Genomic DNA, 66,111 nt, shown 5'->3' with positions numbered 1-66,111 from the left:
ACGCATTCGTCCTTCCATTTTATCTAAAACCAGTCATTCATTTTCATCTTCGTTATTTGACCCCCAGAACTGGACCAAATATTTCACCATTCCCCCTCATGCTCCTCTAGCCTCCAGATGATTTGGAGTTTTCTTTATCTACTTTTACTCCGTCATGTTGGGAAAAGGATGTGACATTCGGTCTCCCTACGTGATGGGTCTCGCATGAGATTACTGTTCAGAATAAAGCCCAGGCTGATGCCATGACTACCTTATTAGATAACACTGGTGTTCCCATTCCAGCTTCCAGGGATTTACGCCTAAATTCTGTTGTTGGTACAGTCGCTGTTCCCTCATATGTATGATTAGGTGATAGGGAAATTTCTGACTGTGCGTCATATATCCAAGCTGCCCTTCAGGAGTTGGGGCATGATGTTCAGTCTGTCCTATGTTACACCATTCCACCGAGAGGAAACCATACACATCCAGTTAATATAGCTAAGGTCACGTTTGATTCACGATCTCTCCCTGACTATGTGATTATTGGTGGCATTAAGTTATCAGTGAGAGAGTATATTGATTCTCCTCGACAGTGCCAATCATGTTGGCGCTATGGCCATCCCCAGTAAGTGGTGTCTGGCTCTGTGGCTGTTTGCCCCTTTTACTTTATTATATTTTCCTCTCCTCTAGAAAGGACCGGGCCCTTGTTTGGCCCAGTCAGTGATATGTGGCTTAACACTAGGGGTGATTGAATAACCTACTTTGGGGAAGTGCACACTGCACAACATTAGAGAGGATGTTAAAGGGTGTAGTTGCGACAACACAGGCTGCTGCATTACATAGTGAAAAGTACGAGTGGAGCAATGGGTAGATGGCGAGGTATGTCCGGGATAAGGATATGGGTTGGCAACTTTCAGCGTGCCATGGCTGGGCACCATAGGAGGTAGTGCAGGAGGGGGAACGGCGTATTGGAGTTGCAGTGTGCACAAGTAGAGGTAGGTTCATCTCCACTTACCACCATCTGGCTACGACACTTGTAGCCCAGGCGCAGGCTTCTGAATACCTTGAAGAATATTGTTGGGGATGAATCTTGGTATTGAAAGAGGCTCATATTGGGTTTGCCATAGCAAACCAAGTGGCAGAAAGAGCCTTGGAGGACATAGGATTCATGGTCGTCTCGGTTGAGAATAGGACATGTAGCACGTAAAGCCTGCTTTAGTCGGGGAGAGGCTGACCAAGGCGGTGCGTCAACCTGAGGATGCTCCGTGGCGAATCTTGCAGCAGCGTCTGCTTTCTCGTTCCCTGTTAAGCCAGCATGACTGGGGATCCAGTGAAGAGTGATGGAGAGGTTGCCACTGCTAAGCTGTTGGGCTGTGTTAGAGAATGTCGGTTATCAGCCATACATTGTCAGAGTGATAAGGCTGTAGGAGTATTTGAAGTGCCGATAGGGGAGTCTGTGTGGATGATAACTTTCGGAGCCGACATAGCAACACTGCGCATCCCTAAGGGCTTCAGCGATGGCAATTAGCTCAATCTGTAGCGTTGAGGAGCCATCAGTGACTCAGGGCACCAAAGATCCAGATCATATTTATGGTCTGCAGCTCCGGCTTTGGACGCGATGACTGAGCCATCCGTATAATAAGAAACTGAGTCAGGGGTGTTGAGTGAATGAAATTCGTTTGAAGGCCCTCTTGGCGCAGCTGCTGTATAGGGGTATGTGCTTTAGGAGAGGAAGGACTGATGACAAACTTGAATAATGAGGACCATGGTGGTGGTTGCTGGAAAGAGGGGAAGAGGCACATCAGGGGGCTTATTGCATAAGTAAGCCACATTGAGTGTGTGTGGATGGCCTGTGCCACACTGTGAGTCCAGCTGCGAGTGAGGAGGTCAGGGTGCAGATTCACTGCGGCTACTATTTTGGGTAAAAATGGGAGTGGAGACCCATTGTGGGCCAGTTTAGCAGCAAGCCCTGCAACTCTTGTCTGAATACGGTGGTACAGGGACTCCATATTGCATTCAAGGCGAAGATTGCAAAGGCGAGTCCACATTGGGGAGACAGTCATTATTCGTAGGAGCCTCATTTTGAATAACCTCAAGCCTACTAAGCAGCGATGTTCCTAACATTGGTAGAACAGGCGCTATAATCAATGAGAGAGCGGATAGCCTGTATATAAAACAAGCGAAGGACACGGTAGGTTGCTCCTCCGCCCTTCCCTGCAAGAGCTTGGAGGGCATTGAGCCGTAGTTTGGTTCGCTCTCTCAGGTAGGTTACTTCGGTCTGGAATGTGAGCTTGGAATCGAGCCATACTCCTAGGTACTGATGGGTGGTGACGTATTGAATTGGTGTGGTACCAAGAATAGAGTTGCTCTGTGGGGATGGCAATACCCAAACGGCAAGGCTTTTGTTTTATTTTCATTTATTTTGAAGCCAAGTTCTGCACACTCGTGGTATAGACGAGACAGGGCTCTTTGGGCTTTGAAATAGTATGGCCCACCATGGACGACAATAGCTAGGTCGTCGAGGCGTAACAGAGGAGGCGTACACCGGTGCCAAAGTCTACATGTAAGAGGCATTCAACAAGTGTGTTAAATAGGAATTCGGGCTGATGACACTGCCCTGAGGGAGTGCCAAGATTGATGTGCCTGTGTGTGGAGGAGACATGGCCCTGAAAACGTACCACTGCCTGGCGATCAGTAAAAAGTTAAGCAAGCCAGCAAAGCAGCCGCCCACGGACACCCTTGTTGGCTAGAGCAGTGAGAATTGCCTCTGGGCACGCAAGTTCAAAGGCTTTCTCCAAATCTATAAATATGGCTAGCCCTTTGCCCCTTCGCAGTTCTGTCATGAGCGTGCCAAGGCATTCTGCTGCCCCGTTTGCCCCTGGGGAAGGCAAAGAGGTGGCTATGGGGAGAGTCTGTGCACCTATGTAATTGTTGCAGAACCATCCTTTCAGCAGTTTTGCAGAGGCAACTGAGAAGAGAGATGGGTCTGTAGGCACCGGGATCTTTTGGTTTTGGAATGAGTTGGATTACTGCCAGTTTCCACTGAGTAGGGAGGGTACCCAGTTCCCATGAGTGGTTTATCAAAGCAAGGAAGGCATCCCTGGTCGTTGTCTCAGTGTGTGCTAGCATGGAGTAGGTGATTCCATCTAGTCCAGGGGCGGTGTCTGTGCTGGATTTGAGGGCCTTTTCAAGCTCTTGAATGGTGAAGGGCTGGTCAGTATCGGCAGGGTGCTCTTGTGCAGCGAGAATGATCGATGTACGATCATGTTGTAAAGCTGCTTGGCGAAGACTAGTGGCAGCTGGAAGCTGATCCGGGGAGGTGCATTGAGCGAACAGTGTAGCTAATCGCTTCGGCCTCTCCTTGAGGGTCACGGTGAAAGGGAGGGAGCGGAGCTGGAGAGGGGTTAGAGACAGCTTTCAGATGTTTCCAAGAAGTTGTCCCAGCCTTGTGTTTGCCCCGAGAGATCGACACCATTCAAGCCATTTCTTTTCTTTAATCTTATTTTTCTCATCGATGGGTATGGCCTATAACAGCTCGAAGATAATGGAGACTGGCAGGAGTTGGGTGAGCTCTGTATATTTTCTTTGCCCTGTTTAAGCGGCGATTGAGTTCCCGCACCCGACCACAGTAGAACCATTGACCCCTATGAAATCTCCTGTTAGCAGATGATTTTGGGGTGGCTGCTTCAGCTGCAGCCTGAAAGGCTGTGGATATTTGCCACTCATGGACATCGATATCATGGGAGGGGGCTGAAGAGCTCAGTAAATGGTCCAGTGTAGTCATAAATAGGTCCCAGTTGGCCTGTTTGGTGTTCCACCGTGAGGGGGGACTTGCAGGTCCAGGAATCTTGGCTAGATCAATCAAGCAGAGGATGGCGTGATGGTCCAGATAGAAGATTAGGTGTATCATCCACTGCATTAAGGATGCCAGGTAGAGACGAGGTGAAGGTAAGGTCTAGCCTACCTCCTTGTAAATGAGTTGGGACATGTGTGTCATTTAGGAGGAATAAGTCGGGCACCCCCTCGATGAGCTCAGCAATATGGCGTCCAGCAGGACATGGATGGTGAGCATTAGAGATCCCCACCAATCAGTGTAGGTTCAGCAGAGGCTTGAGTAAAAAGTTTCGCTAAGTCTAATTCTGCCGAATGGCTGCGGGTATAAATTAAAGATCTTAAGAGTGCAGGTAGCCAGGGTGACAGAAACCCCCTGCCATTTCGATTCCTTCTCCACAATGGGGGGGCGATTGGATGACTGACACCGGGGGATGTGGCTTCCCATAACTGGTACTGCACACCCAAAAAGGGGGCACCGCGAGCATGTGGCAGAAGGAAAGTGTTAAAGCCCCCTTATGCACAAGGAGAAGCGGTTGGCAGGGATTAGAGTTTCCTGAAGGAGGAATATGTCGACTCGATCTTGGTGAGCAACCTCCTCAATAAGGGCACATTTATGTTGAGCACACGGATATTCCATTGAATGATCCCGAGACCATAGGAGGACTCGTGCTGAAGAGATGTCGAGGATGGTGCTGTTTGTGGGGCAGATGATTGAGGAGGCATTGAGTGAGGAGAGAGTTTCAGCCGTCCATGGTTGGCACATCCTGGGACAGGTAGAGGAAGACTCGAGAGCGTTGCCGGGGTAATCCTCTAGGGGAGGCCGATGGGAACTTTGCCGTTTCTGACTGGTGGACCTGTGACGACGCCTGGGATCCCTGGATTGTCTGTGGAGGTGCGGTTGAGCTGGCAGTGGCAGATGTTGAGGAGAGTTTGGAGACTCTGCTGCTGGTGGAGTGGAGATTGGGGAGTGGATGCATACCTCTGCTGATGCGCTCTCCTGGCCAAGTGGAGGAACTTGTCCAGTGAGTGCTGGCCAGTGTGGATGGGAGCTAGAAATGGGTCCCTTCATCCATTCGTCGACCAGACGATCGACAGATGGGCCAAGTGGTGTGGGGTCGAGAGTGCAGCTAAGTTGTGCTCCTATTGTGGCCATGATGGCCCACCCCAGTTCCCGTCCAAGCATGCACAGGGCATCCCGATCGACGGCGACCTTCCCTGGTGGCAGAATGGGGGCTGGCTGAATGGTTGATGGTGCTGGCACTGACTCTGTCTGCGTTACAGAGTCGTGCATCATTTGTCTGGGCAATGGCTGAGACTGGTGGGGGGTTACAGGTTGAGTACTGGCTGTAGATGGAGTGGTCGGCTGATGAGGAGGCACTGTAGGTGTCTTAGCTGTAGTTGTTGGCAGGGAGGGAATTTCCTCTTGTGTGAAGGTTGGGCGGGTGTTGGAGTTGCTGCGAGACTTGCGGAGATCTCGAACCCCATATAAACGTGCCTGGTGGTGCAGGGGAAGCGAACTCCTTCTCTCGCACCCACCTTTGTTGCCACTCGATCCCTCTCTCCACCCTCTCTTTTCGGGCTGGGCACGACTTGTTCCATGCGTGGTGGGAACCTGCACAGTTGGGGCATTTCGGTGTTACTGGTTCCCCAGCCTTGAACTTGTCAGAGGCACTGCTGGGTGTTGTGTTTGCCGCTGCACATAGCACAAGTTGGAGGGCTACTGCAGTTGTTCTGGTGGTGGCTGAAAGCGCGCTGGCACTTGAAGCAGCGGAGAGGTTCCGGGGAATAAGGGCGGAGGAGAGTATGTGCCAGAAGTTGCCCAGCTGGAGCTTTTTGTAGGACGATGCCTCTCAAAGTGTTACCACAACCTGCCTTGTTGGTTCCCCCTTTGCCAGACAAGCGTGCTGCTTCTTCCCACCTGAGGGTGTCGGAGGATGGGTGTCAGCGGGTAGTACAGTGGGTACCCCATAAGGGTTACCTTCCGAGGTGGTGAGGTTAGGGTCTATTTCCTGGATATTGATCATATTTCCTGCAGCTGAGGTGATTGTTCGCGAGTGCCTGTACTGTGATGTCGTCTTGAGGGATTAGAATTGTCGCTTGTGGTCCCGTCTCTACACGAATGGTGAATGTAAGGTTGGGGTGTTCTTCCTCCAATGCCATCACGATCTCGTAGGTCGATGGAAACGAGTCGTGAGGTGGAAGAAGGAAGGCTGGAGTGTTTGGAGACTGGGGAGGCCTGAGACCTGACTGACACAGCCGGTGCCCGAACTTTGGAGGAGTTCCGTGCAGGAAGGAGTGGTCAGCTGGTAACGGAGGGGTTTCCGTTTCCCTGCATAGCAGAGGGTCAGGGAGAGAGAGTGGTAGCATCAGTTGAGGAGGGACTTGGCAGGGGTGTTGGTGCGTGTCCTCCTGGAGACGACTGTAAAGCCGTCAATATCTCCTTCAGCTGCAGCGGTGATGATGGAGCAGTTGCAGTGTCTGGTGCAACAGGAGGGTGAAGCTGCCTTATCTGCAGCAGCAGAAGAGGCCTTGCTGCTGGCGGTGTTAGGAGGAGGAGGAGCCGAAACTTCCTCGTCCATCGCCTCATGAACATGTGCAACCTTGAACTTTGCGACGTGCTACGATGGAAAGGGGGAGATGAGGCTGCAGCTCGTGCACTGGGAGGTCCTGGGGATGAGGCAGAAGCCTTGCCAGCTGTCGGACGAGTGAGGCAGCTAAGCGTCAGATAGGCGCTGCTCTGCAAGCTTCGCACTCGGCTGTGAAGCCAGGACCTGAGAAGGCCTCTGCTTACAAGGCTGGGTAGAGAAGGGGGGTGGAGCAAAAGGCCTCGCCAGACATCGAAAGCGGCGGAGAGCTGCCGTCAGAAAGACTGAGGCGCTCTCGCCTTCGCGCCTGACACAACAGCAGGGCAGGAAGACCTCTGCTTGGGAAGCGAGCGTACTGGCCTGTAGGCCTAGGGGTCTGGGTCCCCTTCATAGTCCCTGGGACTGAGAACCAGACACTCCTACTGACACCACTCACACTGTCACACAGTCCGACACACTGACACTCACTCTCACAAACAATAAACAGAAGAAAAAACCGGCAAAGGTCCCTACAGTGACAGGCTGCCCTATGCTCCCTGCCCTCTAAAGGGCAACGTAGGAGGCCCCGCCACTGCCCCTTTCGGGTCTTCCCTACTCTATCAGAGCCGCTCTCTGCGCTTCCTATAACCAGCCCCTAATGGGCCCCCCTCATGGAAGTGCCCTAACGGCACCCCTTCAGGGTTCGGCTTCGTACCACGCAGAGAGACACTAACGGCGGCCGGGAAAAAAAAACAAGCAAACTCACACACACACACACACACACACAAACTCACACACACACACACACACACACACACACACACACACACACACACACACACACACACACACACACACACACTCTCAGTCACACCCAGGAAACAAATCTGAGACAGAGTCCCAGAAAAACCTATAGAAAAACAGATTCAAAAATCTTCCTCAGTACCAGAGACTAAGTTCCCAAACTGGCAAAAAGTGAGTAAACTGGACGAAATTCTTCAAGAGTAAATCGAACAGAGTCGGGGGAAATCTCAGAGACAGAACGGCCAGACCTCCACACCCGACAACGTCTGAGCTAGGAGTGCTGTTTTGCCCCAGGTGTGCTCAGCCTGATCATGCCGAAGCAGACTGCCCTGCTGCTGCATGTCGTCCCAATTGTGGAGGTGGCCATCCCGCCTACATACGTTCTTGTCCCACATACCTATTTGAGTGCGAGGTTTCTTGTACTCGTTAGCTCAAGTGATCCAATGTCACTTAGGGAGGCCTGCCAGATTGTCCGAAGTATGGGATTTGATGATTGTTCCACGTATGCAGGCCGTATCCGTTGGTCGGTCAGGACCCCTACCTGCTCCTGCGACCCACTGCTCCTAGTACAGCTTCACATGTACCAGCATTGACTTCCTCTGTTGCCACAACCTGTCCCCTCGACCCCTTCGCCCGTTGCCCAGAATTGTCCATCTTCTACCTCACTGACTTTGTCTACAGATGGCCAATTGCCTATGGCCTCACCAACGGAGTTCACGGCTCAGCCTGCCACGTTCCAGTCGATCCTTGCCATTTGTTCCATCCGAAACAATAATCTCTCCGCCCTCCCGTCATGTCCCCCCGTCCCCGGCGTCATACACCCCACCCTTCCAACCACCGTTCTGGGACTACGCGAATCCCGCATTTTCACCCCTACCTCATCCTCGTCCTTTGCCCACTTCGCTTGCGACCTGGTTTTTCCTGGACAACAACACACTCCCTCTTTAAACAGTCTGAAAACGGCTGAGTGTTCTCCCTGCGTGTGTTTCTCGACCCACCATGTCTAGTATGGGGATATCATCTGTCAGAGAGTACTACTCAAAATTTGTCTCCCTCAACACCAGTTGTTTCAGGGTGTTCTCCACGGAGTCATGCAGACATGTGTGGAGGGTACATCCAGTGCCAGATCCCCCTACCATCTACTCCCTGTTCCTTCCTCCCCTAATCCTGTCGATAACTCCCTCCCTTTCTGTTGTTCCCAATGACGCTCCTCCAGTCATTTTGCTTTCCCTCACTTCTTTTCCTTCCCCCACTCACTATCCTGTCGCGAATTGTGATTGCCCCTCCCTGGTTATTGTGTTCCACAATTAGTTTCTGATGTCCTTGGTTTTACCTTTATTTTTTAATGCTTTTATATCTGTTTTATTGGATTTTATTTTCTTTTATCTGTTAGTATTATGGCTTTCCGTACTTCAGTGGAACATTCAGAAGTTTTAATATGAATCGCTTTGAAGTTAGATGCCTCCTTGCCAAGTATTGCCCATTGAGTTGTGTCTCTCCAAGGAACCCGTCTTTTTCCATCCCCCCTGCTCAAATCCCAGGTTATGTTTTCATTAAAGTACGCCTATCTTCAATTTCTGAATCATCGATCCTCATTCCACAGTACAGTCCCCCATGAACCTTCTTACAGTTTCTTCGTCACTTCAGTGCACTATAGTGAGGGTTTTCTTCCATCGCTGAATTACTATTATTTCATTCTATTTGTCACCTTCCTTCCCCATAGATTTCCCCGAGCTTTCCACGTCTTTTTATCACTTGTGCCACTCCGCCTATATTGCTACTGGGCGACTTCAATTGCACAGGCATCCCTTGCAAATGGGGTGATAATGCCATTTCTACCAGAGGCCGCCTACTTGATTTTTCTGTCTAATCACGATTTCCACATTCTTAATTCTGGCTCATTTACACATCATGATCCTCGCACTCATGCATTTTCTTGTCTTGATATTTCTCTTTGCCTTGACCATCTCTGTCTTTAGATTTTACCTGAACTCTGTACTGGATACCTGTTTGGTTAGCGATCACTTTCCCATTTTACTCACTAGTTCATCCTATTCACCTGTTCTTAAAGTCTTGTCCCCAGCGCTGGCGTTTTGACCGTGCAAAAATGAGATGAGTTCTCTTCATTTTTCCACTCACTTTTAGTCCCCTCTTCCGCCCCAAGCGTGAATGATATAGTTGCCTATTTTACTGAATTGGTGCTGGCCACCTCATTGGAATCCATTCCCCAGACTACACGCCCCTTTGCGTCCAAATGCGTTCCATGAGTGGTCCCCTGATTGTACTAGAGGCCTTCGGATCAAAAGGAGCTCAATGGAGAGCGATACCAACTGAAGAATGCATACTCCAGGCCCCTCCAATCTACTGCCTTCCTTCCATTTAAACGGGCTGAATTGCCATTTTGTGTAGGACAATAAAGGCTGCCAGAAAGGCAAGTTGGTCGATCTTATGTGTCCACAATGTCACGTCTTCCACGCCCGGTTACTGTCCTGTGGAATCATATTCAAGAAAAGATTTCGAAGGCAAATACTCTCCCCCACCAGCTCCAGTATTTCATGTCGATGGTGAGTCTGTTGCTGACAGTCCTTCTAGGGTTGCAAATATACTGAGGAGACCATTTCAGTGAGATCAGCAAGGAGTCCATCTCTCTTGAGGAGTTCCATCACTATAAACACGAGGTTGAACGTACCACCAGTGCGTTTTTACTTTATCATCTTGCTGGAGTCATATAATGTCCCATTTTCTATGTCCAAGAGCTTCTGTCTGGGATCCAGTCTTGTGGCAACACTTGTGAGGGACCCGACGGTATTCATTACCAAATGATAAAACACCTACCCCAACCAGCATTATGCCTTTCTCCTGTCACACTTTATAATACGATCTGGACAGATGGTGAGTTCCCTGACGCCTGGTGCGGCATATTTGCTTCCCTTTTTAAAACCTGGTAGGACCCGGTCATTCTCCACAGGATTACAGACCTATTGATCTTGTCAGCTGCTTTGGTAAAAGTTTGCTGGAATGGATGGTCAATGCTCGTTTTGATGTGAGTATTTAGAATCCTAAGAATCTCATTTCCGATTTTCAATATGGGTTTCGTAAGGGGGCATAGTACCTTTAGATCCCTTAGTGAAACTGAGAGTCTTATATCCGTCAGGCTTTTCGTTGTAAGCAATCAGTTCTCAGGTGTCTTTTTTGATCTTGAGAAAGCATCACGACACTTCGTGGAAGCATCATATTCTCTGTACTTTAGTCCATTTTGGAGTAGTCGGTAATATGGGTATTTTCTCGACAATTTTTTGAGAAGCTCGAACCTTTCGGGTACGTGTTTTTCTGGCAGTTTATTGGCCACCTTTCCACAGGTGGAGGGCGTTCCACAGGGGTGTGTTCTGAGTACGACTTTGTTCCTTGTTGCAATAAATGGTATTGTCTCTTCTCTTCCTCCTAGAGTCCATGCTTCCCTATATGTAGATGATTTAGCAATTTACCTTGCTGATGCTGACCCTTCTCGTCTTGGTCAATGTATGCAGTCATTTGTGAGTGTTGTGTCGACTTGGGCAACTTCTCATGGATTCCGCTTCTCGCCATCTAAATCACGAGCTATGATGTTTTCCAGACGGCGTGTTATTCCACAGCCATCACTATATCTCTATATGACACCCCTTCTTCCGTATCATCCTACTACTACATTTTGGGTTTGTCTTTTGACTCTCGGTTGACTTGGTCTTCACCATATAGCTACCGTGAAAACATCTGCCTTTCGACGACTTCAACTCCCTACGGGACACTGGAGCCATCTCAGATTGGGGCTCTGATCGCACTCTACTACTACTCTTAAATATCGAAGTAGTTATTTCTTTTGTTGATTATGTTTGTCAAGTCTATGCCTCTGCATGCCCTGCCACTGTTCGCTTGTTGGATGCAATCCATCAAAGAAAGGCATTTGTCTTGCTTTAGGGGCATTCCGTTCCATTCCTGTTCAGAGCTTGTATGCTGAGTCTGGTTTGCCCCTCGCTTATCGCATCGTCGTGATGAACTGACCCTTCGTTATTATTACAGACTTAATCAACATTCCTCGTCCAGTTTTCTTTCTACATCCATTCCATCCAATCCATCCCGGACACCTTTCTACCAACGGTACTCCTTTCTACATGGAGTAGATGATTTGTCTCGCTTTTTATCTCTTCCTTCTCCTCGCGTTTTTCCATATCACCTTCGTTCCTTTCCTCCGTGGCTTATTCCACTACCCCAAGTAAATGTTCCTCTGTTCTCCACTGCAGCTAAATCCTCTTCCTCCCCGTGTCACCTACGATCTCTCTTTTATCACCATTTGTCTTGTCATTCGTCAGCACACACCCATTTATACAGCGGCTCCGAAGTCCTCTGGTGGCTTTACAAGTTTTGCAGTTTTGTTTCCCAATAGTTCATATCAATCCCGTCTCCCTGATGTTGCTAGTATTTTCAAGTGCAGGAATTATTTGCTCTTTTGATTGCTGTTTCGATATATTTTTCTTAACAGATCTCATCTTTTTGTTATATTCACGGACTCCCTTAGTGCCCTTTTTAGCCTCCAGACCATTCCCTCCAAGCCAACCAACTTGTTCTTAAATTTCAGGAGTGGTTGGCACACAGGATTGCTACCAGGAAGAAAGTAGTCACCTTTTTGTTGGGTTCCGAGCCATGTTGGTATTGCAGGAAATGAGCAGGGGTGGATTTTTAATGGCCAGGTCAGCAGCATCTAACACATTATCCTCCAGCTGTCTCCCAGTAGGTAACTTTTTTCCATCTCTCTCTTTGTCGCTTAAGCGTCGATGGCAATTGGAGTGGTCCCATGTTACTAATAATAAGCTGGAAGTTCCATTAAGCCCACTGTTTTCGCCTTGGTCATTTTCCTCCTATCCCTAACAGACGGTGGGAGACAGCGTTGGCACGTTTGCGTTTAGGCCATACCCGTCTTACACATGGCTATTTGATGGCTCGTGGAGTACCTCCTCTTTGCTCCTACTGTCAGCTTCTACTTACTGTAGAGCAGGGGTTCCCACAACCTTTATTTTACCCATTACCCCATTTTCCACACCTCCCTTCACTCATTACCCCTCATTGCTTATGTTTCCACCAATTGCATTTTAGCTGCTTAACATTTTGATGCCTAGATTTTAGTTTGAATGTAGGACTTAATTAAAGGTTAGAGGGCTAAAACCAAGAGAGTTATTGCAGAGGAGTAATTTATTTTTATTATTAACACTGATACCAAATAAACATGACTTTAAACATTCATCTCTGAATTTTAGTATAGGTCTGAAAAATCTATCATAACTGGTATGATTTTTATGATTTTTTTAGATTTTTTTTTGTTACCTCCCCCATTAACCTTCACAAAAGACCAAATTACCCCACTTGGGAGGTAATTTACCCCAGGTTGGGGAACCCCTGCTGTAGAGCATCTCCTTCTGGACTGACATCGATACTCTGCTGAAGGCGTCACCGTGCTTTCCCTTTCCTTGGTAACTTACACCATCCACATTCATTGCTGATCTTCTAGGTGAATCCGCCCACGTTTCAGGTTACCGCTCTCATATCTTTTTTGTCACGTATCCGTATGTCTTTCCTCCATATGATTGCTTTACCTGACCGATATCAATGATTTCTTCTTTAGTGCCATATGGCCTTTGCTGCCCTGGCACTAGTTTTCCTATTCAATCAATCTCTCTCTCCCTCTCTCTCTCTCTCTCTCTCTTTTTGTTACTTTCACTTTTCTCTTTCCTGACGGGTGGAGGAGTTATGAGGGAAAAATATATGTGCAAGAAATGAGTAAATTGATTGAAGGGGAGAAAATAATACAAGGAATAAACTCACTTGTACCCGATTGTAGAAATGATAAAAGAAAGAAGGAAAAACAGCTATGGTTCTACAAGCATGCCAAAGGAGCAGCCAGGAAAAACCACTTTGCTTGGAAACATTACCAAAAGTCAAATCTAAAGCTGAATTACAAAGAATATATTAAGGAAAAGGAATACATGCTGCACAGAGGTTCTGAGGAATCTGTTTCCCAGGAAGTGAAAAAAGAAATTCAAAAGCGCTTTTCTTATAAATACGTAAACAGTAGTAAAAGAATCACAGACCACGTAAGAAGAGTAACAAAACGTGAAAACACAGAAACGACTAGTAACAAGGATATAACAAATGAGCTGAAGAGTTTCTTAAATCAGTTTTTACTCAAGAGGATACAACCAAACTGAAATAATGCTAAATGATTTCATTTGTCTAAATTATTACAATGAAGTACAAGGATGCCTTTGACTCCAGTGACAGAGAACGTGAAGAAAAGAATTAACAGCTGCACCTGTGCTGAAAAGTCTCTAGTGAAAAGCAAAACTTCATCATCATCATTCGAACCTCCTTTCCACACCCTAGGGCAGGGTGAGGAGTAACAATGTCCAGACAAGCCCAAATCTGCCCAATCCAATGGGCAACACTTCCATTCACTCACTGTTCAAGCTTCCCGGAAGCCTGGCTCTCTGATACGCCAAAAACATTCATCATGTTCTGGTAGCTTCACATAAACGTATCCGATAGAGTCAGTCTGGACGCTGTCACGTTCAAAAGGGGTGCCTGATCATGCGTTTCTCCCTCACAGTATTCATCCAACCAGCTCGATCTTTTTGTCAGTCCCTTAGCCTTTCACCGACTGCCTCTCTTCCTCACACACTCACATCCATCATATCCCTCCACCTTCTCCTTGGCCTACGTCGCCTCCTCCCTCCTTCAAATTCACTCACACATACTTTTTTCACAACTCTATTTTTATCCATTCTTTCCACATGACAATACCATCTCAGTACACTCTCTCCACGATTCTGAGTGTCCACAGATTTCCTCACTGCACACATCTTTCCACAGAATCACATTATTTCGTATCCTATGCACTCTCTGTATTCCACATATATTCCACTGCAATCCCATCTCCACTGCTCTCACTGCTTGACTTTTCATTTTTCATGCCACACCACAGTCTCATCATATGTTAAAGTTGGCACTAACACTCCTTCATGTATAAATCTCGTACAGCAGCAACACTCCGAAGCCTCTGATTCTTATCAAGGCTTTCATTATGTACCAGCTACTTTCCTTCCTTGTGTCACTCTACTTTCCACTTCTTTTGCAAATTATCTTCTCTTTTCTATCACTGTACCCAAGTATTTGAATTCTCACCGATTCCAGTCTCTCTCCATTCACTGTAACATGAAAGGCTGGGAGTCGCCTTCTCTCCTCTATAACCATCACTGTACCCTTTTCCCATTTACTATCAAGGCACGACACTCACAGACGTCAGCAAAACTCTGCACTAGTCTACCACGGTCTTGTCCCGATGTGAGTGAGTAGACTGCTAGCACAGATCGAGCAGGAGCAGTACTCCCAGAAGTGCATGGAAAGCTGATGACAGGGAGAGCTGGTGCTTTCCCGTTTCATCAAGCCCTCGAGACTATTCCCTGACCACCCCTCCTTTGCTGAACTTTTTCAGTATTTCAATGTAACACAGAGAGTAGGCCAGCATGCTCTCCGATACAAGTTTCTCTGTCAACACCAAACTACATGCACACTACACATTACACTTCCTTTTAAAAAATTAAAAAAAGAAAAATTGTTTCATTCATTCATTTGCCAGACGCCATGTATCCCAAACAGGGTGGCCAAGGGCTTAGAGTTAATTGTTTTACAGGGAGGGGCACTACTTCTCCATCAACCCCACTTGACACGTAGGGAGAAAGAAAAATGACGTTATTAAATCAGGCTTGGGATCCCCAGGGGAAGGGGACCATAAATTCCCGCACTATCTGCCTTGCCTTCTCCCTGCGACGACTCAGAGAAGATGCCTGGAACCACTGTCTGACTCACTTCTTCATTTCTGCAGCATTCACGGCGCTTTTCCTCTAACTTTCTGTTGAACATCACCTTTCTCCTCCTCTAAACCTCACCTTCTCTTCCTGACAGAGACTCAGCTGTCTATGGCAACTAGACGAAGTAAACCCTTTTCTGGTTCCTCCTACTTTCTCTATTTTCATTTCAAAACCAAAGATGGCTGTTCTGTATATGTAGCGCAGCGATTGATCTTTAACTCTCGTGTTCTTGAAGTTAGGATTCTTCTGAATTCCTCTACTCTCTGGCATCGGCTTTCTCGTCATTCTCTAACTAAATATATCTGCGCTGTTTACTTATCTCCTAATTCTACTGACTCTAAAATTTTTTCGACTATCTTACTTCTACAATGGAACACATTCTATCCATTTCTACTTTCTCTGAAATCTTCATTCTACGAGATTTTAATGTTCACCATCACCTTTGCTCTCCTTTCACTGATCCACTTGGTGAATAAGCCTACATCATTTCTATCCTTAATAGGAAAGCCTAGAGCAGCTTGTACAGCACCCTACCCGTATCCCTAACCACCTTGAAGTGAGCTCCAACATTCTTCCACTTAGCAACTAATCCTTCTGTTTACACTGATAATCTTTCCTCTCCGTTGGGCTCCTCTGATCACAACCTTATTACTCTGACCTGTCCTATCGCTCCGGTACGCCCTGTGGACCCATCCAAAAGAAACGTCGACTGTGGCATTTTGGAGCTGCGAATTGGGGAGGCCCTCAAACAGTATTTTTTTATATCCCCTGAAATGATTATTGCTTCCATAGCCGGGAGCCATCTGAGTGTGCATTGCGCATTATGGAGGTTATTCTCTCAGGCAATTCCACCCTTAGACGATTCTGGTGCTTTGTTCGTCCATCACTTCCCCCTCCTGACTTCCTCATGGCTGACATTAAAAAAATTTCTTCAGCTGATGTATTTTTCTGTCATCACTGGCCTTGATACTAACAAGGCACATGGGCCTGATGGAGTCCCTCCTGTCGTCCTCAAGAACTTGTGCTTCTGTGCATACACCTGCCTAGAGTAAACTCTTTTTTCGAATTTGTCTGTCAACTTGGACCTTTCCTTCTTGCTTTGGAGGTTTGCTCTCATTCAGTCTGTCCCAAAGAAGGAGTGACCATTCCCAACCCTCTAACTATCGTCCAATTGCTTTAACATCCTATGTCTCAAAGTTTTTGAATCATTTCTTAACAGAAAAATTTAAAAGCATCTTTCCTTTCACAACCTGCTTTTCTGATCGTCAGTATGGGTTCCGTCAGGGACACTTCACCGGCGATCTTCTCACCCTACCTTTCAAACTCCTGGTCATCCTCCTTTAGGGACTTTGGCCCAAAGCTTTGCCATTATGTACCTGACATCTCCAAAGGCTTTCGATCGAGTCTGGCATAAATCTTTACAATATGCAAACTGCCCTCTTACGGTTTCCTATCCTATCTGTGCCTACATCTCCTAGCTTCCTTTCTGGTCGTTCTATAGCCGCTGTTGTAAGAAGGCCATCGTTCGTCTCCTAGATTTCTCAACAAGTGGTGTTCCTCAGAGTTCTATCCTATCACCAACTCTCTTCATTTTATTCATCAACGATCTTCTAAGTTGTACATCTGACCCTATCCACTCTCAAATACGCAGATGATTCACACCAATCACCTTTCCATTTGGTTCCCGAAACGTCCATCGCAGCAGTTGCTTCAACAAACAAGGGATGAGGCTATGGCACACCTAATATCTGATTTGGCTCGTATCTCTGACTGGGGTAAAAATAACGTTGTTTTTAATGCATCAAAAACTCAGTTTTTACACCCTATCAACTCGACAGAATCTTCCACAGGAATACCCATTAATATTTAATAATATCTGAAGCTCAATCCTGCATTACCTTTTGAAAATGCTTAGGGGTTTCATGCACAGTTGTTGACTTTATACACGAGGTTTTATTCGCCCCTGTGTAGAGTACAACACGCATGTGTGGGAGAGGATCCCCGCATACAGCTTTACCTTAATAGGGTGGAGGTCAAAAGACTTTTTGTCTCATCATCTCTCCACTCCACTTACTGGCTCCATTCAACCTCTCTTTCTTCGTCAACTGTTGCATCTTTATCTCTTTTCTATCGCTACTTCAATGGTCACTGTTCCTCTGAACTGTCTGCTTGCATCCCTCCACCTCTACGACGGGTGCTTAGCACTCGTCTAGCAACCAAAACTCTCATCCCTTTTCTGTCTCCAACTCTCTAATGCAGAGAATTAACCGTTACTTGCCAGATTCCTTCATTTATGCAACAGGTCCCAACTCTGGAACCTGTACTCCCTCTGTCTGTATTTTCCTACTTCCTATGATCTCCAGTCTTTCAAACGTAGTGTGTCCAGGCATCTCGAAATGAACGGATCTTGAATTTGGCGCTCTTTTGTATTGTTTTTGTTCTCTTCTCGGCAGGAACGGTTTGCAAGCCCCTGGTCTTTGGTTCCTTCTTTCCTGCATGAAAAAAATGCAATTGTACTGCATCATCAGCATACAATAAATCTGAGATATTCCATCCATCATCATTCATTACCAGCGCCATCCCCCTCTCCATTACCTATGTTTTTACTTCGCTCATCACCCCAGCCATCATATATTGAACAACCATGGGGACATCACACAGCCTTGTCGCACGCCCACACCAATCATGAACCATTCACTCAGATGCCCATTTACCCTTGTAGATACTTTACTGCCATCGTAAAAACGCTTGACGGCACCTAGCAGCTTACCATCTATGCCGTGCATGCACAAAACTTTCCACAATCCTTCTCTGTCTACTTTGTCGTATGCTTTTTCCAGATCCATCATAAACACTTTATGGTCATTCACACAAGCCTTCTGCACTATCTGTCTCACTCCAGATATTTCATCCACACATCCTCTGCCACTTCTAAAGCCACCATGTTCATCATTCACCAGGACATCTGGTATCTCTCTTCCTTTCTCTATAATATTTCTTCCATATACCTTCCCTGCGACACTGAATATGCTTATGAGTTGATAATTCTTGCACTCACTTTGCTCACTTTTAATTTTGTACAGGGGTACAATCACAGCCTTTTTCCACTCTGCTGGCACCGTTTCACTCATCCATGCCTTCCTACATATCTCCAACAAGCACTTCATTCTGCTCTCTCCACTACACTTAATCATCTCTGTATACACCTCATCAACCCCCAATTGTTTTCCCATTTTCTCAGCGTTCTTTCCCCGCTGAGGGGGGTCACCTTGACGTGGTGGCGGGGTTTGAAGCGTGGCTGGCAATGCCACCTACTAGGGAGGCCTGCCTACCTTTGTAGGGTTCGGTATTTCTCGGCCTCATGGACCAAACACCCCCTACATCACTGGTGGAGGAGGCCTGCTGGTGATGCTAGTCCCTGCCCACTTGCCATCTAGGGCAGGACTGTTGCCTCCCCACGTGTTTGCCGTGCGTGGCATCCCGTAATGCTGGGAGACGTGAGTCCTGGAGGTTGAGCAAAGCTGCACGGTGCACCCTGCAGCTAGCAATATACCTCTTTGGTCCCTTATTCTGGCTAGATGGGTGGCCTGGTTGGGCCCGACCAGGTATCGGCTGGTCATGCGTTGGCTAGGGTCAAGTGGGCACTGGGGGGCCTGGTGGCTCCTATCGTCCTGGAGTCACCCTTGCCAAGGTCCCCCAGTGGTTACCCGCATATACTCTCCTGCTACCTCTGGGGTCGCCAGTGATGTTGTCCCTGGCATACGACCTCCCCTCGTTGGGCTCCATGGTGGGTGGAGGAGTGGGGGAATGAAGGTTTTGTTAAAGCACATGGCCACCAAAAAAAATTTCATTGACGACTCTGGCTCTGTCCCTGGTGACTCCCTTATTGCCACCTTGGAGCCTTACCAGGCCCCTGGTGAATGTCCTCCTTTGCCCCAGCTTTCAACTGGGACTGGGCGGCGGTCATGCCGGGTAGGTACGGCTCTGGGGTTGAACGGAGAAGAACTGGTGTCGGCTTCTTATGCAAAGTATCTGGTTCTGAGATCCTCCATAGGAGGGTCAGTTCTAGATGTTGACATCTTTGAGCTGCACCGTGCCATAGTGTCAGTTTGTGGAAGAGAGCCCAAGATCTCTTCCCAGGGGGATGGAAGCATTCTCATTGAGGTATCCACTCCAGAGGAGAGCTCCCGGCTAATGAACTTGACCTCTGTTGCTGGTTCTGATGTTACCTGTGTTCCTCATGGAACCTTCAACCAGTGTAAGGGAGTCATTTTCTCTCGTGACATCCTCCGATACTCAGAGGAACGATTGTTGGAAGAGCTGTGGTCGTTTGGTGTGGTGAAGGTTGAACGCCTTCCAAAAAAAAGAGAGATGGGATCTTGAATCCGAGTCCAACATTGTTCTTGACATTCAATAAATTGACATTGTCTAGGTCCGAGAAACTGGCATGGCTATTGCTTCCTGTGAAGCCGTATGTGCCAACCCCAAAACGCTGTTTTCACTGCCAAGGGTACGGACATGTTAGTCGATTTTGCCGCCGCTCACAGGCTGGCCTTCCTGGTGTCTGTACCTCCTGTGGCAGACCAAGTCATGCCAATGACTTTCCAGGATCCCTTAAATGCTATCACTGTGGAGGCCCTCATGCGGTATCTTCCAAAAACTGTCCTCGCTACTGCCTGGAAAAGGAGATTTTATCGATTCGAACACTTGAGAAGGTTTCATTCCCTGAGGCTAAGAAGAAAGCCCAGACTCACTTCTTTCAGCCCGGTGTTACTTATGCTTCTGTCCTTTCTGGAATACCAGTACACAGCCCTATGTCTCAGAGACAGCCTCAACCCAATCCAGTGCCCACTGCATCATCTGGTGCTTTGCGGGATGCTGTCCCTATCGTTCATACTATTTGTGAAAATGAACCTCGCACACCCCCTACTGTGACTGTTTCTGCCCCCACTTCGGTGGCTGATGACTTGCACACTTCTGTGGTGATGACTGATGTCCACGTTGACCAGACTCCTTCTCCTGTCCTACCCAGTCTGCCCAAGGCTCTACCTGTACCTGGCAAACGTCACCATTGTTCGTCAGAGTCCTCTGAGCATGAAGACCGGCCACCTAAGGTCTCTGTTGTCGACCCTTCTGTCGACACCTCTCCTCTTCCCTCTGCTCAGCAGGCTGAGGGGCCTACCCAGGCGACATCCGAAACAGCAGGTTCACCTCCGGTTCCATCCCCACCTGGGGATGTTGTTGGACAGCTCGTTGGTGTTTCAGATCTGCAGGATAGGATGGCCTCCTCAAATGATTCGAATCCTGTGGACTCTACTTCCACTTCTGGGGCTTGTGGTAAGAGCACTGGCCGTCCTACACCTTCAGAAACAGCCTCCAAGCCACCTTCCAAACAAACTGGTATACCCACTCAAAGAAGGAGTGTTGTAAAACTTACTTCCTCAGCCTCTCGTTTACCCACGGATGTTCGACAGAGGGTGCAGGTTTCTGGTGCTGGGCAAGCCCCTGTGAAGGGCCTTCATAAGCATTAATCCAAACCCTCTCGCTTGTCAGGTGTACAGTCTCGCACTTAGTCATCCTTCCTCCATTATGGGTTCTATCATCCAGTGGAACTGTCGGGGTTTACGCGCTAAGTATGAGGAAATTTGTCATCTTGTTTCTCAATTTACTCCTCTGTACATGTGCATCCAGGAGACCATGGTAGGTGATGCTGTTCCTTCTGGTCCTTCTGGTTACCATGCCTTTTATTCAGATCCTGTACCAGGTCAAGGTCGTCATGGAGGTGCTGCTATCTTCCTTCGCCAGGATATTCCTTACAGTCATATGGACATCTCTACTCCCCCGCAGGCTGTCGCTGTCCGGAAGTTTATACGTCGGCAGTATACAGTTTGCAGTCTTTATCTACCTCCCAGTGCTGTTGTTGAAAGGGTGGATCTGGAACGCCTTATTCGTGGCCTTCCTTCTCCCTTTTTGTTACTGGGAGATATGAATGGACACCATCCACTATGGGGAAACAGTGAGGCCAACCCTCGGGGTGTCATGCTGACCTCTTTAATGGAAGATGAGGGGTTGGGCATTTTCACAGAAGGATGCAGATATGCCTTCAGCTTGCCACCGTCGGCGCCTAGAGTCTCGTGATCTCAGTTTTACCTCTGCTGGGGGAGAGCCTTACAATGTTCCATTTTCAATCTCTGAACTCCAGGCAGCTCTGTCGCAGTGCCATGACTCTTCTCCTGGTTATGATGATATTCCTTATGCCTTTTTAAGTCACCTGTCTGATGAGTCCCTTTTGTTTTTGCTTTCTCTGTTTAATAAGATCTGGTGTTCCGGGGAGTTTCCGGCTAGCTGGGGTGTTGCTGTGGTTATCCCCATCCCCAGACCACATAAGGACCACCTACAGGCAACGAATTATCGGCCTATTTCTCTAACGTCATGTATATGTAAAGTTCTGGAAAAGATGGTCAATGTTAGGCTTGTTTAGTTTTTGGAGAAAGGTGACTTCTTATCCCCTGCCCAGTTTGGTTTTTGAACAATGCGATCTACTTCTGATGCACTGCTGTCCTTGGAATCTTCTGTCTGTGAGGCCTTCTCCACTAACAAACACCAGACCACGGTCTTCTTTGAACTGGAGAAGGCATATGACACTGCCTGGCATCATGGTATTTTACTCTCTCTTCATGAGTTTGGTCTTCGTGGACGCTTGCCTATTTTTATTCAACAATTTTTATCTAACCGAATTTTAAGGGTGCGAGTGGGAGGAGTGCTTTCTAATTCCCGACCACTAGAAGATGGAGTACCACAGGGGAGTATCCTCAGTGTTACTCTGTTTGCTGTAGCCATTAACAGCATCATCAGTGTACTTCCTGATGGTGTACGAGGATCACTATATGTCGATGACCTCTCGATTTCCTTCACCACGTCTAGAATGCCTCTGATAGAGAGGAAGTTGCAGCTGGCTCTCAATAGAATTTCTGACTGGGCAGAAACACGCGATTTTCATTTTTCTTCAGCAAAGACAGTGGCTATGCATTTTTGTCATCTTCAAGGGTTTCACCCAGACCCTGACTTGTATCTCTATGGTAGGAGAATATCCTGTGTGGAAGAGACGCGGTTTCTGGGTCTTCTGTTTGGTAGAAGATTAACCTGGGTTCCTCATATTCGTTCTGTTAAGGTGGTTTGTCTTAAAGCTTTGAGTCTTTTGAGGGTTTTAGCTCATACCTCTTGGTGTGCTGACCGTCAGACCCTCCTCCTCTTGCATAGGTCTCTTATTCTTCCTAAACTTGAATATGGGTGTGGAGTCTACTCCTCTGCAACAGATGCCCGCCTCCAGTTGTTAAATTCTGTGCATCATGCTGGTATACTTCTGGCAACTGGGGCATTCAGATCATCCCCAATTCCAAGTTTGTTGGCAGATGCTGGTGTACTCCCCTTGGACTTGCGACGCCAGTTGCTAATGATGAGGTGTTGGTATCGTCTTCACCGCATTCCAGACTCAATTTCTTGTGCCATTGTCTCCCAGGATTTCCGATCTTCTGTTTTTGAGACCCGTCCTAATTTCCCAAAGCCATTTGGTTACAGGGTCCGGTCTGTTATGCTAGCCCTCTCTGTCCCGAGACTGGCAATTTGTCCACATCGGATCCCAAGGGTGGGTTCTTGACTACTCCCTCGCGTGACATTCTGTAGGTCCGTTGTTGAAAAAAAAAGCCTCACTTCCCTCTCAGGTGTCCCTCTCTCTCTTTTTAGAACATGCCTCCATTCATGAGGGTTCTGTCCCCGTCTACACTGACGGGTCTAAAACTGATACTGGAGTAGGATTTGGTGTTGTCTTCCCTTCCTTTAGTAGGGGCGGTAGCCTTCCTGGCATTACTTCAGTGTATACGGCAGAACTGACTGCAATTTTATATGCTCATAAAATCATTTTTACTCTCCCCCAGTCCGTTTTTGTGATTTTTAGTGACTTACGTAGTGATTTGTCTGCACTGGAGTCTTTTAATGCATCCCATCCATTGGTTTTATCAATTTTAGAATGGCTTTTTCTTCTTGGCCGTCGTGGCCACCGTGTAGACTTCTGTTGGGTTCCTGCACATGTTGGTGTGGTGGGCAATGAGAGGGCAGATACTTTAGCTAAAGCTGCATCTTCTCAACAGCCCCCAACCTACTACCCACTTCCTGTTTCTGATGTAACACTTTACTCGTACTTGCGGTACGCAATTCGTACGTGTTGGCAGAGACACTGGGATGGTGTTTCTCACAATAAACTAAAAGAAATCTTTCAGAGAGTGGTTGTGCCACGGGTTCTTCCCTCTATGTCTCGGAGACTGGAGGTGGCTCTTGCTAGGCTTCGCATTGGGCATTCTCGGCTTACACATGGGTTCCTCATGTGTGGCGAGACTCAACCGTACTGTGATGACTGCCTTGTTCCCCTTACAGTCCGTCACTTGCTAGTCGAGTGTCCGAGTCGGGGGGACCTGCGTCAGAGGTTCCTTCATAGGCATGGTGGGGCAGATGGTGCCTACTGTTTGTCCTCGATGCTTGGTGAGGCCTCTAGTGATTTTACTGATGTTTTTAGTTTTCTTCAGGAGGCGGGCCTCCTTCTACTTTTATAAGTAATTGTTATTTTATAAACTATTCTTTTATAATTTTGAGTGTTTTATTCCTACTAACAGATATTAACTTTATTTTGAATAGGCACTTTTTATTTTGCCATGTCTTTTACTTTGTCATCCGGCGGCATATGACCCTGGCAGTTGCGCTGCCAGATTTTAATTATTTTCAATCAATCAATCAACTCCGCGTTCTTCACATGTGCGAGTGTCACGTTTCCTATCACTGCATTCCTTCTCTGCACACCCCCAAAACCAATCATGTTTACATCGGCTTTGCTTTCTCTATTTTCATTCATCAGGCTTTCGAAATACTTTCCATCTGGTCCATACTTCATCGCCATGGGTTAATAACCTACCACTTACATCCCTCACACTTTCACATTTCTTTCCGCTGTCACTTCTCACTTCTACATTTCCGCACCTCTTTCCAGAATAACTTCCTAGTTTCAAAGTAATTTGCATTCATTTTTCTTCCTAAATCATCATTTACCTCCTTCTTTTTCCTCTTAACTAGTCTCTTTACGTGCTTCTTGCTCTCAATATATTCAATTCTTATTTCAATTGAACCCCTGTCCTGTAACCACTCTAGCCACTTCTTCCTCTTCTCCTCCACTGCTCTCTTAACCTCTCGATTCCACCAGGCCGTAAATTTCTTCTTTGTTGTTACTCTTGCCACACCACACACCGGCTTAACATTCCTAACTAACAATCCCTATATACGTTCCACAGGCTGTCTAGATCCAATAAATTCCAATTCACTGATTTTAACTCCTCCCCCTACTTTGGTCCTCTATTCATCTGCCATTTCTTTGACCCTCAGCTTCTCAACTTGCAGTCTCTCTCCCTGACTGCTTCTCTTTCTTCTGATCCACCTCACTCCTCTCAGCTTAATCTTGCATACCCCAATCATATGATCTGACAGACCTCGACATCGTCCTCTCACGGCTCGTATCAGCAACCATTCCCAGCATCGACCTCTCTACAAGCACATAATCAATCAGGCTCCTTTCAACCCGATACCTGTTCCCTCTATACCATGTGTATTTATGTGCATATTTGTCTTTGAAATAAAAGTTAAAAATGAACAACTTCCTTTCCTGACACATCCTTCAGTCGCTTCCCATTATCGTTTTCTCCTGGCACTCCATTACAACCCATTATGTCATCTTCAGGAGCAAAAAAACAAACTTAAGAGATTAAGTGGTATAAAACACAGGACCTGCCAACATCCACCCTAAGGTACTTAAGGAACTTGCAAATGAATTTTGTGAACCACTGACTATTCTGTATGAACATTCCTTAAGACTGCAACCATACTTCTGAGATGGAAGTGACTGTTTCATCTATACACAAGATCGGAAATAGATCACAAGCAGGAACTTACACACCAGTGAGCCACACATGCGTAATTTGCAAAGTATTTGAAGAAATTTTAAGAAAAAAAAAATTGTAGCTTATGTACAGTAGGAAAAAGAAATATACTGTGTGAAAATCAGCATGCCTTTCGAAGTGGCAGATAATGTTTAAATAATTTACTAGAAACATTATGTGATTGGACAGATATGCATGATGAAAATCAGCCTTTTGATGTCATTTACTTTGATCTTGAAAAGACTTTCGACATTGAACTACAGAAAAGACTAATTTACAAGTTTGAGGGAGCAGGAATTGGAGGTAATATCTTGAGGTGGACAAAATATTTCTTACATAACAGAATACAGAGAGTTAGAGTAAATGGAGAACTGTCTGACCTGGCAGAAGTGACACGTGAAGTCTCACAGGGTTCAGTGTTGGGGGCAATACTGTTCCTAATATATATATAAATGACCTCCCAAAGAATCTTAGTTCCAAATGCAAAATTTTTGCACACGACACAAAAATAGCCTATATAACACTGTAGGAACAGTGAGAGAAAAACAGTTATTGCAAGATGTAGATGAGACGATGGTTCCATCAAATCATTGACTGTTAAAATTCAGTGACTCAGAATGCAAGACCATGCATGTGGGAAGAACCAATCCAAAATATAACTAGAGTATAATATTGGGGAATATGTGCTGACGCAGGTTACAGAAGAAAAGGCTCTGGGAGCGATACTTAGTGATGACTTAAAGGCTGATGCCCACATAGTTAAGACTGTGTCGAAAGTGAACAGGATCTTGGTCTATTAAAAAGAACTTTCAAAGATTTTTAAAAGATGTAATAAAACACAAACAAAAGGCACTTTCATGCACTGGATTGTATATGATTGGTATAAGCTACCTGAAAATATTGTGAGTGTTATTTCAGTAAATGTTTTAAAGGGAAGATAAGACAAATTTATATTAGATACAGAAATGGAGGTAGGCAATAGGATCTATGAAGATCAGTAGTGAAATCCAGTGGATTATAGTGGTAAGTTATATTGGAAAATCTACTTTCACTCTCCCCCTCCCCTTCTCTTTTTCCCCGCCTGTAACCCCTACCCATCTCCAAATTTAGGCCCTTATGGTGCGCGGATGGGTCTGTCTTGGGGAAAACGTAGTGGAACATGAAGCAGGACCATCACCCACCTCCTCTGATACCATATTCTCTAACTAGTTATTACTGTAACATTCAGGAAATGCATTTGCAGTTTTTTTTAAACTCTTGTTATAATTTTTTGTGTGACACCATCTTTATTTACGGATTTTTAAGGACTGGTGTTATCTGTTTATGATCAAATTGCTGCACACATTCTAGTCGTTGACTTCTACCATTCCCAAGTTACCTGTGTCTCATACTGTGATGATCCAGGCCACTTCACAGCCTATTTCCAAGAGCACTTTGTCTAACAGACTTTTACACCATTTCACTTTTCATTATTGTCTTCAGAAAGGTAAGCACATGGTATAATTTAAGAACACATTGGACCCCCTCTCAAGTTTTATTTAAAAGTGTTTTCTACCTTTGGACTGATTCAGAGACGTTGTTTATCAGATTTAGCATATTATTTTAGCAATAAAACATGGAAAATTGGCCTAAAAGACAACTATGGTTATAGGTAACCTAACATAACCTATATGGTTATAAGTTGAGACCAAATCAGTCCTAATAATTTCACCAGATTTACTAACTTTGCTATGAAGAATCAGCTAAAGTAGAAAAGCAAATTAATGTCAGTTGATTTGTAGCTCTTTGTAGGTGTCTAACATTAAGGCCAATCAAAAGCACAATTTGCACAATAAAAAATGTATAAATGATTAAAAGATTAGGGTAACCACCACAAAACAATTTTTTATTACCAAAAATAATTTTGTAAATTTTGAATACATGTACCGATTTTATTCTTGTATATATTATCACACCAATTTTATTACAGGTATTTACCCAGATGGATCGATACCAATGAATTATGAATATCTTGGATGACTTGGATCACCAAGATCAATTTGAAGCCAAAATTGGAGCCAAGAGAATTGCTGCACGGCAAATTCTTAGAATTATTCCATTCTTAGAATTATTCCAGGTAATAATGGAGGATACCTCCAATTAATTTCTCCATACATTCATCTGTACATTTTACAGGCTCCCTAGAGCTTTAACTCTATTCTTGTGTTAACTATTTTCTACATTCTCATGTTCAATAATATATTCTTATGAAGGTTTTGAGCATTCGTGTACCTTTAATATTTCACACCTAAGTATTGAGTTTTTAGGTCTTTCTTTCTGTGTACTGTATTTTGAATTTCTTTTAAACTGGATTCTTCTGAAAGTTTTGAAGATTCCGTTTTGTCCTTAACCCATATGTATTATTATCTCTCAGTGACTTGAACATCGTGTTAAGCCTGTCCTTTCCCCAGATCGGATGGACCCTTTTACTGCCATGAGTGAGGAGGAGTTTGTAAATCGTTTCAGACTGACAAAACATGTGATGTCTGAGGTTATTCAGAAAATTTTGGATCAACTTCCTGTCACTCCTGATAGAAGAGGTATTTCCCTTTTTAATATCGTTTCAGCCAAAAACACAATTACGATATTTTGATCCGTTTTTTTTTTTATCGGTATTTTAGACAATTCTAAGACGTTTTTCTTCTGTGGCACTTTTGTTGCAAATTATTTGTATTTTACTTATGAAATACAAATAGGTTAGGTTAGGTTAGGTTATCTTCAAGGGTAAAATAAAAAACAATTTGCGACGAAAATGCCCTAGAAGTAGTGTCTTAGAACTGTCTAAAATACTGAAAAGACGACCAAAATCTCGTAATTATGTTATGGGTTGAAACTATAATTTAACTGTACTTCCTAATAATTACATCATAACTTATGCAAATTTTCAGTGGCTCGAGCACTTCTGTGTGTAATTTCTTATTTTACTCCTATTACAAGAGAGATATTAACCCTTCATGGACCAGGGGTTGCCAAGTTACGTATATATATATATATATATATATATATATATATATATATATATATATATATATATATATATATATATATATATGTATATATATATATATATATATATATATATATATATATATATATATATATATATATATATATATATATATAATGTGAATATTGAATAGGCCTATTTAATTACCTCGGATCTCCGCCAATGTCTGCCACTAGCCGGCCATAATATTTAACTCTCTTAACACGCATTTTTTACATTTGAAAGCTGGCTGTCAAAGGCAATTGAGGGAAGGTTGGATTAGGATAGGTTAGGTTTGGTTAAATCATTAAGTTTTCCATTGTTTTGACACGAGATACACTGACGCCTCCAGTTAGAGCGATGGTTGGTAATCAACGCTGCCAGTTGGTGAGATCAACGGTAAACATTGCCTTGGGCGACCTGGCTGCTTCCTTAACTACCCCAAAATAGGTATATTTTACCTTAGGCAGACCTAATCTCCAAAACGATTGATTTCCAACAAAAATGAAGCTCAGATTCATTCAAATCACACTAAAATCGACCAGAAGATATATTTTTTGTTTCGAAATCGAGTGATGTGAAGTACCGAAAATTGACCGTCCTGTCCCCCCCCCCCCACCTTCAGGTATTGATAGCTGTGCCTTGTATGGAAACTGGGGTCACCAGCCGTCCAATGGTGACTGCTAGGATATCTCCCAGATCAAAGTCAGCCAGTGCCTGAAAGCTGTGTTAAGAGTAATTGCCAGTAAGAGTGGCCGCTACATACGCTTTCCTACTGCCAATGATATTCAAAGAACACTTCATGAATTTTACAAAATTGTAAGGATGCCAGGAGTAATAGGTGCAATTGATTGTACCCACATTCCAATATTGTTGCCATCAGTTGATAATTCAGAAGTTTTCAGATGCAGGAAAGTTTCTCTCTCTCTCTCTCTCTCTCTCTCTCTCTCTCTCTCTCTCTCTCTCTCTCATCCAGGCCATCTGTGAGCCAGATTTGATGTTTTACAATGTAGTTTCACGATGGCTTGGGAGTGTCCATGATAGTAGAATAATTGAAAAGAGCAGGAGTTGTGAGGAGCTTTAAGCTCCTAGGGGATAGCGGGTATCCCTGCAGGAAATACCTTTTGACACCTGTTGGCAACCCAAACAACCGGCAGGATGAGGCATATAACTTAAACCAAAGCAGCACTAGAAACACGACTGAAAGAGTATTTGGTGTTCTCAAAAAGAGGTTTGTGTACTTATCAACACCAGTCAGGACAAATTTAGACACCACAAAATCAATAATCGTTGATTCTATGGTTCTCCACAATCTGGCTGTACTACCAATAGAAGTAACGCCGGAGGTTGGAGAAGTTGATCCAGAGAATGATGGACATATATTACTCAATGAAATTAATATAACACTGCAAGGAAGAGTAAAGACAAAACAAATAATAAGAGAATACTATCGAAGATAGTCTCTGCTATACTACTGTACATCATGCCATAATTCAATTAGTTAATATTTGGTCACATAAAACTGAACTCTTCTTTGAAAGCAGTGATAGGCAACAGGGAAGTGAGCATGGAAGGAAAAAAGTGTCTGCATGACAGTATCAACTCTAACGTATGGAAGTGAACCTTGGACATTGTTGGAAGGACACAAGTCAAGAGTGAGAGCAGTGGAAATGAGTTATCTGAGAGAAGCATGTGGGTTACATGGAGAGACAGACTGGCAAATGAGGAAGTGAAGGAGCGTTGTGGTGTGATGTGGATGTGATAGAAAGCTTTAGGAGAAATACGTTGAGGTGCTTTGGCCATGTGGAAAGAATGGAGAGCGAGAGACTAACGACGAGTGTATGTGAGTAAGGTGGCGAGGGGGAAGAGGGAGGGGGAGGCCGAGGATGAGATGGAGGGATGGAGTGGAGAGGTATATGAGAGAGGTGTGTATGAGCCTGATGGGGGGGGGACCGTGAAATGGCAGGGGACAGGGCTAAGTAGAGGCAATTTGTTTGTGGCCACCCGTTACGGGATTATGGCGTCTGGCAATAGATAGATAGATAAAACTGAGCTGATAATTTTCTTATTTATGTTACTTAGTAAGAATAAGACATAATATATTTTGAACAATGAATGTTGTTAATAGAGTATTTGAATTAAGCTATCTATCTCTCTATCTATGTATTGCCAGACACGTAATCCAATAAGGGATAGCCACAAACATATCGCCTCTATGTCGCACCGTCCCCCGCCATTTCACTGCACTGCTCCCAGCTCACACCCCCGTCTCTCATATACCTCTCCACTTCATCTCTCCATCTCATCCTTTGCCCCTCCCCTCCCTCTCCCCTTCTCCACTTTACTCACATACACTCTCTTCGTCAGTCTCCTGCTCTCAGTCCTTTGCACATGGCCAAACCACCTCAGTGTGTTTCTCCTATTGCTTTCTATCGCATACTCATCCACACCACAACGCTCCTTCACTTTTTCATTTGTCAGTCTCTCTCTCCATGTGACTCCACATGCTTCTCTCAAGTAACTCATTTCCACTGCTCTCACTCTTGACTTCTGTCCCTCCAACAAGGCCTAAGCTTCAATTGCATACGTCAGAGTTGGTGTCACAATACTGTCATGCAGTAACTTTTTCATTTCCTTGCTCACTTCCCTGTTTCTTATCACTACTTTCAAAGAACCAGCAACGTTTCTTCCTTGCTGTACCCTTTCAAGCACTTCACCCTCTACACTTCCATCCTTACTCATCACACTACCCTAGAATTTAAACTCACTCGCAATTTCCATTTCCTCCTCATCCAACCTCACTGTACATTCAGTGATTTCATTTCTCTCAAAGACCATAACTTCGCTCACCCCTACATTCACCTTTAGATTCCGTTTCCTACGCACTCTACCAAACTCATTCACCACGCCTTGCAGCTCCTCTTCTTCTTCATTTAACAACCATTATCATCTGCAAACAACAGTAGAGGGAGTTTCTACACACTGCCCTCTCTCATTAGGGCCGCTCCAACATCCACTGCCCTGCCTTGTACCTCTTTTATAACCATATCCATATACAGATTGAACAACCATGGAGACATGACATCCCTGTTTTAAATCCAACCTTCAAATAGAAAAATTCACTCAGTTCACTGTCCACATGCACTGCAGCCATAGCACCCTCATACATACTCTTCACGGCATTGAACAACTTCTCGTATGTTCCATATACTCCAAATACTTTCCACAGTCCTTTTCCGTTCACCCTGTCATATGCTTTCTCCAAATCCATGAAGGCCGCATACAATTTCTTTCTCCTCTAGAAACTTTTCTACTAAAGAAGAATGAATATCTGATCTACACAACCTCTTCCCTTCCTAAAGCCTCCCTATTCTTCCCCAATTAATTTATCTGTTAGTTCCCTACTGTAACTCAGTCAGTAACTATGCTACCATATGCTTTTCCTAAAACATTAAGAAGACAAATGACCCTATGATTACCACACACTTCTTTTTCCTCTTTTCCTTTGTACGGGGGAATAATTATACCTGACTTCCAATCCTCCGGGACTCTACCTTCCTCCCAGGCTAATCTGCAAATCTGCACATCCATTCTTCTACTATCTCTCCTCCATGTTTCAGCATTTCACCATACACTCCATCGTTCTTGGGCTTTCCCCATTCTGATTTTCTTCACTGTTTCCACAACTTCCATCTTACTGATTTCTTCCTCTCTTCTCTCATTTCTCCTTCTCCCAGCCATTCCCCAGCTACTTCTACGTGCATTCCTTTCATTCTCTATGTTCAACAGTTCCTTAAAGTGTCCTCTCCATATGCTCACTTTTTGTCCCTTCTCCACTATGGTGGTACTACTCTAAACTGGCGACTAGGGTGGGGCGCCAACCTCTGTACAGTGTTGCCACGTTTTCCATACCCGCAATGCCTCTCTCTCTCTCTCTCTCTCTCTCTCTCTCTCTCTCTCTCTCTCTCCTATGATGGTACCAATCTTAAGTGGTGGTTTAGGTGGGGCACGAACCTCTGTACAGTGTTGCCACGTGTTCCATCCCCGCTATGTGAACGGCTCTGATATATGTAATGGGCATCACAATAAGATAAACACATAAGAATATAATGGTAACGTGTGTATTATAATATATGAAAGAACAGTAAACTTATTATCCGTAAAATATTTATACGGCAATACAGAAACGTGGCATAAATATTTTACAGTGTTGCTTAAAAAAAAGTAGTCACTTTTATTGGCTGTTACCGTATTTCTGGGGTTGGTAATAATGTCACAATTATGATTATAAGATAATGTGCAGGAATATAAGTAAAAATATGTTAATTTCTTAGTAAAAAAAAAAAATACTACATTAAACCCTTGTGAGAGGCAACACTCACACACACCCAGTCCCACCTGGCCAGAGCTTCGTCTATCCTAGGCCTGTTTGGGGACACTTAAAAAAAGATGCGCCAAGACTTTAACCTCCTGGGTGGTGTGGAAATAATGTCAAATTTACAATATGTACATTATAACGTAAAAGAAAATAACCAAAATGTATCCTAAAATACCACAGACGAGAGAGAGAGAGAGAGAGAGAGGGAGGGAGGGAGGGAGGAAGGGGGGGATAGCAGACCAGGGGCAGTGTTGAGTGCAGCTGAGTGAGAGATGCAGGAAGGGAGGGAACGAAAGAGGGAGAGAGTGATTGAATGAAAATAAATCATGGCGCCACAATAGTGAGGTCATCTGGTGCCATATGTAAAACAATAACATTTTTAAATATAATTAGATATAATAAAAACAAAATAAAGAAATGAAAGCACTCATAAAAGAAACATAATTCCCAAGGGTGATGCACATCTCCCCCCAGGAGAGAGAGAGAGGCATCGGGGGTATGGAAAACGTGGCAACACTGTACAGAGGTTGGTGCCCCACCCAAACCGCCAGTTAAGAATGGTACCACCATAGGGAATGTGCATTACCCTGAAGAATTTTGTTTCTTTTATGAGTGACTGTTATAAACTTGTGCTTTCATTTCTTTATTTTGTTTTTATTATATCAAAATTTGATAATTATATCTAAAAATATTATTATTTTACATATGGCGCCAGATGACCTCGCTGTTGTGGCGCCATCATTTGTTTTCATTCAGTCATTCTCTCCTTCCTTCCCTCCCTTCCTACATCTCTCCCTCAGCTTGACAATGCACTCAACACTGCCCCTGGCCTGCTTTCTCCCAGCCTTCTCTCTCTTTCTCTCTCTGTCTCTCTCATCTATGGTATTTTAGGATACATTTTGGGTATTTTCTTTTACATTATATTGTACATTATATTTAGCTTGACTATGTGGATGCGAGGAGTGGGCTAGTTGAGCTGCCATCCTGAGTCAAGGACACAAAGGAAAGTGACACGAGGAAGACCTGGCCGGGTCAGACTGGGTCTGTGTGTGTTGCCGCTCACGAGGGTTTAATGTACTATTTTTTTATTTACTAAGAAATTGGCATATTTTTGGTTATATTCCTGCACATTATCTTATAATCATAATTGTGACATTATTACCCACCCCAGAACTACGGCAAAAGCCAATAGGTGACTACATTTTTTTTTTTTTTTAGCAATGCTTTAAAATATTTATGCCACGTTTCTGTATTGCCGTATAAATATTTCATGCGCAATAAGTTTAATGGTCTTTCATATATCATAATACATACGTTAACATTGTATTCATATGTGTTTATCTTATTTGTGATGCCTTTTACATATATAACAGCAGTTTCACATCGCGAGTTTGGAAAACATAGCACCACTGTACAGAGGTTGGTGCCCCACCCTAGCCGCCTGTTTAGAGTAGTACCACCAAAGCAATCTACCATTTTTATCGTTTACTCCCCACCTAATGTCTTTAATGCCTATTCTAACTCTCTTTACCTCTTTCCAGAAAATTTTCTTGCATTCTCTCCAATTTACACTCAAATATCTTCCTAATTCCTCATCCACTCTCTTCTTACTCTCTCTTCCTATTATTTTCACCTCTCTCTTCCTCTTTACATATATCTTTCTCATCCGTCTCTCGACTTCCTCCACGCCCCAATTTCTCATTCACTTACTATATGCTTTCTTCTCTTGTCCCACAGCCTGTTTCGCCTATTCTTTCCACCATGCTGTTCCTTGCACCCCGTTTCGTCTTCTCTTCACCCCACACACCACCTCACATGCTTCACAGACCTCTGTGAATATCTTGCACATACCTTCCATGTCCTCCATCTGCTCCAAATCATATTTACCCAATCGCTCCTTTACTTCACTCTTATATTCTGCCTTTTTTACATCCTCTTGTATACTTTCTACCCTCCTTGTATAAACTACTTCCTCTTGTCCTTCCCTTCTTCTAGTCCTCATTTTCATTTGGCCCTTGACTTTCACCACCACGAACTGGTGGTCAGGAAGTCCACTCCCCCAACCTCTATATGCTCTTGCATCCATTACATACTTTCTCATTCTCTCATCCACACACACATACTCCATCATTGCCTTCTGTTCATTCAGTTCACCACCCACCCTTCTCGTCACTCACCATGTATACTTGAGGATCATTTAGTGTCTGAAGGGGTTATTGGCTATCACCAACCCTCTCCAGGCATGAAATGCCACTAGGCCACTGCCATTCTCATCCACCTCTGCAGGCACATCCCACTTACCAACTACTCCATCCACCTTCACATTCCCTACTTTTCCATTTATATCTCCAGTCAAAAGTACTCTCTCATTCCTTTCAAACTTTTCCATGCATGCTTCTACGTTTCTCCTGAACTCTTCTTTCGCTCTGCTTGCACGATCTTGGGTTGGCGTAAACATACACAATAGCCCACATTTGTAGTCCGACTTTAAGTCTTACACACGCAATCATTGGGCCAACTGATCCATACTTTCTAATATTCTCCTTCCATCTCTTGCACACAGCAATACACACTCCTTCTTTTGCCCTCTCATTCTCACCCACTGCCACTCATATACCTCATCCATGGTCCCATTCTCTCACAGTCTCACCTTGCCATTTAGTTTCAGTTAATCTACATACATCTAATTTGCACCCTCAAGCACCTGGACAATCTCTCTCTTTCACTTCATTTGTAGCCTACCCTGTTAATTACCTTAATTTTTTGTAATGGAGTTTTTTTGTATCTGATGTGTCAAATATTTTAGAGGAAACCATGTCCTACAATAGAAACAACAACAGTAAATATCCTATTAATATAGTTATATATGTATATGCACATGCACTTTCATTACATGTTTTTGCAGCTCATGAGTCTCTTGACTTCCAAAATATTATCACCTTCTTCACAGTTATAATTTGGCCCTTGTACCAGAAAAAAGTTGATGGCCATTGTATTAATGTTTTCAAAATGCTCTCAGTATCCGTTCCAGTATTGCTTTTCATTCTGCTCCTCAGTTTCTGCATTTAATGTGATTATCCCACATACTACCTGCGACCTTTGTGTCTTATAGCCTTGTTTTGCCCTGGCAGTAGTTCTTCATTAATTATTCAGTCATTCCAGTAACCTTTGCGAATGCTTGGCTAGCTGGAAGCATTGCATAAATAGTATATATATATATATATATATATATATATATATATATATATATACAGAGAGAGAGAGAGAACTTTCCTTCAGTGCATTTACACAAGTACCTTGTTTCAAGATCCAGTTCCTTTTCATATCAGCACTTTACTCTTAACCACATTTACCTTCACATTGCTGTATTTACTATTAATACTTGCATGACTGGTTTAAGTTCCATAAGAAATACAAAAAAAAAAAAAAAAAGTGCCTTTATCATCCAACTTTTTTCACTGGAGCTTTCATCTTTCATCACACCATCCTCATCCACATGGACAAATCATATAGGTAAATGAAAATATTGTCACATTTATCACCTTATGTTAACAGTTGCCAAAGGGTCAAGTGTGCCAAACTGGAATGAACAGGCGAAACAAGCTGTTGTACAAAAAAAAAAAAAAAAAAAAAAAGTTGATAAAAAGTAGAGAGACGGAAGAGTTAAATAAAAATCTGGAAAAGAGTGATAAGAGAAAGGACAGAGTGAATGAGGAGTCCAAAAGAAATCTGAGTGCAAAGTGGAGGAAATGTAAGACATGGTTTTGGAGGGAGTTTAAGCAAGACAAAATGATATGTTGTGCAGTGGGGAAGTGATAGATAATAATGGCTGAAATATTGGTGAAGAGAGGAGAGAGGGTGATTATAGGTATACCTCTATATGATATGGTAAACAAATAAGCTAAACAGAGAGGGATTATGGAAGGTTCTGTGTATGTATGGTGTAGAGGATAAGCTGCTGAGTGCTGTTAGGAACTTTTACAATGGTAGTGAATCATGTATAAGGGTAGGTCATTAACTAAGTGAATGGTTGGTGTGAGACAAGGTTTTGTGATGTCCCCGAGTTGGTTCAGTATATAATGGATATGGATGGGGTTATAAAAGAGGTAAAATCATGAGTAATGGAGAGTGTGTAGGCTTTGATAAATTACTGTGTGGTTAAAGATGGGATATCTTAAACCTGATGTATGCTGCCAATGCACTGTTGCTTATTAACAACGGACAAGAGTTCGGGAGACTGGTGCACCGTGTTGTATATGTCCGTGAGTGTCGTGCTTTGAAAATAAATGACAAGTGTGAAGCGATGGTTGTTGAGAGACAAGGTGACTGAGGATTCCGTGAGGTTGAATTGGAATGTGGCCCATTCAATTGGGCTAACTCTGCTAGTGTCATGTCCATCAAGTTTTTTTTTTTTTCTAGCTCTTTGGATCCTACCTCACCCCACCCTAGGGTGGGAAAGGAGGTCTGGGTGATGATTATGATGTGATCCTAGTAACCTAATGCAAATATGCTAATCTGAGTACAGTACATAAAAATGCAGGTACAAATAAAATACAAATATTGTATATCGTCAGATATAAATCAGAGTATGTAAGGAAAATTATACATTACACATTATATGGTACATTATTTATAACATGTTTACTTTACTGTAATATCTAGTAAAGTACTGTACTGTACTTTTTAGTATAACATCTTATGGAAATAAATGCCTGTATAAGGATAAGAACTATGTGTCAATTTCATTCTGGCCATTTCTAGGTCAAGGTTAGCAATTTCTATTTGTCTTTAAACTAATAATAGTCTCATTTCAGCTGCTTTCTGGTTCACTTTTCCTTATTCGTATTTTACCTCTGCTGCTTTCAAAAGAGGTTCAGCTTCACGTCTCCTAGCATCTGTCTCTTCTTGGTGACTATCCAACATCTGTAGCCTTTTCTCCCACAGGTGCTGCTGTTGCTCCTCTGCCTTCATCCTCTTGGCTGCCACAGCTTGGGAGGTTTCATCAAACTGTAATGACCTCTGTGTCTTCCTTTTGTTAGAAGAGGCAACAGCTGGTTTGTTGGCTAAGATGGGAGTGGGGGTGGTGGTGGTGGTGGGAGTGGTGGTGTTGGTGTTGGTGGTGGAGGAACACTGCCTGCCATCAGTGAGTGTAGCTGACACTCAAACGGTGGCAGAAGAAATGGTTCCTTCCCTTGCACCACTGTTGTTACCGAGGCTGCTCTTCCATCAGCTGCCAATGAAAACTTGAATTAGCATGTGTTACGTCCCCGTCCCACACTGCCACAGGCTCCATCATCAGTAGTACAGTATTGGAAAGGACGTTCCCCAATGAGTCATTCTTCCTATGATCAGCCTTTAGGTGTACAGTACACAGAATCAGCTGGGGCGTTGTAAATAAACACTGGCTTCCTGAGTTCACTGTCTTTATTTTCCAAATAATTACACTTAATGCTTTCCAACGTCATTTCACTATTCTCACAAGCACTGGAACTATACAAACTTTACTAAATGTAGTTACACTTAATGCCTGACGACACTTCACTACTTTCACAAGTACCGATGTTATACAAACTTCAGTAACACTTCACTGTTTTCACAAGAACAAACTTCACCGACAGTGACACTGTACTACACCCAAACTGAACTGAAAACCAACTGAACTTCAACTAGTCTTTTCCCTACCCTTATATAAGCTTGCATTGTTCTAGAATTATCTACATTTTACGAGAACAACAGTTGCCAACTCGAAGATATCCAGTATATGCAAAAGCTTTCTTACATTACATAACACTAAATTATTTAGCATACAGACCCAGATCAAACTACACAGTTTAACTATCACATAAATAAAACATTATAGACAAAAAGAACACAAAAATTAATGCATAACTTACAAAATAACTATGCTCACAAACAGCAGGCAAACTGGCCACACTGACTCGTACCGAAGCTACGATAAACAACAGGAAATGTCGAGAAGCTCCTCGACTACCTAACTGGCAAATCTCGCTTCTTAACACTACCCCCTCCATAGTCCTTTGTCATCCCAACAAAACTACACAATATATACAAACATAAACCTCAGTCCTAATGGAACATCTAACTATACACAAAATAATCCTTTAACTTATCAGGTCTTCTTCTATGCCGCTTCCGACAAAGTCCTTGCTCATCCACGCAGTCCACTCCTCCAGGAAGGTCTTGGTCCTCTTCCTGATTCACTTCTTCCCTCGAGAAACTGTCACCATCCTCTTGCACTTCAGCTCCTTGGTCCTCCTCAACATCCTCGCATGCGGGAGACCTTGATTCCTCGGAGACGTCCCAGCTGTACTGTCCTGGCCCGTGATACTGCCGCAGACAGTTCACGAGTACAACCTTTGGGCAAGACTTCTTGCCTCCCTGAATCCAATGCGTTACGTCTGATACGCGGTCCAACATAGTGTAAGGCCCATCCCATGGGCTCTGCAGCTTCTGTGACTGTCCCTTCCTTCACTGAGGATTGTATAACTAAAATGCCTGATTTGGGCTCAAGAAACAACAAAACAACCCCAGAACGAGCCCAGGGAGAGATAGACAGCACGCAGTCCAGCTCCATGCGAGAGGGACGTAAGTCCCTCCTGGCCGCGCGCCCCTATGACCCGCAACACGCCCACTGCCACCATAGCAGGAAACCGCAACTACCTTGCTGGCGACCCGACCCTCGACAACATCAGGGTGGAGCTGTTTCTCCAGCTCCTTCCAGCACCCCTGAGATGGCCGATAGCTGCTCAACCCTCCTGAAGGAGATGGCCTCCAGCCGCTCTGAGGGAAATAAGGAGATGGTCTGCAGCTGCTTCTGCCTTCATCAGGAGACGGCCTGTAGCTGCTCTGAAGGTGCCTTTCCCGAGACGGCCTGTAGCTGCTCAACCCTCTGGAAGGAGACGGCCTGCAGCTGCTCTGAGGAAAATCATGAAACGGCCTGCAGCCACTCACGCCTTCGTCAGCAGATGGCCTGTAGCCTCTCTGAAGATGCGCTTGGGTCTGCTGGTAGCTGCTTCCCTCCCCAGGCCACGGCCAGTAGCCGGGCCTTAGCGACACTCAGTAGCCGCGCCCCTAGAAGGCCACGTCCAGTAGCCAGGCCCTACGGTAGGAGACGGCCTGTAGCCACTCCTCCATCAGGAGCTGACTCCTGTCCTCCCACCCAAGACTCAGAGGAAGTCCACAGCCTAGAGGAGTACTGGAGAGGCCCCTTGACTTCCCCCGGCCTCTTCTCCCTGCAACCAGCTCTGGAGAGGACCCACTTGACCGACCCTGAAGTAGTCTGGTGCCACAGCCCCGCCCTGACGGCGCCGACAAGCACAGGGGACTGTAACCCTCGGGAACCCCAGACCGCCCCCAGGACCCCCGGGTGGAATCTCCCCACATCCCGACGAAAAAGATCTTCATCCTCCATCAGGTGCCTAAGCGAGAACTTTAGGCAGTTGTTCAGCCCCAGCCCTGAGGGTCAGATTCCAGCCGCCAACCCTGAAAGCACGGGGCTCTTCACCACCCTCAGCCCCGGACGAGAAAGGACGCCCCTGCGCGTGATCCCGTGGCCTCTGGATGTAGAGGCCCAGGGCGGAAACAGTCAGTAATGAGGCTGTGACACCTCCGCTGCCCCGGTACCTGACCGCAACGACACCCAGATCCGAAAGAAGTGACAGTGATAGCACATCACCTGTGACTCAGTGATATAAAGGCAGAGCAGTGAATTAACTCATAACGGAAGTTTGTAAGAAAACACCAGTTTAATATCAAAGTGGTGGGGTGAGTGAAAGTGACAGTGCAACAGTGAACACGACCTCCCAGTGAGATACAGGTCCATTATAGTGATTATGTTACCATCTGATCACACTTCCTATTTCTGAAACTGTACCCAGACCCTAGTGCCGAAGCAACACTTACCAACAGTGAAATAGTGCTAGCCACCCCCCGAATATATAGAGTTTGGACTATCTATCTATCTATCTATCTATAGCCCGACGCCCTAATCCCGCAAAGGGTGGCCGCAGACAAAACGCCTCCAAGTCGCTCTGTCACCCACCATTTGACTACCCTCCCCCCAACTCACCCCCCCCTCCCTCATATACATCTCAACTCCATCCCTCCACCTCATCCTCGGTCTACCTCTCCCTCTCCCTCCCTCCACCTCACCTACATACACCCTCTTAGTCAGTCTTTCATTCTCCATTCTCTTCACATGCCAAACCACCTCAGTGTATTTCTCCTAATCTTCTCAACCACATCCACATCCACCCCACAGCGTTCCTTCACTTCTTCATTCATCAACCTGTCCCTCCACGTAACTCCACATGCTCCTCTCAAGTAACTCATTTCCACTGCTCTCACTCTTGACTTGTTCCCCTCTTGCAAAGTTCATGCCTTGCTTCCATACATCAGGGGAGGGATCACAATACTATCATGCAGTGACTTCTTAACTTCCATACTCACCTCCCTATTTCTCATCACTGCTTTCAGTGTACCAACAACCTTCCTTCCCTGCTGTACCCTTTCACGCACTTCATCTCCCAAAGTTCCATCCTTACTCATCACACTACCCAAGTACTTGAATGCACTCACATTCTCCATATCCTCACCATCCAACCTCAGTGCACACTCTGTGACTTCATTCCTCTCAAACACCGTAACTTTACTTTTGTTTACATTAACTTTCAGATTCCTATAGCTGATAGTGTATAAACCTCTGTCCAAGAGCTATCCATTTTTGACTCAAGCCGTATCCTGCGTGATACTGATAACCCAAATCTAGATGTAAGATTCGTAATGATCCGGTGTATCTGTATTTGTGACATCTACTCGTTCCACTGTACGACTTAGTAATACACGTGTAAGGTTGTTGCCTTGGGTTTTTGTGTCCTGCCTCTCTCCTATTTGTCTAAGTTCCGGTCTAGAAAGAGAGCCCAGCTATGCACTAGGCGTTTGAGGAAAAGGAAGCCGACCCTTAAAACACCTAGGATTACACTGGTGGACAGCGGTGGTTCTTGATCCGGGTATACGAGAGAGGTAATCAGGAAATACTGGAAAAATTGCAACCAAAATGCATGGGCAATTACCTAAGTTCGACCCCGAACAGTATGATGTTCACACATACCTGGCAATTATTAAACCTTTGCTAGATATCGATTTCGAGGCGAAATCGATATCTAGCAAAGGTTTAATAATTGCCAGGTATGTGTGAACATCATACTGTTCGGGGTCGAACTTAGGATGATAAGCAGAAAGTTGCAGTCACACTCCCACTACTGGGCAAAGCGGCAGCTAATATAGTACCCAAGATCGTCCCGGGGCTCACCTGAGAGAATTACATGAAACTCGCGATCCAAACCATCACCCCATCACTAGGTAAAGTGGTTGCGCAATCCCAAGTGGATAGTTTAACTTTCGATGGCAACTTAGACGATACTTTAATCCAGGCAAGGCGTCTGGTCACCACCGCCTACCCGGAGGCAGATGACAAAACCCGGGAACAACTCATGTTTCACACATTTATCAGGGTCCTCCCCAGTTTCATCAAAGGACATTTTATCATACATGACCCTACAGGAGACCTGGAGAAAGATATCCAAGTAACGAGGCGCCTTCTAGCCATCCACTCCACCCCTCAACACATTGGCGCAGTCGATCAGTTTCCCACGGGCATCATCACAATTGACCCGTGGGAATTTTCTGCTTGCAGCCATGGATGCCCTATTAATAACATCTGCAAGCAGCTCAAAGCTGCCTGGCATAGCAGGACAACCCGAGGGTGCCTACGCCAACTGACCCTAGCTTAGGGGAAACAGAAACAGGAATAAAAAGCACAGAAGGTGCCCACCACCACCCCCACACCCCTGTATCCTAGAGGGGGCCACCTTACATCCCCCAGTCTATGACGGGGAAACAGCACGTTTCCTTTCACTCTCCTCACTCTACCTCTTCTCTTTTACCCTCTTCTTTCTCTGACCCACCCTCACCCACCCCCTCTTTCTCGTTCACCTCCCCTACCCCACCCTCAACCTCACCATCCCCACGGACCCCCAGCTTATCCCCAATAACTTCACCAGATGCTTCACCATCCACCACACCCCGCACCTCATACCCACCACTCCATCACGAGCTCAGCCCCCTGTCGCCACCTACACTGCCCCATCACCGAACAGCCAGACAACACCGCGAGGCAGCACCTGCCCCACACCACCGGCTCCTTCACTGCCCACACCTCACCCCGCCTTACCTTGCCTCCGACAACACACACCACCCGCCACACTCCACTCCTCAGCCCCTGCCACCCCACCACCGCCACCAATACAACCACCTCCAACCAAGCCACCACGGTTCCACCAATGCACACCGCCTGCCACCACCCTCACACCCCCACAATCCCCTGGCTTTGCACCTACTGCCCATCCCACACCACAAGCACAGAACCCTGCCACCGCCCAAACCACCCCACCACCAAACACCAGAATGGCACCACATGACTGCACTCCCTCCTCACCACCCACACCTCAAGCCACCTCACCTGCCACCTCACCACCACTGCCGACCTCCAGTGCCAGAGCATCCTCACACCCCCACACACCACCCACCTCAAGCCCCACCGCCTCACCCACGCCCACCATCGGAGCGCTGCCTAAAACTACCCCATCCTGGCACACCACCTCCACCGCAACGCCACACACGGCTACAGCACCAAAGGGCCGCGCACTCACCTCACCACCCACTCCCACCCTAAAACCTTCCATCACCCGCTCTGGCCACCTTCCACCCCTGCCCGCAAGATACAATACCACCTCCCCAACCCCAACTCTGCCTTCCCCGCCGCCGCCAACCCTCCCTCTGACTCTTATGACAGCTACATCTCACCCTCACATTCTCCACATGCCTCCCCCTCCCCATCGTCCCCCACCCCGCCGTCCACCACACTGCATCACACCTCACCTGAAGGCCAACTGACACCGCGTACTCCCGACTCCTCACCCACACCCTCACAACTGCCCTCTCCGCTCTCTCTGCCTACCACCCCGTTCCCAACCTCCTCACCTACCATCTCAGGTCACTTCCCCCACACCCGCCCTTCCTCACCTTCCACCTCCGCTGCCTCCACTGAACCTGCAGTCACACCACTGCCCCAGCATGCCGCCACAACACCTACAGCCCGCACCGACCCAGCAACACAACGCCGCACGCCCAACTCACCATCCACACCCACTTTCAAGACCACCATCACCTGCTTGGGGCACCTACCATGCTCACCCCCAAGATGCGTTGCCACCCTCATCCCTCCCGACTCACCACCAAACCCTACTCCTTCCTCCACTCACACTCCTAACACTCGAACACCATCAACACCCCGAACCTTGAGAGTTCGGCATGCTACATGGGCACCACCCATTGGGCGCAGGCACTGAGTCCACAGCCCCCTCCAGTTCCTGCAGCTCCTCTGCAACACCAACGATGTATCCATCCTCTTTATGACCTGTGACCTGACCTCTCCTGAAAACCCAGCCACCATGGCTTGGACAGCCCTACTACAGCAACTACAACTGGCCCACCACATCGACACCGTCCAAGTTTATCACCTTCAGTCACGGAGTCGTGACTGTTTTCTTGACGAAAGTGGTAAAATGCCGGGTTTGAGCTCCAGAAACAACACAACACCCCCAGAAGGAGTCAACGGAGAGGTAGACAGCGTGCGGTCCAGCTCTGTGTGAGAGGGAGGTAATTCCCCCTGGGCCATGCATCCCTATGACCCGCAACTTGCCCGCCAGCACCATAGCAGGAAACCGCAACCAACTCGCTGGCGACCAAACCCTCGACAACATCGGGGTGGAGCTTTTTTCCAGCTCCTGCCAGCACTCCTGAGACAACTGATAGCCGCTCAACCCTCCTGAAGGAGACGACCTGCAGCCGCTCTGAGGGAAATAAGGAGACGGCCTGCAGCCACTCCCACCTTCGTCAGGAGACGGCCTGTAGCTGCTCTGGTGTCCTCCTTGAGACAGCTTGTAGCCGCTCAACCCTCCTGAAGGAGACGGCCTGTAGCTACTCGGAGGGGAATCAGGAGATGGCCTGCAGCCATTCCCGCCTTTGTCAGGAGACGGCCTATAGCCGCTCTGAAGGTGCCTTTCCCGAGACGGCCTGTAGCCACTCTGAGGGAAATCAGGAGATGGCCTGCAGCCGCTCCTGCCTTTGTCAGGAGACGGCCTGTAGCCTCTCTGAAGATGCCCTTGGGTCTGCTGGTAGCTGCTTCCCTCCCCAGGCCATGACCAGTAGCCGGGCCTTAGCGACGGCCGGTAGCCGCGCCCCTAGAAGGCCATGGCCAGTAGCCGGGCCATACAGTAGGAGATGGCCTGTAGCCGCTCCTCCGTCAGGAGCTGACTCCTGTCCTCCCACCCACGACTCAGAGGGAGTCCCCAGCCTAGAGGAGTACTGGAGAGGCCCTGTGACTTCCCCCGGCCTCTTCTCCCTGCAACCGGCTCTGGAGAGGACCCACCTGACCGACCCCGATGTAGGGCGGTGCCGCAGCCCTGCCCTGATGGCGCTGACAAGCACTGGGGACTGCAGCCCTTGGGAACCCCAGACCACCCCCAGGACTCCCGGGCGGAATCTCCCCACACTCCGACGAAGGAGATCTTCATCCTCCATCAGGCACCTGAGCGAGAAGTTCAGGCAGTTGTTCGGGCCCAGCCCTGAGGGTCATACTCCAGCCCCCAGCCCTGAAAGCACGAGGCTCTTTGCCACCCACAGCCCCGGATGAGAGAGGATGCCCTTGCGCATGATCCCGTGGCCTCTGGATGTAGAGGCCCCTGGCAGAACCCAGCCCCGTCAGTAGTGAGGCTGTGACACCTCCACCGCCCCTGTACCTGACCGCCACAACCCTTAGATCCGAAAGGAACGACAGTGATAGCATAGCACCCGTGACTCAGTGATATAAAGGCAGAGCAGTGAATTAACTCATAACGGAAGTCCGTAAGAAAACACCAGTTTAATATCAAAGTGGTGGGGTGAGTGAATGTGAGAGTGCAACAGTGAACACGGCCTCCCAGTGAGATACGGGTCCATTATAGTGACTATGTTACCATCTGATCACACTTCCTATTTCTGAAACTGTACCCAGATCCTAGTGCCGAAGCAACACTTACCAACAGTGAAATAGTGCCAGCCACCCCCCAAATATATAGAGTTCAGACTTCTTCTAACCGATAGTGCATAAACTTCTGTCCAAGAGCTATCTATTTTTGACTCAAGCCGTATCCTGCGTGATACTGATAACCCATATCTAGACATAAGATTTGTAATGATCCAGTGTATCTGTATTCGTGACATCTGCTCGATCCACTGTACGACTTAGTATCACACGTGTAAGGTTGTTGCCTTGGGTTTTTGTGTCCTGCCTCTCTCCTATTTGACTAGGCTCTGGTCTAGAAAGAGAGCCCAGCTACACACTAGGCGTTTGGGGTAGGGGAAGCCGACCCTTAAAACACCTAGCATTACAATAATCAAACTTGATCACCACATCTGAAGCTCATCTGATTTTCCTTGGCATCATACTTGCACTTCATCACCTCTCCTGAAAACTTGATGGCTTCTCGCACTTGATGAGTTTCCTCAGCCAGCCTTTCCTGGAGATGCTTCGCATAGCTGGAGCTGTCTGTAGGCAGCTCTTCACCAGGTGGTCTTCCCATTAACAGGTCAACGGATAAGCATAAATCGTGGCCCAGCATAAGTTTTGCAGGTGTGCAGCTGGTAGACTATGGGATGCAGACCAATAAGCCATCGGCAATGCAAGTAATTTCTGGTCCCATTCTTTTTCTCCATCAATGTAGTACTTAGCCAGCTCATGTCACAGGGTCCAGTTAAATTTCTCCACCATACCATCTAACTGTGGCCTTATTGGGGTCGTCCTGGTCTTCGTGATCCCCAATAACTTGCAGCACTCACAGAACAAAGCAGACTCGAAGTTTCTACCCTGGTCTGAACGTAGCTCTTGTGGCATCTCAAAACAACAGAAAAACTGATCAACCAATACCTGAGCAACAGTCGCAGCCTCTTGATCAGGGATGGCATAGGCTTCTGGCCACTTTGTGAAGTAGTCCATGGCGACACATATATACCCATTTCCTCTTTCATTGAGTGGCAAAGGTCCAGCAATGTCCACTGCAACTCTTTCCATCTGTGAACCCTCTTGGTACAGCTGAAGAGGGGCACAACCACGTTTCTTGGGTCCCTTCTTGGCACAACACACATCACAGGGCTGTCACCACTCTTCAACATCCTTGCGCATGCCAATCCAGCAGAACCTCTGTTGCAGCCGGCCAGGGGCGCAGTCAGAATTATAATTCGGGGGGGGGGGGGCCGCACAATTTCTGCAACCCATCATCATCCCCCATCCTCTCCACATGCCCAAACCATCTCAATCTACCCCTCCTCATCACAACACCAATGCACTCCAATCCCATCCTACCTCACAACTCTTCCTTCATAAACCTAGGCCCCCCTCTCCCCCACGCCTCGCACTTAAGGACGCACTGCACTATGCATATTCCGTAGTTAAGAGTTCCACTAAGTTTCCTGTGGTTATTTATGCTGAAAAATTTCACTGAGAAATCAGCTTTTTATAATCATGAAAGGCTTTGTCCACCTCCTGCATCGTAAGAGGTACAGTTCCTGCTAATAAGACAGGTCCACCAACGTTATACTGCTGAAATCATCATCAGTATACAGTATATCATCACAAACTGGCCAATTGCATTTATCAGTTCCTCTCCTTTCCAAAAATTTCATTGTACAACTCATTTTCCCTGCTTTTAATACTATATCAATACATATTTTTTTTTGCCATAATCCACATCACAGTATTTTCTCTCTTATAGGGCATACATGCAACCTGAAAATGAGAAACATCTAGGGGACAAGGTGGTAGTATGGACCACTTTTTTGTTTCAGTAGAAAACACCAATTTTAAAGGCAAAAACTGCATCAATAACCGTCAGAGGTATTGACAAATTTTATCCTTAAAACGCATTCAGAATTATAATGAGAAAAATTAAACCATTCAAATGCCACAACTTTTTATTCAGGCACATCCAAAAGAGTGGGTCTTGGAAAATGGGGTGGTAATATGAAATTACTGGGGTGGTAATATGAAACAATTTTGAAAATAACAAAAATAATATTTCTTTTTGCGAACACATAAATAATAATTTTACTGTGAAAATGTATGTTTAAGAACAGAAGTCAAAAATGAAAATATCATTTTCACACCGACTACACAAGACATGACCCATCCCTGGCACACTACACATTGAACCCATAGTTCTCCTGATTTGGACTTCGTGAATTTTTCTGAACAATAAAGACAGTCTTCATCATCTCTGCCAAGATTTGCTTCTCCCACAATTTCTTCTAGCGAGTTTGAGTAGATGAGAATGAGAGGGCAAAGGAAGGAGTATGTATAGTTGTGAGTAAAAGATGGAAGAGGAGCATAAGACAGTATGGATCAGTTGGGTCAAGGATTATGTGGGTAAAGTTGAAAGTTGGAATACAAATGTGGGCGATTGTGTGTGTGTATGCGCCAACGCAAGATCGTGCTAGAAGAGTGAGAGAAGAGTTCTGGACAAATGTAGAAGTGTGCATGGATAAGTTTGGAAGGAATGAGAGAGTGTTTTTGATTGGTGATATGAATGGTAATGTTGGGAATGTGAAGGTGGATGGAATAGTTGGTGAGTGGGGTGTGCCTCCTGAGATAGATGAGAATGGGAGTGCGTTAGTGGACATTTGTGCTGGGAGGGGGTTGGTGATAGCCAATACCCTCTTCAGGCACAAAATGATCCACAGGTATACATGGCGAGTGATAAGAAGGGTGGGTGGTGACCTGAATGAAAGGAAGGCAATGACTGATTATGTGTGTTTGGATGAAAGGATGTGAAGATGTGTAATGGATGCAAGAGTTTATAGAGGTTGGGGGAGTGCACTTTCTGACCACTACTTGGTGGTGGCCAGAATTAGAATTCAAGTAAGATGGAGGGATAGAAGAAGGGAAAGACGAGAGGAAGGAGTAGTTGCAAGAAGAATGGAAAGGTTACAAGAGGGTGAGAAAATGGCAGAATAAAAGAGAGAAGTGGAGGAACGATTGGGCAAATATGAATTGAAGCAGATGGGAGACATGGAAGGTGTGTGCAGGATATTTACAGAAGAAATATGTGCAGCATGTGATGTGGTCTGTGGAAGGAAGAGAAGACGGAGGGGGGTGCAAGGAACAGCGTGGTGGACTGAAGAGGTGAAACAGGCTGTGGCACAAAAGAAGAAAGCATACAATGAATGGATAAGAAATAGGGGCGTGGAAGAAGCTGAGAGGCGGAAGAGAGAGTTATATGTAGAAAGAAAGAGGTGAAAAGATTAGTAAGAGAGAGTAAGAAGAGAGTGGATGAGGAATTTGAGTGTAAAGTGGAGGGACTGTAAGAAAATGTTCTGGAAAGAGGTGAAAAGAGTAAGACAGGGTGGAAGTGAAGTTAGCAGGGGAGTGAAAGATAAAAATGGTAGATTACTAGTGGAGTAGGAAGAAAAAGTGAGCAGATGGAGAGAACACTTTAAGGATTTGTTGAACGTAGAGGATGGAAGTAATGCGAGTATAAGTGGCTGGGGAATGGCTGGGAGAAGGAGGGAGGTGAGAAGACAGGAAGAAATCAGTAGGATAGAAGTTGTGGAAGCAATGAAGAAAATTAAATCGGGGAAAGCCCCAGGAATTGATGGAGTGTGTGGTGAAATGCTGAAGCATGGGGGAGAGATAGTAGTAGAATGGATGTGGAAGATGTGCAGATTGGCCTGGGAGGAAGGTAGAGTCCCGGAGTATTGGAAGTCAGGTATAATTATTCCCTTGTACAAAGGAAAAGGGGAAAAAGAAGTGTGTGGTAATCATAGGGGCATTTGTCTTCTTAGTATAATAGGAAATGTGTATGGTAGGATACTTACTGACAGAGTTAGAGAAAGAACAGAGAAAGTAGTTGGAGAAGAACAGGGAGGCTTTAGGAAGGGAAGAGGTTGTGTAGATCAGATATTCATTCTTAGATCTTTAGTGGAAAAGTTTCTAGAGAAGGGAAAGAAGTTGTATGCGGCTTTCATGGATTTGGAGAAAGCATATGACAGGGTGGATAGACAAGGATTGTGGAAAGTGTTAAGAATATATGGAGTAGATGGGAAGTTGTTGAATGCTGTGAAGAGTATGTACGATGGTGCTATGGCTGCAGTGCGTGTGGATGGTGAACTAAGTGAATTTTTCTCATTGAAAGTTGGGTTGAAACAGGGATGTGTCATGTCTCCATGGTTGTTCAATTTGTACATGGATGGGGTAATAAAAGAGGTACAAGGTAGGGTAGTGGATGTTGGAGTGGCCCTGATGAGAGAGGATAGTGTTTGGAAACTCCCTGCACTGTTGTTTGCAGATGATACTGTGTAGTTGAGTGAAGACGAAGGGGAGCTGCAAGGCTTGATGGATGAGATTGGAACAGTGTGTAAGAAACGGAATCTAAAGGTGAATGTAGGGAAGAGTAAAGTGATAGTCTTTGAGAGAGGTGAAGTCAGTGAATGTACAGCGAGGTTGGATGGTGAGGAATTGGAAAATGTGAGTACTTTTAAGTACTTGGGTAGTGTGATGAGTAAGGATGGCGGTTTGGAGGGTAAAGTGCTTGAAAGGGTACAGCAGGGAAGAAAAGTTGCTGGTTCTTTGAAAGCAGTGATAAGAAACAGGGAAGTGAGCATGGAAGTGAAAAAGTTACTACATGACAGTATTGTGATACCAACTCTAACGTACGGAAGTGAAGCTTGGACGTTGTTGAAAGAACACAAGTCAAGAGTGAGAGCAGTGGAAATGAGTTATTTAAGAGGAGCCTGTGGAGTCACATGGAGAGACAGGCTGACGAATGAGGATATAAAGGAGCGTTGTGGTGTTGATGTGGATGTGATAGGAAGCGTTATGAGGAACACACTGAGGTGGTTTGGCCATGTGGAGAGGATGGAGGGTGATAGACTGACGAAGAAAGTGTATGTGAGTGAGGTGGAGGGGGGGAAGAGGGAGGGGGAGGCCGAGGATGAGATGGAGGGATGAGGTGGAGAGGTATATGAGAGAGGGGGGTGTGAGATGGGAGCAGGGCAGTGAAATGGTGGGGGACAGGGCGACTTGGAGGCGATTTGTTTGTGGCCACCCCAAACGGGATCGAGGCGTCTGGCAATAGATAGATAGATAGATAGAGTTTGAACTTCCAGAAGACGGACTAAGTCTCTCTTCTTCTTCAATAGAACTTTCATCCTCATTTCTGTCTTTAAAAAAAAAAAAGTTTTTATTTTACTTTTCGCAGCTTTCCTCCACCTCCTTGTTTCTTTTCTGTGTAGGCTTGTTTGACAGATACTTTCAGAAAAAATAAATGGTGGTAATATGGAACAAGGTAAAAGGAATGGTGGTAATATGGAACACGCTGTTCCCTAATGCCACCCAACACCATTTTTAAAATGAATTAGCAGAAATTCTGGGCTATTTTTTTTTTTCCAGAAAACTAAATATGCCATTTTAGCAGGTGATCTTATGACTAATTATCACACTATATATCATAGTCCATATATATCACATTTTATATAGGATAGCAAATTTTTAATCTTACCCCCAAAAAAGTTTGAGTGAAAAGTAAACAATATTCTCTCACAGCACCTCACCTCGAGTGAGTGATTCCAGAACATTCTGGTGGCCTGTGGGGGAACTAATAGTTATGTTTCAGTTACCAATGGATGGCAGCACTTTTCAGCTGAGGTAAGGTCTGTTTCATATTACCACCCTGTTTCATATTCCCACCCTCTCTCCTACTTGTTGACACCCAAAACCACCATAAATACAGCAAACTATAAAATATAGTAGTATATAATGCATGAAAAGTAGGTTTTTCCTTGCCAAAATCACAAATGATATTGTTGTCCCAGTTCACCCTGGGTAAAAAAAAAAAAAAAAAAAATGGGGGGCGAGTCAGGACAAGTGTCTATTAATCCTTTAGCACTGATCTGCTGTAAAAATGCATTTTCCTGATAAATCACAAAAGACTAAAACAATTGAAGATTTCTCCCACCAAAAAGTAGACCTTTAGCTCTACAACTGACTGTGGGAGGGGAAAATTGGCAAAATATGTGTATTTTCAAAAATGAAATTCTGCAAAGGTCAAAATGCTACCCTTTCATATTTGCAAATTTTTCATGCATTAATCATGGTTCTATAGAAAACTAGTATTGACATTTGTAAAGCTGGGGCAGGTGTATTGAATGGGCACCATAAAATGGAAATGTCTTGCCATTTGGTATTGCAGTGCCCACTGTTACAACTCACCCTGTGTCTCGCACTGTCCCAACTCACCACACGCATCTCTAATGTCTGAAAATCCATCGTCTGTTAAATACTTCACTTAGTTCAGTGATGATTTGTGTACATCAGTGATTGCTGCCACACAGGGCACAGGTAGCTAAAGCCTGAAATATATCACAAGCAAAATCTTAAGCAATCATTGGCTTCCAGTTCCTGCGTGAACCTACATTTATGCAGAGCTCATGGCATGACATTATCATTAGTTATTATTACTGGCTGTAATAATATCCTCTGCAATGTAATGCATTTACTAAACATAAACTGACCTTTTAGAACTTGAACTTATGGAGTATAATATAGTTGGTTGCTGCGGCTGCTTCCATTTCATATAAAGTGATCCAGGGAAACCCACGGAATACGTCTTTTCACTTCTTGTCACAGTACAGTGTGCAAGTAGTGTAATTAGCAAGTTGTATGGACTGGTCACTGATGCAACATGATATAAGAGTTGACTGATGGCACAGGTGTGTGATGAGCGAAAGACACTCAGCTGATGGCTGGTAAACGTTGCCACCATAGTTTATTTTTCTTGCTAATACTGCCACATGTAGGCCTACATGCCCACAGGCACTCCTGACTATAGTCTTTTTTTTTTTTTCAGTTGACTTAAATGTCGGCAGTCAACATTCCGCCTGCCAGAGTTAGCAATCATAAACATTACCACTCACCTTCGGAAAGTGCTGCCATAAAAACCTCTCTATACCGTACTCAATTCTGTAAGATCCTTGCTGATTTCGGTATTATTTTGTGTATACATGTAATTTTCACATATGTGTTTTCACTGTCTCTTACCTAGTCAAAATAATACGGTAAATATGCGCGGATTCTCGATCTCATTTAACCCGTCACGTTCTGACCACTTTCGCACCTCCGACACCCCCCCGTCTCAACCATTTTTGGATTTTTTTTTTTTTTGGCTAAAACCTCCGCTTTTGGTGAGAAACATCGAAAATTCATAGAGAAATCGCTCACCTGAGGTTCAAAATACTCGATACAGGTAGGAGTACCTCCTTACCTTACAGGGTTTTCTATCAGGCTGGCTGGAAAGAAAACGAGTTCTATGGGAGGATAACTATTCCACACCACTCCTAAACGGTATTTATTTATTTATCTGGTACGAATTTATATGCAGTACAAGAGTATATTGGTTTTCAAACAGTAATATAGGCATTATAAGCATTGTTTCACTCACTAACTCATCACCATTGCTGACCTTCTTTTGCCAAATTACCTGATCATCATTTCTGACTGTTTCTTCCTCTAATGCTATGTAAACTTTGTCCTCCACATTCTCATTGACTGGGGAATCACTCTGGCCCCGAACGTCTTTATTGGCCAGGTCACTGGTAACAGGTGAAATGCCGAGAAAATGGCGTGGGGGGGGGAGGTTATGAGGTGTAAGGCATTGTCCCTGCTTGGCATCTTGTACAGGAATAGAGGAAGGTGTCCCGTGTATACGTACGAAAAATCATGCGCAAAAATTGGAAATTGTGCAAATTAGGGACCTTGCAATTGCAAAACGTACCAGTACATCAATGGGACTGGCAAATGCAAAATGTTGCAACGTACTCATACGTTGACGGGACGTCTCGGGTTAATATTTGAAAAGGATAACATGTCCTGTCATTCCACTCCAGCCCTCAGCATTGTTTCCTCGGTGAGAGCAGCTAATGCTACAACCAATCATGCCTGGAGAATCACTGAACAACAAGGAGTAACCAAAAGAAAAAAAAAAGTTGAAGTATGACTACTACATGCGCCCCCTGTCACATCGTGGTGGATACTGAGTCTGAAGTGAACCAACGTGAACGGGCAACAGTTAAAATTTTCATGATATATGGGGCATAGAGTTGCCACATATTATAATATTGGTATATTAAAAATTAGCTGGGGGCCTTCAAAGCAATAATGAAACAACAGTTACTAATGAAACATAATTATATTTTACACTCTTACAGTTGTGAGGTGAGGGAGGGGTTTTGGGAGAGAATGGTAGCAGTGGAGATTGGAAGAGGAAGTGGACAGTTGACTGGCGGTAATGATGTTAGCGAGTTGGGTGTCGCTCGTTTCCCGCTAATAGTGGGATATGGTATATTTCAAAATATTGCACAGGCGCTAACTTTGGCAGCCAGTTTTCCTTTTGTTTGTATTTTCCCCTGATTAACATATTTTGAAGTATTTTACTTATTCTCATTGTATAATGCAGATAGGAATTAACTATCTATTTCTTCACGTTAGCTCAATGTGTTTACAATTTATTCAAAATCCATCGTCACCTCAGTCATAAAATCAGACACTAGAAATGATGATATATATTCACGTTAGCTCATTGTATTTACAACTGTAATATGAAACGAAATCCATAGTCATCTCAGTCATGAAAGATGATATACTAAGCGCCTCTGGATGACCGAAAAAGCGAGTCACGTCGCGGAGACGTTTATGCACCTAATTTTTAAAATCGTTTGTTTTCTTTGCATTTAAGCTTGATAAACATTTTTTTTTTTGTCTAGATTGCTCCTACACTTATTCATAACCATCATGAGAGAGTGAAAATGCTTGGAATGTGCTTGTGCATGGAAGGATTTGTAGGGAAATAAAGAGATTTTGTATTTCCTTCCCAGCTCATGTGGTTGAATGATGATTGCCGATATTTACGGCAGCTGGGGAAAAAAAAAAACGACTATAGTTAATTACATAAATCTATCAGTAGCGGAGTTTCACCTTTTGAATATAATGTTTCATAAAGTAAAAAGAAAAAAAAAAAATCACAGAGCGGCACACGGTTCTTGCTTCCTTTCCTGCTTCCTCTCCTCACCCATCCAGGCACCAACGGCTCCCTGTACGTAAATTCAAATATGTCTCACACCTAAAGTAAAGTAAGTCTTAAAAAGTATATGTGTATCCAAGACTTTTTACTTAGAATTCCCTTTTTTTTTTTCAGTTCTCCAAATATGTGACATACCGAGTATTACACCCTGGATTAAACAAGTGTTCAACATTTAAGATTCGCAGTCTGTTCTCGAACACACGTAGAAATTTCGGGGGGGGGCAGGCCCCTGTGGCCCCCCCCCCTGGCTGCACCGTATCACTGCAGCTGGCTTAGAGTTTTCTTCACTCCCAGGTGTCCACTAGTGATGTGGTTATGGGACTCATCTAAGATCTCGGACCCCATCTTCTTCGGAACCAACAGTTGCCAATAAGTCTAGTAATACCAAGTCGGTTCACATTCCCTCAGTGCGCAGGGAGTCGTGGCTTGTGTGTGACGTCAGTCGGCTTAAGTAACAGAAAATGTATAAAAGGGCAGACTCAAATTAAACATTTATAATAAGGGAAAACGAAGAAGGGGAAGAAGCGCGGACTTGTTTAACCGTATAACATAGCAGTAGGTTCCCCCACACCCCTATGCCTTCCTTCACACATTTCAGTCCCTTCCCTCACTTCGGACTGAAAATGTGTCATGATCTGGAGAGTGCAGCATACATCCACTCACCACCACGGTCAGGCATCAACTGAACTTGGGTTTGGTACCAGCTGACGTCACTCTGATGCTCCGCCCCCTGCGCCAGCTTGGACCCGTTTTAGATTTTTTTTTTTTTTATGCGAGGAAGAAGGAACCAAAGGCCATGAGCCCGCAATAACAGTTCCCTCCAAGAGAAAAACAAAATACAAGAGAGAGCCAAATTCAAGATCCGTTCATTTTGAGATTCCTGGACACACTGCGTTTGAAAGACTGGAGATCATAGGCAGCAGAAAATACAGACAGAGGGAGACAGTTCCAGTGTTGACCTGTTGCATAAATGAAGGACTGGGAGTAACGGTTAACTCTTGCATTAGAGAGTTGGACAGAAAAGGGTTGAGGGTTACACAAGAGAGAAGTAATTTGATTTTAAGAGTAGTCTGTCGATGGTCAGGGTTACATGGCGAAGTAAAATATTCAGCTGTTAGAACAGTTGGTGGGCGAGGCTGTTGCCTTCTCTGGCTACTCCTTGGTTTTTTTATTATTATTATTATTATTATTATTATTATCATTATTATTGTTATTATCATTATTATTATTAATATTATTATCATCATTATTATTATTATTATTAATATTATTATTACTATTACTGTTATTATTATTATTATTATTATTATTATTATTATTATTTTTATTATTATTATTATTATTATTATTATTATTATTGCTGTTATTATTATTATTATTATTATTATTATTATTATTGCTCTTATTATTATTATTATTATCATTATTATTATTATTATTATTATTATTATTATTATCATTATCATTGTCATTATTATCATTATATAGCATTCAGAACGAGCCCAACACACTGCGTAAGGTTGTCGCTAAACATAGATATAAATAAGCCTAGATGCCTCATGACACTGCTTTCGATGCTCTACGCGGTCGCCATCTTGGAGCGGTCAAGGCAGACGATGTTGTGCTCCTGACAATGGGCAAAACTGACCACTATTTACCTAGAAATACCGCAACACTGTGCTGCTTTTGGGCGTAGAAAGCGTCGGAATATATCTATGGTGGCACCGATAGCACGAGCGGCTCAACTGTCTGGTTATGCAAGCGTCCCTCAGGTACTTCCTTATCCCCCGAGAGGATGGTGGGTTGCAGAAGGGAAACTTAGGCCTGCAGTCCACCGAGTGAACAGTTCAGATGAACGAGGCACCACAGCCACTACCACCACCACCACCACAACAGCCACCACCATAACAACAACCACCACCACAACAATAACCACAAAAACCACCATCACAACAGCCACCACCATAATGACAACCACCACAACAACCCCACCACAACAATCACCACAACAACCACCACCACAACCCCACCACAACAATCACCACAACAACCACCACCACAACAACTAAAACCACCACCACAACAAAAACCACCACAACAACAAAAACCACCACAACAACAAAAACCACCACCACAACGACAACCACCACCACAACAGCAACAACAACGACCACGACAACAATTACCACCATAACAACAACCACCACAACAACCACCACCATCACGACAACAACCACCACCATCACGACAACAACAACCACAACAACCACCACCATCACGACAACAACTACCACCATCACCACAACCACCACCACCATCACCACAACCACCACCACCATCACCACAACCACCACCATCACGACAACAACCACCACCATCACCACAACCACCACCACCGTCACGACAACAACCACCACCATCACCACAACAACCACCACCATCACCACAACCACCACAACAACAACCACCACCATCACCACAACAACCACCACCATCACCACAACCACCATCACAACAATAACCACCACCATCACAACAATAACCACCACCACAACAACCAGCACAACAACCACCACCACAACAACTACCACCACAACCACCACCACCACCACCACCACCACAACTGTAACAAGCACCACCACAGCAACCACTACCACCACCACCAACACCACCACCACCACAACAACAACAACAACAACAACCCCCACAACAACAACACCACCACCACAGCAGCAACAACCACAACTACCACCACAGCAGCAACAACCACAACTACCACCACAACAATCATCACTACAACAATCACCACCACCACAACAACAACCATCGCCACTACAACAGCAACAACAACCACAACCAGAACAACCACCACAACAGCAACAACAACTACAACCACCACCACAACAACCACAACAGCCACCACAAGAACCCCCACCACCACAACAATAAACACCATCACCACCACCACAACAACAACAACAGTAACCACCATCACCACTACCACAACTATAACCACCGTCATCACTACCACAAGAATAACCATCATCACCACTACCACAACAATAACCACCATCACCACTACCACAGCAGTAACCACCATCACCACTACCACAACAGTAACCATCAACACCACCACAACAATAACCACATCACCACCACAACAACAATAACCACATCACCACCACAACAACAATAACCACCATCACCACCTCCACCACAACAATAACCACATCACCACCACAACAATAACATTAACCATCACCACCACCACAACAATAACCACCATCACCACCTCCACCACGGCAATAACCACCGTCACCACACAACAGCAACATTAACCACCATCACCAACTCCACCTCAGCAATAACCACACCACCACCACAACAACAACAATAACCACCATCACCACCTCCACCACAGCAATAACCACACCACCACCACAACAACAACATTAACCACCATCACCACCTCCACCTCAGCAATAACCACACCACCACCACCACAACAACAATAATCACCATCATCACCTCCACCACAGCAATAACCACACCACCACCACAACAACAACATTCAGTTTCATAGTCTGAATTTACTCTAATACAAACGACACTATTACATGTTTGACCGCTCCAAGATGGCGGCCGAACAGACGCATCGCCGCCGTACTGAAGAATGGGAGACGCGGCATCTAGTCTTATTGATATCTATGGTCGCTAAAGACAAACCAGTGAGGGGTACAAAAATACAAGAGTCAATGGCAAATACATGTTTAAAACTACCCATTACGGTGCAGCATAATAAAGCAGTGATGATAACACGAACACAAAATGCAGTGACGAAAGAACAAATCCGCGAACACATAAATATTGTTTAGCTTTTGGCTCCCCTGAATGGCACGATTTTCTTCTTTACGCCCAACCACAGAAAACGTCACACAACTGGTGTTTGAAAACAATTTAAAGCTGACTTAGCTGTTTCAATGTACCACGAAATTCTATCTAATTTATCTATCTACTGATAGATAGATAGATAGATAGATGGATTTGGATATATTTATTTATTTATTCCTTTTGCTACCGCATGACTCAATTAGAAAGCAAAGAAGTACTGAATGAATTAATGAAGCCTATACTTCACCCCTTGGCATAAATAAATATCATACGGCAAGGGATAGATAAGAAAAAAAAAAAAAAAGCCGTCATGGTAGGTTGCTGGACTTGTATAGTAATATATGGAATGTTGCCCTCACCTCCCCCCACCCCCCTTTATATTTCCTTGATATATTCCATCCATATCTATCATTTTACCTCCTTTGTTATGTGATATCATTTTTACACCCGCGTCTCGCAGAGTTGGAGTGGGTGCTATGTTTTGAGCAATGTGTGTGTGTGTGTGTGTGTGTGTGTGTGTGTGTGAACAAAATGACTAAGACAGTTTTCCTTTGATTTTAGCCAAACTTGGTGGAATAGTTCCAGGTCAGGGAAGGAGTAAACCTGCCTTTTCTAAAATTATGGGTCAAGGTCAGAGGTCAAGGTCAACTTTATCCTATTTACACACAATTTCGTCAAAGGGTTAAGGGCTACTGTACCATTGCAGGTAATGATGTGTACCTTAATTATCTACTGTAATGATGTACAATGGTGAGAGCAGAACGGTACCCGTTTGATCCGTGACACATGTCTGTCAAGCCTACACCAACACGCTCAAGAGGCTTAGTGACTGGAGGTAGTTCCTGCCACTTGTGTTGCAAACCTTGGCTACCCTTATGGACCTGACATTCAATACAATACGGAACAACAAAAGGATTTAATTTTGAGAAGAATCAGTTAAAAGTAAAGGTGACAGGGCAAGGTCAAAGTTGGACCCACTTGTCTGTGTGTGAACAAAGTAACTCAAACAGTTTGGATCAGATTTGGATCAAAGTTAATGGATAAGTTGTGGATCATGCAAGAGGCTGACTTATTCTTTTTTAGAACAAGTCAAAGGTCAAAGTCAGACGGCAGGATCAACTTAAACCGTTTGTATCTGCTGGAGACTAAACTTTATGGAAAGGTTCAAGTGGAAAATCCAAAGAATTTTTATGGAGAGAACACTCCGTCATATGTCAAGGTAACAAGGAAAGGTCATAGTTCAAGGTCACTGGATAAAGTCAACTCAAACAGTTCTGATCTGACTTGAACCCCGGTTGGTGGAAGGGTTAAGGATTAGACAGGAAGGAAAGATTTCGATTTTCAGAGTAATCTGTCCAAGGTCAAGGTCACAGGCCAAGGGCAAATATTCGGCTCTTAGAGGACACTGGAGGCCAGGCTCCCGCGCTTGTTTTCCTCGTTTTTTTCCTTTTCTCTTTCTTTTTCTTTTCACTTGTCTTTATTTTCCTCTGTGTTCTGCGAGATGATTAAAGTCGGGTGAAGTGACGGTGGATGTGACGGCCTTGCGTAGGTTCGATCCCCAAGAGGTGACTGGAGACGTTTTGATCAAGTAATGCCACCAAGGGACGTAGGCTGGTCATCTACCCTTCAGTGTACTGGACTATTGTAGCCTAGCCTCGGGCCCCTACACACACACACACACACACACACACACACACACACACACACACACACACACACACACACACACACACACCTGCCTCTCCCGGCTTAACCTCATCAATCTGACGACAATTTAAACTTTATTCTTGCTCACTCAGGACGATTTTATTCTACTGTACTTAGGTGAGACTTTTTACCTGGAGGGGTTCCACACAGCCTTCATTAACCCTTTCACTAACACACATCCTTCCAGTGTTGAATTTTTGGTTTAGAGATAGCAAGTCTCTCTCTCTCTCTCTCTCTCCACCCCGTTTAGTACGCCGAATCTCGCTTCCTCCTCCCCTCTCTTCCCTCTCCTGTCTCCTCCTTCCCTTCCCTTCTCTTCTCTCCTCCTCACCGTATACATTATACACATCATATTGTCTTTCCATGCGTGAAGAGGGTCCGAGTCGGGCAAGTTTCGACGCCTATGTTCTGTTTTGTTTCAGACTCAGACAAGGATATAGTGAGGATAAGAACTGCGGTGAGAGACACTGCTTTAAGTTTTTTGTGTTATTTGACTTATTTCCTTCTGCCTGTCTAGCGTTGTAGCGACACCATAGCGGAGGTGCTGGCATCATCATCATCATCATCGTCGTCATTACCTCAAACACCATCATCAGCATTATCGGCAGTAACATCCTCCACCTTCTCCCGCTCCTCCTTCTCCTCATTGTCATCATCATTATCATCATCATCATCATCATCATCAATACCATCCTCCTCCTCCTCCTGTTCCTCTTCCTCCTCGCCATCCTAATTACAACCATCATCATCATCATCATCATCATCCCCAATTCCCTTCTAAGAGAAGGGGTGAGGTAGGATCCAGAAATAAATAGCACAGAAGTGTGAGAACTATCACCAGCCTGGCCAGTGAAATGGCCCACACATCCACACAGCACCCAGGCCTTCCAAAGCCTGGCTTCACTTCACAAGCAAAACCATCTGCACAGATATTCTTCTGTTTAAGTGGTTTTCATGTACACGTACAGGGAAGAAAGTCCTGTTATAACAGACCTAAGGAAACATCGTAACAGCTATTTATTAGCGACTTATTCAACACATTTCACTTAACATCTTGTGTGTGTTAATGAGGCAAACATGAATGGGTTAAGGGTAAAATTATTCACACACTCCGGATCCTGTGCTTACTTTCAACTGCACAAAATGGACTGCCATTACCTGGGTTACGATACAACATTTCTCTCAACCACAACAATGTTAACGGTACTGTACTCCGCTAACTTTAACTTGGCCTAAAATTGCCATCGCCATGTCTTAAATGACGACTTGTAGCAACTGAGTAACACAAGAATATGGTACAAGTCACGAAGAAGTGCTATGGAAATGGTGAAGTGCCACATTTTTTTTTTTTTCTGTCATTGAGTTGCATAGTTAGAAAGGGACAGAAATTTGGGTCAAGGTGAACTAACTCTCGTCCTAACACTCAGGCTCTCGTGATATTTGCACAAGAGTTGGTCAATTATATAATGGTTCATGATAACTAACATATATTTTGAAGATAAAAACTATAACGTGGGAAAAGGTTCATGGCAGCAGGATTTGAGGTCCTGCTTGTACACTACCACCAGGTTTTAAGCTGATGCATGGAAACAGTAAGGGTACATTTTTTAACACTATCAGGCTGCTACATAAATGTACACAGTATTAACACTATCAGGCTACTACATAAATGTACACAGTATTAACACTATCAGGCTACTACATAAATGTACACAGTATTAACACTATCAGGCTACTACATAAATGTACACAGTATTAACACTATCAGGCTACTACATAAATGTACACAGTATTAACACTATCAGGCTACTACATAAATGTACACAGTATTAACACTATCAGGCTACTACATAAATGTACACAGTATTAACACTATCAGTCTACTACATAAATACACACGGTATTAACACACTCAGGCTACGACGAGTCCTACTTAGTCCAATAAATCCTTCTGGTGTCAGCACAAATATAATACCGTTATAGTAATTTTCTTTAACTTTGCCGAGATTTTTTTTTCCAACATAGCACTTCTTCATGACGAGCACAGTATTGTAGCGTTAGGTTCTTGTTACAATTCAGTATTCATGATGGAGAGATGGACATATTAGGCCAAGTTAAGAGTAAAAATGGTACAGTGAGCCGGGAATGGGTGTATATATTAAATGACACAAATGGCAGTTTTCCACATGTTTGGTTCGTAATGTTAGGATGTAAAATGTTGAACCCTTTCACTACCCTGACGTGATTTGTACCTTTGTTCTTGTAGTGAAGGACAAGTGGAAGCTGTATGTGACCCAGAGACATCTTGTAGTGAAGGGTAAATAAAAGCTGTATGTGACCCAGAGACATCTTGTGGTGAAGGGTAAATAAAAGCTGTATGTGACCCAGAGACATCTTGTAGTGAAGGGTAAATAAAAGCTGTATGTGACCCAGAGACATCTTGTAGTGAAGGGTAAATAAAAGCTGTATGTGACCCAGAGACATCTTGTAGTGAAGGGTAAATAAAAGCTGTATGTGACCCAGAGACATCTTGTAGTGAAGGGTAAATAAAAGCTGTATGTGACCCAGAGACATCTTGTAGTGAAGGGTAAATAAAAGCTGTATGTGACCCAGAGACATCTTGTAGTGAAGGGTAAATAAAAGCTGTATGTGACCCAGAGACATCTTGTAGTGAAGGGTAAATAAAAGCTGTATGTGACCCAGAGACATCCTGTAGTGAAGGGTAAATAAAAGCTGTATGTGACCCAGAGACATCCTGTAGTGAAGGGTAAATAAAAGCTGTATGTGACCCAGAGACATCTTGTAGTGAAGGGTAAATAAAAGCTGTATGTGACCCAGAGACATCTTGTAGTGAAGGGTAAATAAAAGCTGTATGTGACCCAGAGACATCTTGTAGTGAAGGGTAAATAAAAGCTGTATGTGACCCAGAGACATCTTGTAGTGAAGGGTAAATAAAAGCTGTATGTGACCCAGAGACATCTTGTAGTGAAGGGTAAATAAAAGCTGTATGTGACCCAGAGACATCTTGTAGTGAAGGGTAAATAAAAGCTGTATGTGACCCAGAGACATCTTGTAGTGAAGGGTAAATAAAAGCTGTATGTGACCCAGAGACATCTTGTAGTGAAGGGTAAATAAAAGCTGTATGTGACCCAGAGACATCTTGTAGTGAAGGGTAAATAAAAGCTGTATGTGACCCAGAGACATCTTGTAGTGAAGGGTAAATAAAAGCTGTATGTGACCCAGAGACATCTTGTAGTGAAGGGTAAATAAAAGCTGTATGTGACCCAGAGACATCTTGTTGTGAAGGGTAAATAAAAGCTGTATGTGACCCAGAGACATCTTGTAGTGAAGGGTAAATAAAAGCTGTATGTGACCCAGAGACATCTTGTAGTGAAGGGTAAATAAAAGCTGTATGTGACCCTTCCAGCGTAACACCAGCTGAGTATAATCCACTGGTGGCAGCATGAAATATATAATACGTCAAAGGAGCCAACTCGTTAACCCCTTTAGTCCGGTATCCTTTTTTTTATTGAGTTCTTGAAGGCTTGAGATGATTTTACTCAGTTCAGGAGAGACTTTGCGACCGGGAAGGGTTGGATCGCTTCCATGAACCCCTTCAGTACTGACGCTTAGTTCTACGCTGAGAAAAATCGTCAGGAAATACAAAATAAAATATAAGGACGTCATAGGCCTGAATGGGTTAAAGTGTTCAGATGTTTTCTTCTTTATTTAAGGGATGACTTTTTTTTTACAGTGTATTTGATGCGATGTGAAATAGATTCCATTTTATTCCTGCTGCTGTCAGAGGGTTTTGTTCTGGCAAATGCTCAGACGAAGTTGCATCCATTCTGCCACCTCTCCATGCCTTCCCCTTCGCTACACAGGCATCTGGTGGCTCTCATGACTGGATTGACACACTGCAATATTGCAGAAATCCGCCTAACGTATCAGAAGTCTTTTATTCCCCGAAATACATCTCTTTGGAACTCGGTTCTCTAGAGTTCTCTCCCGCCAGACTTCAACCTACAGCTGTTCAAGTCCAACTGTTACAGATTTTTTATGAATGGAGGACACCTGTAATCTGGTGTACGGATTATTTTGTTATTGATTTGCTTTTCCTTACTCTATTCTGTTATTTATATATATAAAAAAAAAAAAGCTTAGGAGAAGGGGGGCAGCACAGCAGTGAAGGAGCTCATGAAAGTTGTGTTGTAACCATCACAGTTCGATAAGTATTTCCTCAGCTGAATAAAATCGTCTGTACATAGCAAGAATAAAATAGCTACGTCATGGCACTGAAGGGGTTAACCTCTTCACTCCGATGACGGCTCTTTTACCTTATTCTTGCTGCCTGCAGACGATTTTGTTCAGCTTAGGTGGACGTGGAAGAGTTACACGGAGGCTTCATTAACCCTTTCATTGTGTGAGGTCTTTGATGAGTTAAATAAAATCGTCTGGAGCCAGCAAGAATAAACTGTAAACAAGATGTCACCGTACTGCAGGGGTTAGTTGGCTTAACCCCTTGAATCCCATCACGTATTGTCTGCCTTGTTCTTCCTACTTCCCCACGATTTTTTTCACTTAACAAAGCCCCTCGTACTGAAGAGGCTGGTGAAGGCTGTATCCAAGCCCTCCCGTCAGCTGAATAAAATCGTCTGGCAGCAGAAACAGTAGAATATAGATGATGTCCTCGGAGTGAAGTGGTGCATGCACATGATACACCGGTGTGTCTCTTCCCTATGCAGATGTGTGTGTGTGTGTGAGAGAGAGAGAGAGAGAGAGAGAGAGAGATGGATGAAGATGGGAATGCACAGGAGTACATTCGAGGGAGACGTAGAGTGAAGGAAGAGTTGGCTGGAGGAGCAGCTGGTTGGAGGAAGAGCTGGAGGGGGTGTGGGAGTGGGATTTACTTAAAGGAGAAGGTGGTTGAAGGAGAAACTTGTTGGAGGAAGAGTTGGAGGAGGAGTGGGTTGAAGGATGAAGCTGGAGGGGTAGCATTGTCGAAGGGTATGTCCAGGACCGTAATTTCCGTTTTCTGTTTTATTTTTGCACTTTTTCTTGTGCAGGAAAGTCTAGGTTTGGTTAGATTTGTTTTTTACTGTCACGTTAGCTTAGTTTGTTAGACCCGTTACTCTGCTATGTTCCGTTCAGTTAGGATAGATTAGGTTAAAGAGAGAAAAAAATAAAGAAAATAATGGAAGGGTGATGACCATGGGTAAATCAAACTCAGCAGAGCAAAAAGGGTATACAGAACGGAAATTTGCGTCCACAACAACCCAGTGACTTGAAATAGTAAAAACAAAACACTGATTGTCCACACTTACTCACATTATTGTATGGGTGAAAATTAAAAGAATGTTCCCATTGGATTTATTTAATGCTGACTGTTTATTATAACTAATGGATAACTGAAAATTACACTGAGTCTCCAGACACGAGACGGAGTATAGTTTAACAAATACTGTCACTGATGTGTGGAATGAACTTATGGCCGTATAAAGTGGAATGATCACTCCCTATTTTTTGCGATAATTTCTGAAGTATATGATGGAACATGTTTGGCCTTCCTATATGGTTGCTGACTGCATTCCGTAGTATGGGATGCAGGCTGACCATACGTAATAACCACAGCCGTTCCATTAATGACCGTCAAAAATTAGGGGTATGCGCTCCATGTAGCAGTTTAAGGTTAAGCATACGACCTTTATACTGAACGTCCACACACGAAATTATATGAATTAGAACAGCTGGTATCGTACATTAGTCCTGTCCCATCAGAACCTATATAGAGCATCAAACAGTCTTGTCCT

At 44.7% G+C, this 66,111-nt stretch overlaps 1 long non-coding RNA gene across 1 annotated transcript; it reads left to right on the top strand.

Moving 5' to 3' along the window:
- Nucleotides 1-27,044: 27,044 nt before the first annotated feature.
- LOC145414418 (uncharacterized) lies at nt 27,045-37,914 on the top strand. Its single transcript, XR_013899882.1, has 3 exons — nt 27,045-27,169; nt 27,504-27,632; nt 37,401-37,914. It is a non-coding gene; the product is annotated as an uncharacterized LOC145414418 (long non-coding RNA).
- Nucleotides 37,915-66,111: the final 28,197 nt, after the last annotated feature.

Source organism: Coenobita brevimanus, chromosome 99 (assembly GCF_032717465.1).
Source record: "Coenobita brevimanus isolate Jiangsu-jjx chromosome 99, ASM3271746v2, whole genome shotgun sequence".
NCBI classification, from domain to species: domain Eukaryota; kingdom Metazoa; phylum Arthropoda; class Malacostraca; order Decapoda; family Coenobitidae; genus Coenobita; species Coenobita brevimanus.
This window is presented reverse-complemented; position numbering and strand designations above follow the sequence as displayed.